The sequence below is a fragment of the Polistes dominula genome, unplaced genomic scaffold (genome assembly GCF_049000335.1).
Source record: "Polistes dominula isolate Pdom_NZ unplaced genomic scaffold, Pdom_raw_medaka contig_84, whole genome shotgun sequence".
Taxonomy (NCBI): domain Eukaryota; kingdom Metazoa; phylum Arthropoda; class Insecta; order Hymenoptera; family Vespidae; genus Polistes; species Polistes dominula.
In genome coordinates, this window is record NW_028300944.1 from 2023315 (window position 1) to 2084262 (window position 60948).

At 29.0% G+C, this 60948-nt stretch overlaps 7 protein-coding genes and 1 non-coding gene across 9 annotated transcripts; 4 read left to right on the plus strand and 4 right to left on the minus strand.

Moving 5' to 3' along the window:
• Positions 1-30494: 30494 nt before the first annotated feature.
• Positions 30495-32569, minus strand: Fnta (farnesyl transferase alpha). Its single transcript, XM_015333535.2, has 5 exons — positions 32281-32569; positions 31777-32131; positions 31501-31701; positions 31228-31411; positions 30495-31139 (listed from the first exon to the last, which is right to left on the minus strand). The coding sequence occupies exons 1-5, from the start codon at positions 32426-32428 to the stop codon at positions 31044-31046; spliced, it is 984 nt and encodes a 327-aa protein (XP_015189021.1). The 5' UTR covers positions 32429-32569; the 3' UTR covers positions 30495-31043.
• A 25-nt stretch (positions 32570-32594) lies between these two features.
• Positions 32595-33693, plus strand: mRpL52 (mitochondrial ribosomal protein L52). The gene is made up of 4 exons (XM_015333534.2): positions 32595-32809; positions 32961-33030; positions 33107-33239; positions 33327-33693. Exons 1-4 carry the CDS (start codon positions 32764-32766, stop codon positions 33498-33500), a joined length of 423 nt encoding a protein of 140 aa, XP_015189020.2. The 5' UTR covers positions 32595-32763; the 3' UTR covers positions 33501-33693.
• Positions 33694-33925: 232 nt separating this feature from the next.
• On the plus strand, positions 33926-41537 carry pcm (5'-3' exoribonuclease pacman). Of its 2 annotated transcripts, XM_015333527.2 has the most exons (18): positions 33927-34184; positions 34381-34818; positions 34910-35357; positions 35447-35697; positions 35786-35925; positions 36050-36432; positions 36517-36809; positions 36882-37171; positions 37247-37520; positions 37605-37868; positions 37944-38110; positions 38181-38560; positions 38632-38924; positions 38992-39096; positions 39384-39545; positions 39672-39911; positions 39989-40465; positions 40547-41537. In XM_015333527.2, exons 1-18 carry the CDS (start codon positions 34110-34112, stop codon positions 40709-40711), a joined length of 4845 nt encoding a protein of 1614 aa, XP_015189013.1. In that variant the 5' UTR covers positions 33927-34109; the 3' UTR covers positions 40712-41537. The 2 variants fall into 2 exon arrangements, with proteins under 2 accessions (XP_015189014.1, XP_015189013.1); XM_015333528.2 differs by lacking the exon at positions 39384-39545 and having other exon boundaries at positions 33926-34184.
• Positions 41538-41617: 80 nt separating this feature from the next.
• Positions 41618-46496, minus strand: cdm (importin-13-like protein cdm). Its single transcript, XM_089171829.1, has 8 exons — positions 45832-46496; positions 45593-45757; positions 45030-45179; positions 44700-44953; positions 43863-44625; positions 42875-43784; positions 42639-42785; positions 41618-42550 (listed from the first exon to the last, which is right to left on the minus strand). Exons 1-8 carry the CDS (start codon positions 45970-45972, stop codon positions 42300-42302), a joined length of 2781 nt encoding a protein of 926 aa, XP_089027955.1. The 5' UTR covers positions 45973-46496; the 3' UTR covers positions 41618-42299.
• A 127-nt stretch (positions 46497-46623) lies between these two features.
• On the plus strand, positions 46624-47638 carry LOC107073088 (uncharacterized protein C1orf50 homolog). The gene is made up of 4 exons (XM_015333531.2): positions 46624-46810; positions 46874-46986; positions 47060-47278; positions 47347-47638. Exons 1-4 carry the CDS (start codon positions 46762-46764, stop codon positions 47533-47535), a joined length of 570 nt encoding a protein of 189 aa, XP_015189017.2. The 5' UTR covers positions 46624-46761; the 3' UTR covers positions 47536-47638.
• LOC107073085 (dnaJ homolog subfamily C member 11) lies at positions 47576-51136 on the minus strand. Its single transcript, XM_015333526.2, has 8 exons — positions 50904-51136; positions 50310-50439; positions 49982-50225; positions 49586-49899; positions 49278-49485; positions 48638-49202; positions 48379-48508; positions 47576-48302 (listed from the first exon to the last, which is right to left on the minus strand). The coding sequence occupies exons 1-8, from the start codon at positions 50973-50975 to the stop codon at positions 48280-48282; spliced, it is 1686 nt and encodes a 561-aa protein (XP_015189012.1). The 5' UTR covers positions 50976-51136; the 3' UTR covers positions 47576-48279.
• A 336-nt stretch (positions 51137-51472) lies between these two features.
• Positions 51473-51555, minus strand: TRNAL-CAG (transfer RNA leucine (anticodon CAG)). The gene has a single exon. It is a non-coding gene; the product is annotated as a tRNA-Leu (tRNA).
• A 4820-nt stretch (positions 51556-56375) lies between these two features.
• Positions 56376-60036, plus strand: LOC149032798 (uncharacterized). Its single transcript, XM_089171680.1, has 3 exons — positions 56376-56811; positions 59453-59652; positions 59845-60036. The coding sequence occupies exons 1-3, from the start codon at positions 56376-56378 to the stop codon at positions 60034-60036; spliced, it is 828 nt and encodes a 275-aa protein (XP_089027806.1).
• Positions 60037-60948: the final 912 nt, after the last annotated feature.

Below are 60948 nucleotides of genomic sequence, written 5' to 3' on the forward strand. Positions count from 1 at the left end.
ATAATAAGTATATGCCATAAGTTGACGGCTCCAGATGATGCCTTAAGCATCACTGATAAACTGGATCGTAAGTCCCTGCACCCCTTTTACACGTTTTTAATTATTATTTTTTGAGATATATTAACGGCTAGCACTAAGTGCGATCTGACGTTACTTGAACTCCCCCTATATATTAAATATAGTAGTAATATATATTATGTATAGACATATATATAGCTATCATGTAGATGGCATTAGTAACGAGTAGACGTCGAATACATACATATAAGACAGTTTGGAATACTCTTTATACCATTTTGTGAACATAACTTGATAGTATTAGTAGTTGAATTTTGTTTATATCATATAGTTATTTATATTTAGAAATGTCAAATTATATACCGACTACTCGTCATTTGCGGGAGGTGATAATTTATTATTTTAATAGTAAAAAATCCGCCTCTGAGGCTTACCGAATGCTCTCATACGCTTATGGAGCAGGGGTTACATCCTTAAGAACAATTAAAAAGTGGTATAGCTACTTTAGGAGTGGCGATTTTAACTTAGGAAGTCGTACTTCAAAAAAACCACATAGAGAATGGGAAGATGAAGAATTAGTGCGTTTGATCCATGAAAACCCGAATATAACTCAAATGCAGTTAGCAAAACAATTGGGAATAAGCAAACGTACACTTTATGACCGCAGACAAAATCCGGAAATACAAAACAAATTAAAAGAAAAAGGGCGTAAGCAAAGTTTTATACCTAACAGTTATATATATATATATTTTTTTTCTATTTATTTTTGAAAAAATTGTAAGATTCAAGAAATTGAGTTCAATGATTGGAAAAACGATATATATATATATAGGATATTATATCCTTAAGTAGTTGTTGAGTGACGTATAAATGCTTTAAGAAAGGTAATTTCAACTTAGAAGGATTTACTTCAAGAAATCGACGTAGAGAATGGGAAGATGAAGAATTAGTGCGTTTGATCCATGAAAACCCGAATATACCTCAAATGCAGTTAGCAAAACAATTGGGAATAAGCAAACGTACACTTTATGACCGCAGACAAAATCCGGAAATACAAAACAAATTAAAAGAAAAAGGGCGTAAGCAAAGTTTTATACCTAACAGTTATATATATATATTTTTTTTTTCTATTTATTTTTGAAAAAATTGTAAAATTCAAGAAATTGAGTTCAATGATTGGAAAAACGATATATATATATATATATATAGGATATTATATCCTTAAGTAGTTGTTGAGTGACGTATAAATGCTTTAAGAAAGGTAATTTCAACTTAGAAGGATTTACTTCAAGAAATCAACGTAGAGAATGGGAAGATGAAGAATTAGTACGTTTGATCCAAGAAAATCCAGATATAACTCAATTGCAGTTGGCAAAACAATTGGGATTAGGCCAATCTACAGTTTCAAATCGCCTAAAGAGTCTGGAAATACAAAACATATTAAAAGAAAAAGGGCGTAAGCAAAGTTTTATTCCTACTAGTTATATATATATTTTTTTTCTTCTATTTATTTTTATGAAAAAATTGTAAAATTAAAGAAATAAAGTTTAACGATTGGAAAAATGATATATAATTAATGTATATATATATATATAGGATATTAAATCCTTAAGTAGTTGTTGAGTGATGTATAAATGCTTTAAGAAAGGTAATTTCAACTTAGAAGGATTTACTTCAAGAAATCAACGTAGAGAATGGGAAGATGAAGAATTAGTGCGTTTGATCCAGGAAAACCCAGATATAACTCAATTGCAGTTGGCAAAACAATTGGGATTAGGCCAATCTACAGTTTCAATTCGCCTAAAGAATCTGGAAATACAAAACATATTAAAAGAAAAAGGGCGTAAGCAAAGTTTTATTCCTATTAGTTATATATATATTTTTTTTCTTCTATTTATTTTTATGAAAAAATTGTAAAATTAAAGAAATGAAGTTTAACGATTGGAAAAATGATATATAATTATTGTATATATATATATATATAGGATATTATATCCTTAAGTAGTTGTTGAGTGACGTATAAATGCTTTAAGAAAGGTAATTTCAAATTAGAAGGATTTACTTCAAGAAATCAACGTAGAGAATGGGAAGATGAAGAATTAGTGCGTTTGATCCAGGAAAACCCGAATATAACTCAAATGCAGTTAGCAAAACAATTGGGAATAAGCAAACGTACACTTTATAACCGCAGACAAAATCCCGAAATAAAAAACAAATTAAAAGAAAAAGGGCGTAAGCAAAGTTTTATTCTTAATAGTTATATATATATATATAGGATATTATATCCTTAAGTACATGTTGTGTATGGAATAAACGCTTCAAGAGATGTGATTTTAACTTAGAAAGACGTATTTCAAGAACACCAAGCACAGAGTCGGAAGATGAAGAATTAGAGCATTTTATAGATGAATTCCCGGGTGTAACTCCAGAAGAGTTAGCAAAAGCACATGACATAAGTATATCTCAAGCTGAAAGGATCATAGACCCTTCGAAAATAGAAAACGAATAAAATGAAAAAAAGCGTAAGCAAAGTTCTATATCTAATAGTAATATATATATATATATAATAAAAATATTACTTTCTTTTTGAAATCGGCGGAATATAAAGAAAAATTTTATTATTTTTTTGTTTGTTTGTTTGTTTAGTTGAAACATATTTTCTATTTTTTATGATAATTATTAAAGTTTATTTATGATTTATTTCTTCAGTATATAATATTACAAAAACCGTTACTAGGTATAACAAATAATATTGATTTACGAATATTCGTTTCATAGAATTCATTTTAAATTTGACATACTGGATACAAATGATATAATATACCTATTTACTTTTATCTTATCATTTATCTAAAATAATAAATTTTTTCTAGAATAAATTTTCTTTTGAAAGTAATTAAACTGATCTCAATTTATTCATTAAAGAATAAGTGATTTTAAAATAGATTTTCCGTTTATTGAAATGATATGAATTTGAAATGAATTTGAATTTGAAAACATTGGGCATGGATTATTGTTTATAAACTTTATCAGTAATGATATACAGAATTATTCTGTTACTCATTGTGTATATAAATATTTATCTTATTTTTTTTCTTTTTCTATTTAAAATGTAGATTTGACTGTACAGCGTAAAGGACTGTTTCTGTTTTGTACTATGGGACAGGATAATAAAAACATTACGTGATCAATACCTAATCCGTTGGGAAAATCAAAAATAATATTCACATATAACGAATTATAATGGAGCTTTTTATAAGTGAACAAGTACCACATTGACTTAAGCACAGAAATGTAGCTGTAACACTTATCTGAATCTTAGACGATGCAGTGTTTTCCTGCTGAAAACAAAAATCGACCGCTCCTGATGTTGTTTAGAGAGTTGCTGATAAAATCGATTTTATGATCCTTTACAACACGTTTTATCCGTTTTTTATTATTATATTTTAATATATAGACCGTTTATTTTAAATGTGGTTTAATTTTTTTAAAGTCCATTTTTAAAAAGAATGAGATATCACGTAATTTATACTTAATTTAATGTAAACTTCTCATGTATAACTAGATAGTATTTAATTTCTTTAAAAATGCCTATGTTTTGTACAATTTTAATTTTTTCGGCAAAAGAAATTGAGTAATCATTGATTACGCAAGTTTTATAGTAAAAAAAGAAAAAAAAGGGACGAAGGATTTTCTATATAAACCAGAGGATTATTATGATTTAATAAAATAATATAGTAAACATAATAAATTCATTTTACATGAAATAAAACGAGAGAATTTTGTTTCAACAAAAAATCTTCAAAACGCAATCAAAAAGCAGATAAGAAGAAACTGATGAAGAAAAGATTAATTGCTTGTCAATATGTTGGATTAGGTTTATTAAAATTGTACCATACACTATTTTATTTAAAACATCGATGAAAGACAAAAAATGTAAAACCCTAAATTACCTACACGTTCTAAGAAATCGCTGAAATTTGAAAAAGTAGCCTTGGCAGCTTTGTACCAAGACGTGAAATCTATTAGTTATGAAAAATATAAACATTTCAAGTAGTTATTACCTTCCCACATAGCATAAAAACTTTCTAAAAATTTTCTAAAACATTTCTTGGAAAGCTTTAAGTCTTTCAAAAAGATTTCTAAAAAATATTTCTACAAGGTGGAAAAGTCTGCGTTTAGAAACTTGCAAAGGATTTCTAAAAAGGTTTTTGAAAGATTTTTTAAAACCTTATCACTATATTTTGCGAAAGGTTTCTAGAAAATATTTTTGAAATTTTTTCCGAAAAGAACAGTTGAGCCTGCCCCCAGTCAGGACTTCACCGACCAATCCTTCTGACGAATGCCCGGGTAAGTTTGGCGTGGAGGCGCTCGTCCCACAGAAGGTTTTTGTAAGATTTTCTGAAACCTTATCGTCATGTTTTGTTAAGGCCGGCGATACAAGTAAACTAAAAAAAATTCGAACTTTTTTTTTTCATAAATAGTTAGTTTAATATCTCAAAAATATGCCCGTACATTTTTAGAATGAAATTCGCATTGCTTATCGATTAAAAATTCATTTAAGTGCTCCGCCTCAACTCGGCGCTAGACGCAAACGCGAAACTTTGAACGCATTTTTCTCAAAACGACTTTTTTCAAACTAGCGTGCAAGATAACTCAAAAAGTTCTCAACCGATTTTTATGAAATTTAGCACACATTTTCTTTATAGTATTAGCTTCTAGTTGAATTTTAAGAATGCCACAAAAATTTTCAAAAATTGCCATTTTTGACCCAAATACCGTTAAAAAAAAAGGGTCAAAAATTAGACTTTTTTGTCTGAGTCGTGCCAATTTACGATTTTTTGAATTTTTTGTTTTTTTCTTAATTCAACTAAAAGATACATGTTTTATGAAAACGCTCCAACCCTTTTTTTCATTCTAAATTACTGCAACTAAAGCTAAAAATCACGCTGATTGATGCCTTTCGTCGCGAGGGCCTCAGGAGATTGGTTACTACAGCGGCAATTTTGAAAGAAAAAATTAAAAAAAAATCGGATTCTTATATTTTAATATGTAATGAATAAACATGTTGAGTTACAAAACGATTCATTTATTCCTTCCATTTTAAATAAGCCTCGGAAAAACGGTTAAAATTTAGGCGTTTACATGTATCGCCGGCCTTATAGGTTTCTATAAATATGTTTGAAATGTTTTTGACATATTTTTCATAATATTTTTCCAAACTTTTTTGAAATATTGTGTGAAATCTTTGCAAAAGGTTTCTGCAAGGTTTGATTGTAATTCTTTTTCATCAAGATTTTGCGAAAAATTATATTTTTTTGAAATATTTTGAAAATATTTTCAGAACATATCGCTAAAGATTTCAAGAAATTTTTTCAAAATGTTTCGAAAAATATTATTTAATACAAAATTTATACAATGTTTGATAGATGATATTACAGACTGATTAAATAAATATTGGCATTAGGAACTCGAAAGTTCATTGCCGTAAATACCAAATCCCGACCAGTGTTCTCGTAACTGAGCGCGGACCACTCCGCGTATATATATACTTTATTTATTTATTTATTATTTATTTATTATGTCAGTATACTTTACTTTATTTATTATATCAGAATGATTCGTGTCATCGAATTAATGAAGGTTTCAAACTACACTTTTGTTAATAATAATTAAATACAGTATCGTTATCAAGTAAGTCCTTTTATTTTCCAACGTCTAGTTATAAATTTCACATAAGTTATTATGAAAGGAACAATGTAATCTGATCTATATATATATATTCTATTATATTTCATTATCTGAGAAGCTCTAATTGCCAGTCATAAAGTTTGAAATAGGATGCTCACTAATGAATATTTGTTAGAGACTCAATCATGGAATACGATTTTCCCATCGTCCTAGATAACAACATCGATATTTTCACGTATATCATCATTTTGATTTGATTCATAGAAATGTGATTTAGTTTTCTTATCATTAATCTTACCCTTTTACTTGCAACTTATTTATTATCCAAGTTAATACCACTTTGCTTCATTCGATTACCATACCACGGACGGACAAACAGAATGATAGACAAATAAAAAAAAATAAAACAAATATTCGTTCAATAATTTCGAAATATATTTCTTTAATAAATTAGGAACAAATTAAAATAATAAAATGAATAAGTGTGAAACAGCTCACGATCTTACGAACACACACTAAATATTTTTGGTTCGCTTTTCTTTTCTTTTTGTTTTGATTGACAATAAAAAAAAATAAAAAAGTGAATTTCTTTTTTTATAATCGCAGGACTTTGTCATCGGTCTCAGCATACTGTCACGTGGCTCGATAGACGAAAAATTACGTTGGACGTTTTCCCTTTACGACATCAACGGGGACGGCTGCATTACGAGAGAAGAAATGACGGACATAGTATCTGCAGTCTACGATCTCATGGGAAAATTTGCTGACCCAACTTTGGACCACGAAGGCATCAGAGAAAAAGTCGACCTAATGTTTCAGGTGAGACAAATGAGATTAAAGAAAGAAAAAAATAAATGAGAGAGAAAAAATACAGCAACTCGTTTAAAATAAATTTTACGATTATATAATGGGTTAAATTATAGGGTTGCATCAGGGTTGTGTCAGAATTTATCTATATGGTTATAATAAGTATAAGTATGTTAATTAACTCATTATCTTGATATTAACCATTTTAATATAATAGCAAACGATGATATTATCTATATACATGCTTGCGTCAGGGTTGTGTCAGAATTTATCTATTTGGTTAGATTAGGTATAAGTAATTAACTAATTACCTTGATATTAACCATATTAATGTAATAGCAAACGATGATATTATTTATACACAGGGTTGTGTCAAGGTTTTATCAGGGTTGCATCAAGGTTTATCTATATACAGGGTGCTCCAATAATTATTATCACCTAAATATTTCCGTTATATTCACATCATCAAAAATAATAATTGTTATTTGGAAGAATAAGAAGTGTATGTGACTCATTTTGAAATAAATTTGTTGGAAAGGTTTTTTTGAATTAAATATTATAGATATAGTTATTTGATAAATTGTGGAACTAGGGACATAAATTCTTGATGAAAATGAATGATTTGAAACGCCATTTAAAAGACATTCTGCAAGTATATCTGTAGTAGTAACAGTCCTTTCTAGTCAGACAGCAGTAGTAACAGCTGTCTGGTATAGACACTGCGCTTTAAATGAATTACCGAGTAAATTGAGTTACCTTAGTTACGCGGAATGCCTTCTATCTGTTTGAACAGTTTCGAGGTGTTAGGGTAGCTCTTATTTAGCCATTTTGACGTTTCCTTATATCCGATTAACAATAGAAAAACAAATAACGTAAAATCTCTTCCTTCAATTTTTTTTTGTTTTTTATTGAAAATAAAATCTCAAATGAACATTTCTATTTAACGTAAAACTGTATAATGTAAGTTACGTGAATTTATTTCATTTTCTTTTACAATAGATATTAACCAATTAACTCGTTTGAGAGAGCCCACCATTTTGTGTTACAAGAATCGAGACATGACGAAAATACTCGTCAATCAAAGAGTAAATTGCACTTATTAACAACACAATCTTCATCAGTGCTAGTGTTCTCAGGATCAATTTGATTTACAGTTTCGGATACCATTTCCATCAAATCCGCTTCGTCAACTTCTTCTTTCACTAATAAACCTTGAACGTCCACAATAACCATTTCAACAAAACCTTCGCCTCCGATTGATTTAGCAAGTTCTAATATGCCACCAATTTCATTCTGTGACAATTCACGCACGTTTTCTATTTTAACTGAAGAGAGCCATATCTTCTTCTAACACGCATTTAACGTTGATGTTTTCAGTTCACAACAGCGTGAGACACTTCTGTTTTTAGGCCATGGAGATTAAAAGAAATACTTTCCGTAATACTGTATCTTTAAGACGGTAAACCTCGCCGCGGCTGTAGAAGTACAGTATTGTAAAAAGGTTTTTTGAAAGAAAACCGTTTTATAGGATGCCGTGTTGTTGGAGGATTTGCCACAATTTGTGAATCGTGTTATATCGAAATCGTGTTAGGAGAAACCATGATGTAGGAAAGATACCTGTAATAATATTTTATTATTATTTTCTTGTAATATGAACATGTTTTTCTTTCTTTTTTCTTTTTCATATTGAATGTGATACGTCCGTGTAATTAATTATTAGTTTATTGTTAGTTTATGACTGTGATTAGACTGTTCTATATTTGTACACCTTTAATAATATCCCTAAATTGGTTCTATATTGTTATCTTTCTCACTCACTCACTCTCTCTCTCTCTCTCTCTCTCTCTCTCTCTCTCTTACCCTTCAATTCATTAAACTATAATCATTGGCTTAGGGCTACGAGAGGAAATTTCTGTCTCGGAAGATTCTATAACTAGTTACTAAGGTCTATTGGTTAACTATCAAACACACTGAAAATTATATATTCATCAAAGCATGATTGTAGAAAGTTTCTTGTGTATACTCTGCATCGTTAAATATTTAAATGAAAAATTACAAAATGATTTATACTGACTCGTTGAAAAATATATTTCAAAGTTCTTAATGGTAAACACAAAGTATTTTTATTTTATTAAATAAATTATAGATTAAATTAATTTAACAACTTAACACGGTATTTTCGTAGGAATTTAATATCTACGATGTTATAGAAAGATTTGATCTCATATCACTTGTACAAAATTAATATTAACACTTTCATCGTAGAAATTCATTTAGAAAATGATCATCGTTCAATTGGAACAATATTTAATTAAGTATCTTTATTGAAACTGTCAAACGTTTAAACGATCTACTGTAATGGATATTAGGAAAATTTATTTTCTAATTGAATATCCATTGAAATTTCGTAAATCATTTGATTATCAAATGCTGATTAGTTCCGCCATTATCTATAGGAAGTGTGTTAACAGCATTGGTATAGTTTGTTTATGAGAACTGTAACATGATCTAAAAGTAGGGTTAGGATTCTTCGTTGGAAAGTGAGCTAGCTCATTGGTGAATTTTGCACGAGCACTAAATCGTTAGACGACAGGAACGAATCGTGAAATTATTAGCGTGCCTTTAGCGATAAATAAAGCACCGGATATGCTCATGCCCCGAACGACGAAGTGCGTTTTGTGGTAGTGGTGGTAGTGGTAATGTTAGTGGTAGTGCTGGTAAACGATGTAAATTCGTGTTCTGGTAGGCGTGGTTAATTGAAATCTCGTTTTACTACGAGTTACTGGGTTTCGTCATCGAACCTTTCCAAATTTCATTATGGTTTACGACGTTTACCATTCTAATTCATTCACACACGTATTTTACTAATGAAAGTAAAATCACGAAATATATGACGTGACTTTGTTAAATTATTTCAATGAATATTTTTTCGTTGTTGTTGACTTAAAATCTTGAACTATATTGTACGAGAATTTAAAAGGGAATCGTTTTAAGATGGACACACAAGGTTATTGTATACGATTAGTCATGGTTCGTCAAGTTTCAATATATATAGTTATATATCTCATTCGAGGGTGATAACTCGTTTATAAGCTCGTCAAAATAGCATTTTACTTCCACCTGGCCCAGTTTTCCTAAAAGACTAACTATATTTATCTTAGCAAAATGTACTAAGTTATTTATTCATTGGTATTTATCGCGAAAACAATCTCTTGGCTAATGCATCGTTAAATAACTCATTAATAAATCTATTCGATACGTTAATTAAAAAGAAATAAAACACATAGCATTTTTTTATTCGTTTAAATATTTTTACATGTATAAAATGATGTTAAAATTAATTTGATGGAAGATGTCAAGTATATTTTGATGTTTTTGACGTAAACGTTTGAAGTATTTGAAATAGAAAAAATCAAAATTTGCAATTTTTATTGATGAAATTTTAAATAATTATTTAAACTACAAATTTATTCTACTTGTTAGTAATTTTTGTTACGTTGATTTAGTTATTACTTTATTTATAAAAATAAGTCCACTTTGATGAAAATTAAAAGCTGAATTTAATGTTTAAACATGTAAATGGTGATCGTGTATCAACGAAGTTTCCCAAATTGAAATTCACGGTGACAAATCTTAGGACGAACTTGAGAACGATTCGAAGTATGCACTTTATCTAGAACAAACCTAATCCACGAACGTTTCGCACTTTGCGGGTTCGGTTAGACCACGCTAATTTGCTTTCGCACTTGACGTTAACCGCAAATGATTCCAGTTCACAGTTTGCATAATTAGACATCTTTGAGTCTGTCGTCGAATGTAATTTCGTGGAATCGATTATTAACAATCGAAAACTCATTGTATTTCTCAAAAATACCTATATTATAAAAACCAATTATGTGTTGATCATAAACAAAAATCTACTTACTCAATAATACAAAAATTTAATTTGATAATATATTCTAAATAAATTACAAGATTATTTTTTCAATATTTACATTTTTAAGAATAAATAAAAATATGCAACTAAAAAATAAAAAATAATAAAACAATGAAAGTAATAAATAAAATAAATAAACCTCGAAAAATTATAAATATAATATAAAATAATTATTTAAATATAGTTTAGTGGCCAGAATTCTAAGGAAAATCCCCGACAGGCCACGTGTGTACTTTGTATTAAACAATAAATCCTGATGCAACCCTGACACAACCCTGACGCGACTTATATAGAGAGTTTTATTGTCATGTATCGCTGACTGACGAAAAGTTTTAAGTCGCGTCAGTCACCAATGACTGACGTTCAACTGTTTTTTTAAAACAAAGTAATACTCGTGGCCTGACAGAGATTTCCATAGAAATTCTACAGAAATTTTCACTTGAATAAAATGAACTATCAAATAACCACAACCAATAGTGATCTAATTGAAATAATAAATAAAATAAAATAATAAATTTGATCAAAGTTGCATGTAAGATTAGAAGATACGAAGATTCAGTTCCACGCTTATTCTTTCTTTGATTTTTTTTTTTTTTTTATTATTTTATTTCTTTTTTTATCTTTCTTCGTAGAACTTTTTCCTTATTTTTCCATTGGTTGCACTTTTCGCAATGTTGCACTGGTCTCCTTTTCCACGTTGCTAACAGCCTCGTGAAGTCTCGGTTCTTTGACGTGTTATACATCTCTAAGGTGGGGTAAAGAGGGTTCACTTTCAAGTACGTTCATGTTACGCGCATCATAAAACGGTGGTGTGGTTGGAAGCTTTCGCTAAAAGCTCGTTTAAAGCGTGGAAAAGTATTTTCGTCTTACGTCAAATATACTCCATCTCTGAGGTACAATCTTAGAAACTAGCTTTACTCTCTTCGTGCAATTAATTTATTGCAATCGCTAAAACGCCTAATGCTTGTTACTTCTTAGAAAATGTTAGAAACATATCGAATGGAAAAACTCGTCAAACTTTTCCTATCGATTGTCGATTACACCATTTTCATTTTATTATTATTGTTTGTTTTCTTTACTTCGTAAAAAGAATATTACATAGCAAGTACCACGTTTCTGAAATATTTCGTATTCTACTCGAAATGAAACTTTTATATTTCTTCTTGAATAATCAAAAAGAAAAACAATATAATTTTGTTCTTTTATTTTTAGTATAACAACGATATCGGATTTTCAATAATATCCATGCATTTTAATGGCAACATCGATAAGACAACTTTTCGTAACTTTGGCTTTACTTTATCGAATAATCGTCGAATCCAATTATCCAACTATTTTATTTATTTACTTCACTCCCCTTCTTCTCACCTCCCTTGCCCGTTATCTTTTCTACTTTTATCGTAAGATTCTTCTCATTTGGTTTATTACATTTATTTTTTCATTATATTCATATTTGAAAAAGTATTGGGTCTACAAGTAAGTTTCCAGCGTTTTTTAATAGTTGGTGTCACGAGTAGATTCCGGGTAGAGACCCTATAGGAGGGACGCGCCATGTGGATTGCTGGGGGACAGGAACTCGTGTAGTCACGTGATTGCTCGCGAAATATTCAAACATTGAAATAATGATGATAAAATGAATTGCATCAAATACAGAAAAAAAATGAACTATATTTAATAATAATTAAAAATTTATATTACAATAGAATAGGTTACACAAAAAAATTGTTATAAATTCAAGTCCGTAGGGTATTTCCGATAAATCCGTAGGGTATTTCCGATAAGTCCGTAGGGTGTTTCCGATAAGTCCGTGGGGCGGTTCCGATAAGTTCGTAGGGTCTTTAGAAAAAATAGAAGTAATAAAGAAAAATAGAAAAGAAATGACACGTTTGGTAAAAAAAAAAAACATACCACGCACCTTCTTTCTTTATTTCGACCGTCGGTTGGTTTGGACCTTATACTCTTGTCACATACCTACGTACTTATCTCTGTTTATTCTTGTACCCTTCTGTCGCTCCTACCTACAAACATTTCGAGTATCGAAAGAATACGTGTCCACGCTTTGTAGTATGCAGTCACACACAAACACACACATTTACAACCAGGAGTGATAACTACGAAGCATAGCATAAAGAGGAGACTGAGAATAGGAAAAACTGTATAGCTATATTCCGTCTCATTCTCTCGCTGGCTCAATCCTATATGTTTGTCTCTTTTTCTCTCATCATTTAGTATAGCAGCCGTTTCATAGCTCCGTTTCATAGTTCCGTTTCCTGACCGAACGCGTTTATTTACTTTTCAGATCACTCCTATTCTAAAGAAGTTTTAACTTCAAAAAACAATTAAACATAAATATCACAATAAAAACTATAAATATTCCAAACTTAAACTAACCACAGCCGTTAATATATACTAAAGATAAACATAGCTGCGCGATGCAACGGAAGCTGTCCCCCCACGATTTCAGCCTTGTAATCCACATGGCGCGTCCCTCCTACAGGGTCTCTAATTCCGGGCAGAAATGTCACATCTCATGTGTCATTTTCGAAGCTTGTGTATCTATTAACAACATTGCATCATCATATTTGGGCAATTCTATCGGCGTCGTACATTTTATGAATCAAAAACATTACAAGTTATGTGCCAAATAAGCGTCATTTGCTAGAAGCGCTGCTTCTATTCTTTAATATGAAGAAAAGTGCAGCTGAGGCCTATCGTTTGCTTCTGGAAACTTACGGGGCAAAATGTATTGGTGAATCGACGTGTCATAAGAGGTTGAAACGGTTCAAAAATAGTGATTTTGACGTTAAAGACAAGGAGCGCTTCGGAAAGCCGAAAAATTTTGAAGACGAGGAATTGGAGGCTTTGTTGGATGAGGATCCGTGTCAAATTCAAGAAGAGCTTGCTGCATCATTGGGCGACACACAACAAGCCATTTCCCTGCGCCTGAAAGCTTTGGGATTCATCCAAAAAGTTGAAAATTGAGTACTGTACGAGTTGAAGCCGAGAGATGTCGAACGGCGATTTTGCATGTCAGAAATGTTGCTGCAGCGGCATAAAAAAAAGTCGTTTCTGCATCGTATTATCACTGGTAACGAAAAGTGGATCTATTATGATAATCCTAAACGCAAAAAAACATATGCAAAGCCTAGCGAGCCGGCTAAATCGACGCCGCAGCGAAATATTCACATGAATAAGGTCATGATCTGCATATGGTGGGATCAGAAGGGTGTCATATACTACTAACTGCTTCTGAATGGTCAAACCATCAAAGAACCATTGTATCGAACCTAACTAATTCGTTTGAAGCGGGCATTGGCGGAAAAATGACCAGAATATCAGACCAGGCACGAGTCCGTAATATTTCACCACTACCAACGCTCGGCCACGTGTTGCTGCTTCGGTCAAAAACTACTTGGATAATAGTGGATGGGAAATTCTGCCTCACCCGCCTTATAGTCCAGATTTGGCGCCATCCGACTACCATTTGTTTCGGTAGATGCAGAACACTCTTATCGGAATGTGCTTCACTTCAGTAGTGGGAATCAAAAATTGGCTCAATACGTTCTTGGGCTCAAAAGATGAGAACTTTTTTTGATCCGGAATTCGCAAATTGCCAGAAAGATGGGAAAAAATTGTATCTTTCGATGGACAATATTTCGAATGAAAAATATGTAACCATTTTTTCAGAATAAACCCTCAATTTTTTTTTAAAAAACGCTAGAAACTTACTTGTAGACCCAATACGTATAAATTATTCTCAAATTATTCAGTAGTTTCTCAATCAAAAGAAAAAAAGAGTATGCTGTGTTTTCATTGATCGATAAAACGAATTCGTGAAAAATTTTTCACGTATAATAAAATCAAAGTTAAATTGGAAATTTTTATTGAGTGATGTGATCAAATATCATCGATCAATTTTCTGTAGAAAGTTTCGTTTTGAATTTGTACATTTTTTTCTCGATGTAAAAACTCGTAGACGATTGGACGATCAATAATGGTTCATCGTTTGGCATATACAAAATGACAGTGCTTGGAAACAATCGACGTGGTAGAACACACACCCCCAAACAACTTCATTCGTTCGTTTCAATTCGATAGAAAGCTAGTGTCTAAAAGAGGTATAGGTATGAGGGTTAGGATGAATTGAGGAAAAAACCTAACAAGAAATACAAAAAAGTATAAAAAGAAGTGGGTGGGGATGGGTGGGTGTGGTCGGGGGTGGGGGAGAATGGAGAAAATACCCCTCACGGGTTTGGATGATACAAGAAACGAAGATTTGTTTGTATCAGCTTGTCACATTGTTAGCGGTGATATGACAATGTGTCTGTGGTATTTTCCCTTATATCTTCGTCCTACCAACCTAAACACAATAAGCTTGAACCCACTCACCAAAGCCTCTCTTCTTCTTCTCATTGTCTTCGTTGTCTTTTTTGTGCTCTTTTTTTCTCCCCTTTTATTCCCCATTTTTTTCTCACAAAAGAACGCATACACACAAAACAAGACCTCGTTTCAAACGAAAATGCAATTTTCTCTCGACCGTATAAGTTTTCGATTGAACTATGAATAATTTATTGTGTTTCATCTATTGTATTATACCTTTTTTTCTTCCTTTTTTTTTGTTACTTCATTTTATTTATAATAATAAATAAACGAGGAATTTACGAGTTTCGTTATCTTTCCTTATAAAGTTTGAAAGTAAATAATAAAAACACTTTAAAAAATGTTTGCCAATCAAATATATGAATAAATAATGATAAAAATTGAACACTAATATTGTAATTAATTGATACATATTTTTAAAATAATATTTAGTAGTTTATCTGAAATTAAGGCCGTTTCTTTCCCCCACTAATCGTCCGTTTCCTTTCCCCCACTACATAGTCCGTTTCATTTTCCAATTACATCACCGCGTTTCATTTTTTCAAATCACACCCATTCTAAAGAAGTTTTCACACCAAAAAACCATATACGTTTTTTTTGTTTTAGAAAATGGATGGAAATAAGGACGGTGTAGTAACACTTTCGGAATTTCTGGAAGCATGTCAGGCTGATCCGGATATTTCAACGAGTATGGCGGCATTGGACACGGCCTTCTGACACTCGGCACGACCACGATACACACCATGGACTTGAACGAACGAGGGAAACTCAGAGTCCTTTGGCTGCTGGAGATCGATCGTTTGCCATTTGTACATTGTAACTTCCTGGAACATAGGAAGCATCTTTCACGAGGAGGTGGTGACTCGAATCAACGTGTGTGTCCTCCCCAGGAGGATTCCAAAGTTGTTGTCTTGTTCGCACGTCCTTTTCGAATTGATCTCGTTTAAAACAAATAAAAAGTGTACGAAACAAATGAAACAAGAAAAAGTTACTTCAGATATACATATATCTATATATATATATATATGTGTGTGTAGATGATATGTATGTATGTATGTAACTGATAAGAGGAGGAGGAGGAGGAGGTTAGGGGGAAAGGGGGGAAGCTAAAGAACAGCCAAAAGATTTCAGGGAATTTTTGAAGAATACGCCGTACGAACGTTTTCTTCTTTACGAAATAGAAAAAAAAAGTCAAAGTATACTTTGTTCTTTAAAATCCTGAGATACAGAAAGAGAAAGAGAGAAAGAGAGATATATATATATATACATATATATATATATATAAATATATATAAAAGAAGACAATTGTTGAAAAGAGATTATTATTAAATTGATGAGAAAACTATTTTGAATTTAAATCCGATGATGTTTTAACGATAAATCTTACCGTGTTACATGTAAAGGTGTAATTTTGATGTAAAAGAAGAAATTAGAGAGAAAGAGAAAGAGTTTAAAGACAAGAGAGTAATATTTGATTTTTTGTTTTGTTTTTTTAATTTTTATTTAATAATTTTATTCATTACTCTTAAACGAGTGCCAAAAAACTGATCGTTGTGTATGTGAAGATAAATAAATTCGTTTGTAAAATGTTACCGTTCGTTGGATTGGTCGATATAATGGTATAGAGAAATATAATAAAGGAAAATTACTAGATCTGGTTAATTTTTAGTTCTATTATTTAATGGACAGTTCTACACTGAGAGAAGAAAAAGAAAAATGAAAAGAAAATGTACTTAATCAACGAAAATAATTCTTACATATGGTAACAACTAACAGTTAAATAATTATTCAAATTATTTATATTAAAATTAATAATGATTTATAATTAAATCATATTTATCGTCACAATAATATCAGAAAGAAAGAGAGAGAGAGAGAGATAGCGAGAGAGAGAGAGAGAACAAACGGACACGAGAGACCAAGTTAACTATAGGTGGTATTTAATTTTAGCAAAAAGCAGTAATTATAATATCTACGATATTGTGTAAGATTAAAAAGAAGAAAGAAGAAGAAGAAGTAAAAAAAAATAAAGAAAAAGAACAAAAAAAATTACCAGAAAAAAAAATAAGATAAAAGGTTCGTTGTAAAAAAAAAAAAAAATAGTAATTTCCTAGTTCACCGTGACCAAAGTAAATAATTAATTAATTACTTACTCACTCGAAAGCAGCTTATAAAATATAAAATAGAAACAGAAATAAATGAAAATTATAACAAGCAAAGAAAACAACAACAACAACAACAATAATAATAATAATAATAATAATAATAATAATAATAATAATAATAATAATAATAATGATAATGATAATGATAATAATAAAAAGTTACATCGCATAATATCATAGAATTGAAATTTCTTTCAGTGTAGATACGCGGAATAAAACTTTTTTTCTTCATTATTTTTCGTTTTCTTTTTTGTCTTAGCATATCGAATAAATAAATAATTATTTTATGTAAAAATAAATAATAAAATCGCAACGCATCGATGCCTGTCAAGAAAGTCTTTAATTGACATTCTTTTGCGCTTCCTATTGATTTATCAAAATCAAATCGTGATTGAGTCGTGCGACGGGTAAACGAAATTCACTCGAGAGACGAACAATTTTTATTTTCTTTTCTCTCTTTTTTGCAATTTGTATCGTGAAAAAACAATGCGTAATTTCCTACAATTTCCTAAACGTATATGTGTATACATATATATATATAATTGTGTTGGTAATAATGACAATAGTACGAGTCATATAATTGAAAACAAACATTTATACTATGATTATGAATAATATTAAATAAATCATTAAATTATATGAGCCGTTTATTTTGAAAGTGACCTTACTCCATTTACGAGTTTGTTTTCAATGCAATTAAAAATATTCCAACGAGTTATACTGCATCTAAGGGTGTTCAATTTATAGTTCCTATTAAAATAGTGACAATTAATATGCGTTTTCTTAACAAGAATGGAGTTAGGCTATTTTCAAAATTAACAACCAGATTCATTATAAAATTTAAAGGAGCCCAAATCCATTCAACATAATTTAAGATGCTTCAAATTGAAAAATACAATACTCAATTTATTTGACATATCCTTAAAACACTTCAGAAACATAATTTTATGCGATTGAAAACATTTTTAACTACATCAATTACAAAACAATTTACTGCTCATTTATATTTTGAGTGTGTAAAAGGGATTTGAAGAAGTCATAATGTATGTCGTAATAGGTGCATTATGTCCTTGAATTTTGCTGTTATAATTTGTCTGATATTTTCATACAGTGATGTCAATATAATATTGTCGAGCTTTTTTGGTCTACCCAGACGTGGTAATAAATTCAGGATTTTCAAATTTTCATTCTCATTCATCGATGTCTTATAGAAAAATTGATAGGGTTCATTTCTGACAAAACGTATTCAAGCATATTTTTAACCAGTTTATCGATTCTCGGTTAGAATTCTGTACCTTTTTAAAAATTGCCTTTTCTAATAATTTTGTTCATACAAAAATCTTCTTGTTTCATTTCAATTACAATAAAGTTATTAACTTTGCGGAACTTTCTGATATTATAATAATCTTTGGGGGATAAACGGTAAATAATTTTTGTTTAATGACATTTTTACCATGTCAAAAGCTCTATCATTACGAATAATTACGGACAATTGGAAAATAATAATTGACAAATGGAGTTAGGCCACTTTTAAAACAAACTTATTCATCGTTTCATTAATCAGCAAATTTTCGTGTTACAAAATTTGAATTATTTTGTAATATATTAATAACAAATTGCTTTAGAATGAAAAGATCATGTAAAAATGTAACTATTACAGTTGCTAACTAGATTTTCTTTGGAAAATGGAATCAGGCTGCTTTCAAAACAAACTTTTTCATCGTTTCATTAATCAGCAAATTTTCGTGTTACAAAATTTGAATTATTTTGTAATATATTAGTAACAAATTGCTTCAGAATGAAAAGATCATGTAAAAATGTAACTATTACAGTTGCTAACTTGATTTTTTTGGAAAATGGAGTACCACTTTCAAAATAAACGGCTCATATGTTCCAATTCTTTTTTTGTTTAGTTCATTGTCATAATTATCAGAATACATACATGAATTCGTTAATGTGATGGTAATTGTGATAAAATGACCTAACCTAACTAAAACAATTATTTCAATTTATTTAATAATTTATTTCTAATATATATAAATAATTTTAATATAAAAGAAAATCATAAAATTGTATGTTCCAATTTTTTTTTTGTTTAGTTCATTGTCATAATTATCAAAATACATATACGAATATGTTAATGTGATGATAATTGTGATAAAATGACCTAACCTAAATGAAAAAAATGATTGAAATTTATTTCTAATAATCTATAAATAATTTTAGTATAAAATAAATTAGAAAAAATATAATTATTACAATTATATGACTTAATTCCAGTGTCATCATTACCTTGGCACAAATATGTAAATGTAATTGGTAGAATTTTTGGTATGTCAGGTCAAAACGGGTAGATGTAGAAAGACTCGTACGATTTTTAATGACAAGTTGTTGTGTGCAATTTCGCCTACAAATTAAATGTGCGAAAATTAATTAAAAAAAAAAAAAAAAAAAGAAAGAAAGAAAGAAAGAGAAAGAGAGAGAGAGAGAGAGATAGGAAGAATGTGTGTGCGTGTGAAAAAGTATGAGAGGAATGTAATAAAAAGAAACGAGTATCATAGCGAAAATAAAAAAAAAATATATATATATATGTATATTTATTCAATATATATATATACATATATATGTGATTAAAATGCGTGAAAAAGATATAAAAAAGTAAAAAAAAAAAAAAGAAATTAATCGGTAAATCTCGTTTCGCTGCCAAGTATATAGGACAAAGAAAAAAAGATATTAAAAATAAAATAAACAAAAGAATAGTAAAAATAAATGAAAGGAAGAAATGAATAAAATAAAAGTTTTAAAAAAAAGAGGCTATATAAAAGAATGCAGGGGATTTATTGTTTCTAATAATTATATTAAAAAATAGTTAGGGTAATAAGTTAGATAGGAGGTAAATGACATAAAAGCATTTATTTTTGTGAAATGGTGAAAAAAAAAAAAAGCAAGCGTTATTCCTCGATAAGAAATTTTTTAGCTCGTAAAGACTGCGTGCTGCTAAAGATAAAATTTGAATGGAAATAAAAATACAAAAAGTGAAAGAAACAGAAAGAAAGAAAAAGAAAAAGAGAGAAAGATAAAGAGAGAGAGAGAGAGAGAGAAAATATGGGACATGGAAAACGGCAAAAAGGGTCGGTGAATTTTCCACTCGAATGTTATTCGATCAAAAAAATAAAAAATAGGAAGAAAAAAAAACACAGAGAGAGAAACCGCGCGCATAATTGTTAAATATGATTCACACACACACACACATACACAATATTAAATATGTGAAAGCTTTCGTCGAGCGGTCGCCGATCGATTAGCGGAAAATGGACCAAGACGAGGACGAGTGCAAATGATGATTAACTTCCACAGAAATTATAATAAATGCGTATATATATGTGTGTGTGTGTGTGTGATTCATTATATTGTTAATATATTATTTTATTTATTTTATTTTGCATAATACTTCTTTTATTTTAATTCAAAAATGGACAGATTTTTCCAATAAATATATATATATTAGATCTACCGGAAAATTCTGTCTATTTTTATAATAAAATAAAATAAAATAATAAATTATTTCTAATTTAAACAATTAATTAATTTAATTACATTTAAACTCTTGTCAACATGGTAGCAATTTGTATACTCCATTTTAAAAAATGGGGCCTTACACCTAATGACGAAAAATTGACCTAATATTTGCTTGAACGAACAGAATTTTTAGGTAAATCTAATATATATATATTGTCGATTTGACATGAAATACTTCATATATATATTATACCAATGTATGTGTGTGTTTTTATGTATATTTGATCTTTTTCCAATCACTGCCTACTTCTGGTTAACTATAAATTAAGGAAAGGTAATTAAAAACGATTGAAAGAAAAATAGAAGAAAAATTTGAACTCAAGAGAGGATTATAAATGAAACAAAAAAAAAGATCAAAGTTTCAACTCAAGTGTTACGTGCACGAGATATATAGGGGGTCTGAAAAATAATGAAAATTTTTCTTTACTGACAAAAAACATTTATTTATTAAAGAAATATTAAATACAAATCAAGAAAACATTTATTCATCATTTTCTAATACTTTTTGTTTTACGTAAAGGAAATTGCTCAATTCCCTTTTTGAGAGGTCCATTTTTCATTGACACAAACTAAATGTGAGTGAAACTCATCGAAGAAATTTTGATTACTTTTCAGTACCTTTAATATATTTTTATTTATTACTTAAAAAAAAAAAAAAAAAATTCTTTCGAAACAGGAGAGAAGTTCTTTATTTCACTATTCGTTTTTTTTTTAACAAATGTTAGAAGTTGTCTACAAAAAAAAATTGCAAAAGAAAATTTCCCGGCCTTTAGTCGTTGATAGAATCGAGAAAAATAAAAATACGTACGTACGAACGATATAAAAGTAAGAAAAAGAAACGAATTAATATTGTTAATCGATTTTTAGCAGCGCCTATAGTTTTAGAGCATAAGATATTTACGTGTACTACTACTACTACTAATAATAATAATAATAATAATAATAATAATAATAATAATAATAATAATAATAATAATTTAATACTATTTTGAGATAAACATCGAATGTTGTCTCATATCAACTCGATCACTACCGCATGTCTTTGAAGATTAATTAAACATAAGTGTAAAGAACCGGGAAAACAATAAAATAAGGGTTCAAGAAAAAAGGGTGAGGAGAAAGTAAAAGATCGTAAAAGAAGATTTAATTAAAATTAGGAAAACAACTAGAGTCAGTGAAGGGAACTAATTACGTCGTCTAGATATTTTCGATTAAAATCTTGTGAAAAACAAAAAGAAAAAAAACCCATACGAAAAAGAAATTTGTAAAAACAAGAAAAAAATACAGAAATTAACACTTTGACAGTCGAAGAAACGTACGTAAGTTCACAAGCAAGCTGTAATCGGATAACAAAAGGAGGCCCTGACGCAACCCTGACGCACCCCTGACAAAACCTGACGCAACCTTAAAAAACAATAAAGAAAACCTGACGCAACCCTGACAAAACCCTGATAAAATCCTGACACAACCTTGACAAAATGTGCCATCAGCAACTCTGACGCAACCCTGGCACAATTCTGAAATAATCCTGAAATAACCCTGACATAATCCTGACGCAGCCCTGATACAACCCTGATCCAACCTTGATAAAATGTGTAGGCGGCAACTCTGACGCAATTCTGACAAAATTCTGACATAACCTTGAAATAACCCTGACATAATCCTGACGCAACCCTGACAAAATATGCCGATGGCAACCCGAACGAAATCCTGACGCAACTTTGGCATAACTCTGAAATAACCCTGACGTAACCCTGACACAAAGCATACAAAATGTGCCGGTGGCAAGCGCAACTCCTTTTTCAAAACGTGTGGCCGTCAAAGTGTTAAAATAAAGATGGTGGGTGTATATTAGATAATTAGATGATATTATATCGATATACTTTCTTGTCCATAATCTCTTTGGTCGAAAAATGCGATAGATCGAACACACACACACACATACAAATACAAACACACACATAGACAGTAGCAGATACACGCGAACAAACAGCGGATTTTCGCTTTTATAAATTCTGACGATTGATTAAATATTTTGAAATGGTTCGATGAGTTTAGCATTGAAAAAATAAATTTTTTTTACACCAAATTAAACTGACCTAATAAGAGATTGAAAAAAAAAAAAGAAAGAAAAATAAAAGGAAAGAAAAAGAATAATAATTAATTTGTCGTTAAAAACGTTGATAATCTTTGTAACGTTAGACCAAGATTATTAACCAAGGATAATAATGATAATAATGATAATATTACAAAATAATAAATAATAATAATAATAATAATAGTAAATAATAATATTAAATGAAAAAGGTGGTAAAATGGAAGATTTCCATTACGTGTTAGCTCTTATCATCTATTATACTTCACTGAAGCTAATATGTTCATATTGATCATGCGTATTTGCTACTTAACACGTTCCCTGCCATGCTGTTTATGAGAACATGTCATTTCTAGGCCACCTGTATCGTTTTTGATACACTCTAACAAGTTTAATCATTTTCTATAAATGGGCCGTTTATTTTGAAAGTGATTATCTCTTGTTTCAAGTAAATTAAAGGTTAATCTGTTAATTAAAAAATTTAGGCAAATCATATGAAGTCTAGCAATGATTTTACTGATTTATCAAAATGTCATTTTGTTATATAAATTTGTTTTAGGTTGAATTTGACTAAACTAATGTATATTTACTGGCTGTAAATGGACTTACAACACTTTCAAATTGAAACAATTGTAAAAATGGTTTGATTTCAATTTTGAAAAATCAAATATCATTTAAAATATGCTTTAAATGTCGTTTACTCCAATTTTGTTTACAAATAATGACAAGATATCAAATGGAAGTAGTATTTTTAATTTTAAACGTTAATTACATTGTTAAAATTTCAAGATATTGGTAGTAAATAGGTTGGAACTTAAATAGTGGCAACTATTTATTCACAACCGATAAAAAAGAGTTACATGTTTGCACTTGTTACTGTCCTTCAAAGTAGTCACCAGCGTTGTGTAAAACCCGTTGCCAGGTCTACTGTCTGTCGAATCTCTGGAACAGGTCTGAAACGAATGCCACGAAATGGAAATGGTGTAATCACCATAACTTTCACCATACTGGGGCTCTGACGCACTTTCAACTTTCGCGGCGACCCATAATGACGCCATTCATTGGATTGGCGTTTCAGTTTTGAAGGTTCCAGAGATTCGACAGGCAGTAGACCGCTCTATTCGCACCATCAACAGAACAGGCTCTGCTAACGGTATGCTGCACCTTCCAAATCGCTGGCAACGGATTTTACACAACTACTTTGAAGAACAGTAACAGGTACAAACATGTAACACATTTATAGCGGTTGTGAATAAATAGTTGCCACGATTTAAGTTCCAACCTACGTATTTACTTGTGCTCTGTATATGGCAGGGTTTTGAATTATTCATGATGCACAGGATATAAGGTAATAACTAATTGATATCTTTATATTTTTCATAACTAATAGGTCTGACATCTTGGTACAAAAGCGCCAGGACTATTTTTTCAAATTTGAGCCATTTTTTAGAACGTGTAGGTAATTTACAGTTTTAATTTTTTTGTCCTTCATCGATGTTTTATATAAAATAATGTGTGGTGCACTTTTAAGAAATCCTCATCCAACATATTTGCAACCCAATTTACCTTTTCTCCATTAATGTTTCATTCTTATCTGTTTTTTTGATTGCGTTTTGAAGATTATTTGTTGAAACGAAATTCTCTCGTTTTATTTCATGTAAAATGAATTTATTATGTTTTCTACATTGTGTTATTAAATCATAATAATCCTGTGATTAATGGACTTACCTATTTTCAAAATAAACGGTCCAAATATCTGTTTTTTTCTTTTTTTTTTTTGAAAAATATTGATGAATTTTGTTAAAACAATCAGACTTATTAGGACAATCAATTACAAAAGATTGTCACTCATTTTTGTGGTATTTTATAAACACTATTACGTCACAGTGTTACCTGTAATTACTTTTAAATGTAAAAATGTGAAATTACAAAATTCAACTTGACATACAAATACATTTTAGAGTATACAGGTGACAGGAAACGTGTTAAGTAATACATTTGACTCTGTTTCTCTTATAGAGGATGATATTTTACATATTTAACGTCTAATGTCTCTACAATTAGAACAAATATCTTTCTCTTGTCTGTCGTTTACTCTTAACTCTATCTAAAAGTAATTTAAAATACCTCTCAACACACAGATCTTTTTAAAAAAAAATAAATAAATAAAAACAAAGCATCACGCGTGCACGCACAGTTGTACGACGACGATTAGGATTTTCGATATAAATATAATATTTAAAAAGAAGAAAATGAATAAAAGGAAGAAGGACAAAAAAAAGCACGAATATTTTAAAAACACAAATTGGTTTAAAAAATTCACGAATATAATTATGATCTTTATATTATGTATGTATGTGCGTATGTACAAAACATTTGATTAACTTTCAAATGCAACGTTCACCTTTATCAAGCAACTTCATCGATGTATGTTTATATTTTCTTTTTTAGACTACAGGCCCGACCTAAAAAATCGATGGGTCATCTGATCCCTCAGGAAACCTATATGGGACGATATAGGGGCATAAAATAATAATTTTTAGCACTATGTCGTTACTTGTAAGCTGTCCAATTGAGTGCAGGTGAGAATTAAAAAGCACAAAATAAACGGGTACTTTTTTATCAAATTATTTTGTACGGCATTCTTATCACCGATAGATCCATCGAAAATAATGAGAAAACACGTAGTGCCGTTTAAAAACAGTAGGCCACAAAGTCGAAAAAAATTTTTGATTTTCCGGAAATTTTCCGGGTTTATTTAATCATTTGATTTTGTACGACGTCGGTTTCATACAATTTCAATACCTATTTTAATTGATTATTTCGCAACGCCGTACAAAAATCATGCAACAAGGGAGAAAAATCGAGGGTTAAAATCCACCTTTTTCCATGGGTCCAGGGGGTGATCTGCATGATTTTTGTACGGCATTGCAGAATAATCAATTAGAATAGGTATTGAAATTATATGAAACCGACGCCGTACAAAATCAAATGATTAAATAAACCCGAAAAATTTCCGTAAAATCAAAAATTTTTTCCGACTCTGTGGCCTACTATTTTTAAACGGCACTACGTGTTTTCTCATTATTTTCGATGGATCTATCGGTGGTAAGAATGCCGTACAAAATCATTTGATAAAAAAGTACCCGTTTATTTTGTGCTTTTTAATTCTCACCTGCACTCAATTGGACAGCTTACAAGTAACGACATAGTGCTAAAAATTATTATTTTATGCCCCTATATCGTCCCATATAAGTTTCTTGGGGGATCAGATGACCCATCGATTTTTTAGGTCGGGCCTGTAGTCTATTTCTTTTCCCTTTAATTTTTTCTTTCCCTTTTATTTAACGTATTACTACGATAACAAATGGATCATAAAAAGGGTACATCGTCAAAAACGACGTTTAATAAAAAAAAATCTCAATAACTTTCTCTCTGCTATATAATAAAATGATATCATCGTTATTTATTTATACGATGTTGAAATATAAAATCGATGATGTTGCTTCGAGTATTAATATTTTTCGATGATTCTCCGAGAATATAAAAATGAATATATAAGAAGAAAAAATAAACAAATCTTAAGGAAGATAATGAAGAGGAGAATTATAATGATTAAAAAATATTAACACTAAACGTACAATGATCAGTCAAATGACCGTGTTAATGTAATTTGTAAAAATAATATTATTTGTAACAAAAATTCGATAAAAATTCATAAAATTGTACATTATTCATTTTGAAAAAAAAAAAAAAATCCAATTGTCTAAAAAATTTCATTCTATATGAAATTATATAATATATATATATATATATATATATATATAATAAATCTCTGTATGTTTAGTGTTAAAGCAGGTACAAATTGAGCGTGTATTATCTTATATATTTAATCTAATTACTCGTGAGAAACACACACACACACACATATACTCTCTCTCTTTCTCTCTCTCTCTCTCTCTCTGTTAGGAAAAAAAAAACAGACACACAAAAAAAAAAGATAAAACATAGAATTGTGAAGATTTATCTATATATATATAAAAAAAAAAAAAAATTCTATCTCCTTCTCGAAGTTAGTTAGCAAAAAGAAGTATAACTCGATTATTGAGATGAAAAACTTGACTTCCCTATGATATCTTTTGTACACACGTTATCTTGCTGGACAGAAAAGGAAATGAAATAAAACTTCGACTCCATCCTTCGATAGGGCCACGAGAGAACTAATTCAAAATGGGATTATTTGCAACAACAACTACAAAAAAAAAAAAAAAAAAAGAAAAAAATTGCAAGTAAAAGAAAAATTTAAAAAAAAAAAAAAGGTCTACGAAGAAAAAAAATCTATAAAAAAAAAAAAAAGAAAAAATAAAAATCGTTAAAACGATCTCGAATGTTTCTACAATCGAAGGAATATTAAATGATCGGGCTGTGCTTGTAAAATGGATGACAGATGGTCCAAACATAGACTATTTATTATAAGGGGAAACATAAACGAGAACTTAAAAAGAATAGCCTAACAATTTTTTTTTTTTTAATACTCGCCACGTATTAAATGCAAGGAAAAAAAATAATCAACAAAAGATATATCAAATAGAATGATTAATAAAATACATTACAATAAAAAAGAAATAACATGAAAATATGTTTACAATCAACGATATTGTTAATACTTTCTTAAAATTATTATTAACAAAATATGTAAAAACACAAAAATAAAAGAAGAGAAATGAGAGAAGATTTTCTTTTTTTTTGCTTGTAATTTTATACGTGGCGTGTATCTAAACACTATAAATAATAATAATAATATAGACAGAAATCACTATACGATGTTAAATATGACGGATTTTAAACGAAAGATTATAATAGAAATAATAATAATAATAATGATGATGACATTGATAATGATGATGATGATGATGATGATGATGATGAAGATGATAATAATGACGATGATGATTATAATGATGATTATAATGATGATTATAATGATGATTATGATGATGATTATGATGATGATGAGGAACACGAGGATGAAAGAATATTCAGATAAGAATATATTTTCAATGTAAATCCAGTATGTATACATATATATATATCATGTATATATATATATTTGTATAAATCTGAGATAAGACTACGTATCTCATAGATTCAACGTGTCTTGTCGTTGTAACGATGGAAAGAACCTTTGCGCATCTTCGAAGAGACATCGCTCATTTTAAATCGATTTAACAAAGAAAATACATATGAGCCGTTTATTTTGAAAATGACCTTACTCCATTTACGAGTTTGTTTTCAAGGCCATTAAAAATATACTAACGAGTTATACTGCTTAAGTGTACCTAAGGATGTTCAATTTATAGTTCCTATTAAAATAGTGACAATTAATATGCGTTTTCTTAGCAAGAATGGAGTTAGGCTATTTTCAAAATTAACAACCAGATTCATTATAAAATTTAAAGGAGCTCAAATCCATTCAACATAATTTAAGATGCTTCAAATTGAAAAATACAATACTCAATTTATTTGACATATCCTTAAAACACTTCAGAAACATAATTTTATGCGATTGAAAACATTTTTAACTACATCAATTACAAAACAATTTACTGCTCATTTATATTTTGAGTGTGTAAAAGGGATTTGAAGAAGTCATGATATATGTCGTAATAGGTGCATTATGTCCTTGAATTTTGCTGTTGTAATTTGTCTGATATTTTCATACAGTGATGTCAATATAATATTGTCCAGCTTTTTTGGTCTACCCAGACGTGGTAATAAATTCAGGATTTTCAAATTTTCATTCTCATTCATCGATGTCTTATAGAAAAATTGATAGGGTTCATTTCTGACAAAACGTATTCAAGCATATTTTTAACCAGTTTATCGATTCTCGGTTAGAATTCTGTACCTTTTTAAAAATTGCCTTTTCTAATAATTTTGTTCATTAAAAAATCTTCTTGTTTCATTTCATTTACAATAAAGTTATTAACTTTCCGGTACTTTCTGATATTATAATAATCTTTGGGGGATAAACGGTAAATAATTTTTGTTTAATGACATTTCTACCATGCCAAAATCTCTATCATTACGAGTAATTACAGACAATTGGAAAATAATAGTTGACAATTGGAGTGAAGCCACTTTCAAAACAAACTTTTTCATCGCTTCATTTATCAGCAAATTTTCGTGTTAGAAAATTTGAATTATTTTTAATATATTAGTAACAAATTTCTTTAGAATAAAAAGATCATGTAAAAGTGTAACTATTACAGTTGCTAACTTGATTTTCTTTGGAAAATGGAATCAGGCTACTTTCAAAACAAACTTTTTCATCGTTTCATTAATTAGCAAATTTTCGTATTACAAAGTTTTCATGATTTTGTAATATAGTAGTAACAAATTGTTTAAGAATGAAAAGATCATGTAAAAATGTAACTATTACAGTTGCTAACTTGATTTTTTTGAAAAATGGCGTCAGGCCACTTTCAAAACAAACTTTTTCATCGTTTCATTAATCAGCAAATTTTCGTATTATAAAGTTTTCATGATTTTGTAATATAGTAGTAACAAATATCTTCAAAATGAAGAAATCATGTAAAAATGTAACTATTACAGTTGCTAACTTGATTTTCTTCGGAAAATGGAATCAGGCTACTTTCAAAACAAACTTTTTCATCGTTCCATTAATTAGCAAATTTTCGTATTACAAAGTTTTCATGATTTTGTAATATAGTAGTAACAAATTGTTTAAGAATGAAAAGATCATGTAAAAATGTAACTATTACATTTGCTAACCTGATTTTTTTTGGAAAATGGAGTCAGGCCACTTTTAAAATAAACGGCTCATATATATATATATGAAATATATCTAACATAAATGCAAATGAAAGAAATAAAGCGAAGGTCCATTCGAAAAAAAGAAATAAAATTGCGCAGAGGAATAATCGTTTGAATGTTGATTGTTAAATGTTAGGATAGATGAACCGTGCTTTAGGATCCCCTCTCAACGAAAACAAATCTATGCTGAGAGCTTCATTTTAAATTGCATTACTATTATTATTATTATTACTGATATTATTATTATTATTATTGTTATTATTCCGCGGTTTTGTATAAATAATATGATCGTCGGTAAAAACGAAGCAGCGATCTAGCGTTGGTTTTGTTTTTGTTTAACAAATAACGTAATATTTGCTAAAAAAAAATAAACATCTTTTTATAAATACGTATTTTGTTGAACATACTTTGCAATTGATAAAAATTAACGAGTAAATTAGACGAATCAAGGTAATTTAGACATTTTATTTGTACATTTATATTTATTCTCTCTTATTTTTCTTTTTTCTTTTTAAATAATAGTTCGTAATGCTACTCATCAGATAAGATTTCGAATGATAGATAAACAAAAAGTGTTGTGTTTTTTATATTATCAACATACGTTAGCCGAAATAAATAGAAATTTTGAAAATAAAAGTATGCTTTCCTATATCATTAGGGTATCGTTAGATCCTACAGGAAGGAGGGCCAGTAACTAATGAAAAAGATTTCAAAATGTGAAGAATAATGAAATGAAATGATACAAATTCTCATATCTAGACGTAAAAGCGAATCGTCCGGCTCGAGCAACACAGTCACTGCCCGTCGCTTGTCCGCAACGAAAATCGCTTCTCGTTTCAGACGATCCGCTACTAATTGCCTTGAAAAAAAGGCACATGTGTAACTATTTTGAGATGGAAAGAAAGAAAAAAAAAACAAGAAAAAGAAACGTCTCACGTTTTTTAGTAACAAAGCCTCGGTTTAATAAGATTTCTATAAGTTTAGTAAAAAAAAAAAAAAAAGGGTACTATCAAATTTAGCATCCCTTTTTGATAATAGAAATGCTATATTAAAAACGTGTCTTAGGTTTTTATGATTAGTTTATGCAAACGCCTAGCTGTTTATTATAATGAATGATTATTGCCAATTAATTATGTATTATACACGGGAATCTGTAACTATTTTATAAATAAATAGATATTAATGTTCGTCACTGCACACTATATTGTCTCTCCCAAAGATTCCACATTTTTCTTTTGGTTTAATGATATATTTTGTTGTCTCAATGTAAACTTTTTATACGGGCTAGGTTTGTTGCATCTTTTTTTATTTGTTGAAAATTAAAAAAAATTAGATATTTCGATAAACATAAGACATCTTAAATTTATATCTTGTAAAATAAAATAATCTTGTGATCATATTAAGTCTTAATATATACATCTTATCATTGTTAAAGATAAAAGTCAATTTATAAAAGTTTCAATAGTAAAACTATATAACGATTACCTATATAAACCTCTTGATAAAACCACAAGAATAGATTTTAAAAATATTATTACAGAGTTTCTAACTTTTGTAATAACTGATTGCCAATAAAATTCCAGTATCGTTTCCTTATCTTATCGTGTTTTTCAGATAGCTCTTTGCACAACTATAAATAATATAAATATCAAAATGAAGTTAATATTTATTCAAGGAATATAATTAAACGATGTATATTCGTATTTTTCAAATATTACCTTAAGAGCATTGTTAATGTGAAATATTGATTCAGGTAATTCGTCATTTACAGGACTTTCCATAGAAATATCAATGATACATGCTAACAAATGATTGGTCCGATATCCTTCCTCGTAAAGTTCTACACATTTTTTACGTACTTTGTCATTATGAACTAAACCACCACTTTGTTGCATAAGAACACTAAAAGAAAGAGAGAGAATAACATATGACATACATAATGATACAAGTAAGTAATTATAATCAGATTAAATAAGAATCAAATATGATACCCTCTAAGATAATTCCAGGCACTTTCATTTGCTTTAACTAAAGAAATTTTCTTCAAAGCGAAATCAACTTCTTTGTCGATGACATTAGGCTCAAACTTAGTTGTATTACTTATAACAAAAAACCGTTGATTCCACGCAGAATTATTTCTAACGTCCTCCGTTAACAACTCTTCTACATATTTCAACTCTTTCTCATATAAACTGCAATTAAAGACAATGTGTTATAATTTATAAGAAAGAAATGATAAAAGTAAACAATTGACAATTTAAACTAACTTAAACGTTTTAATACACCACTGACGATGTTGCCAAGCGTGATAATTTTTAGCATCCTTTTTTAAGATAAACTCAGTGAATTGTAATTCTTCTGATGCATTTTTCAACCACTCGACGATAACTTTTCTGTGATACCAAACTTGATAATTCTTGGAATTGTGTTCAATAATTTTATTGATATATTTCAACTCTTCTTTCAAATCTTTTCCTAAAGCTTTAAGTATTTCTCTTCTGTATTGCCACACGGTATAATTCGCAGGATTCAACCAAATACAATCTTCCGTCAATCCTAATGCACGTTCAGACTTTTCACCAGATTTTAAAATTGCTCGAAAATAATCATATGAATCTTTAACTGCAAATTAATAAATGATACACATAAACAAAGTATATATGTGTAATAGTAAACATACATATATAAAAAAATGATAAAGAAAGATTTGAATTTTAATATTAAATTTAAATAACATTTGAAATTAATCAATTTTGGAATATATAACTTACATTTTTCTGAATATGCAATAGCAACAATTGGATTAGGACCATCGTCTTGAGATAAAGGAGTAACATCATTCCATTCCTCACGATCTTTGTATAAAACCCATTTTTCTTCTTCTCCACCAGTTAATTCCTCGTCCGAACTATCAGACATATTTTAACTTCATAAATTCAATATACTTAAGAAGAAAAGTTTTTATTCAGTCTTTATTAACAATTGTAGGCTCACTTAGTGGTTAGTGAACAACACGAACGAAGCGCCATCTACAATTATTGATATTCCTCGGGAACTAACCTGAATCTAAAAGCGACATCGTGTGTTTCTTTCAAATAGTGTAATTACTTTTTAATAAAAACAAATATTTTAAATTTTATTTTATTAATTACAATAAGAGTGACAAATTATAACATAAATAATATATTAATGTGTTATTAGAAAAAAAGATTTAAATAATTATCAATATTTAAATAATTATCAAAATTATCAAAATGTTAACCAAAATATCAAAAATACTTATCCGTAATAATTATGCAAGTTAGTATACAAATGTTATTATTTATTACAATAAAAAATAGAAAATACTTTTATATATATGATATGCATATATTTAATTTATGTATATTAATTCATAATCTATTCTATTATTAATGACAGGTTTTAAGGTTATTATTTTATTTTATTTTAGGTTTGTATATCATCAACAATGAATTTCATACATCTTACATAAATTTATTAAAACAAGATTGGAGAATGAAGTAAGCTATTCTTTTTCGTTAACTGTTTTCTATTTTTAATTCTATTTCTATTTATTATATATGTTTATTATAACAGAAAAGGATTAACTGAAAATCCAAATGCATTTGGACCTTTAACAAATAAACCAGATTATACGTTTCTTGATGGAAGACCTACACCTTTTGGAGTTAAACAAAAAGCTCGTATGATAAAACAAAAAGAATTCGTCGTGTGTATATATTATATTTATAATAATTTTTTAATTATTTCTTAATACAAAAATATATAAACTTTTTAATAATGTTCGGTGTTGTAGGAAAAAATTCATAAATTAGTTGGAGAAATAGATTATGCGGTTGAAAGACATAAAAGATTGCAACAAGAAAAAGAGGAAGAACAACAACAAATTCTTGCTAACAAATTAAAACCAAAAGGAAATCTTTTATTAAAAGCAGGAGAATCTACTTCACAAGACATAACAGAGAAATAAACAATTTGTAGAAATAATATACCACACACACATTGATGTTTAAATATAAATTAAAGATAATTTATATGTCAACACAAACTGATTAAGAATATTAAAAGTTTGTACAATTTATATAGGATAGATAAAATGAAATATATGTTATTAATATAAAGAAATGTAAACAATTATTATATATATATATACATATATTGTATATAGTGATGATTTTTATTTTATTATTAATATGGTTGAATAATTTTTAAAAACTTTAATAACCTAAAAATAAAAATAAAAATCTTAAGAAATTCTGTGAAATATGATTGGTCGTTCAGAAATATTTAATGAATATATGTTGGTTATGATTGGTTATATGGTAAAGCAAGGTGTAACTAGCAAACAACGTTTACATGTTCAAGTTCCGTTGAAAACAGAATGTACCGATTTTTGTATCTTTAGGAACCCCCATTTTATTGAAGACGTATATTAATGTTGGTATAAAACACTTATAGTCAAAGTTTTTAATTTTTATATGAATATTTAAGAAGATAAACGATTGAAATAATTGTAATATACGTGCATATCATTTGAAATATTATTATTATTGTTGAATAATAAAAAGCACGGACCAAAATGGGTATACCCAAATTTTTTAGATATATAAGCGAAAGATATCCTTGTCTAAGTGAAATGTTGAAAGATTATCAGGTATGTGTAAAGTTATTTATGTTTACTAATTGAACATTATTTGTTTACATATAATTATAATATGTATTATCTATTCTTTTATATATTTTATTATTAAACTTAATTTCACATTGAAATGTAGAAACATTGTTTTCTTATATACATATTATGTTCAAATCCTAGGAAAAAAAAAGACATATTTTGTTTCTTTACACAGATTCCAGAATTTGATAATTTATATTTAGATATGAATGGCATTATACATACTTGTTCACATCCAAACAATAATGATATAAGTTTTCGTATCACGCAAGATGAAATTTTTAACAATATATTTCATTATACTGAAATATTGTTTGGTATGATTCAACCTAAAAAGTTATTTTTTATTGCTATTGATGGTGTTGCACCAAGAGCCAAGATTAATCAACAAAGAGCACGTCGTTTTAGAACTGCAAAAGCATCAGAAATGCAAGAGGCTAAAGAAATGGCAAATGGTACTTTCAATAAGGATGAAATATTTGATTCCAATTGTATTACGCCAGGAACTGTTTTTATGTCACAAATTAGTAAACAATTAAGAGATTTTATAATGTACAAAGTTTCAACAGATAAACTTTGGCAAAAATGTAAAATATTATTCAGTGGTTCAGAGGTAAACATTACTCAGAGTGTAATGGGTTAATATATTCATATGAAACAAAAACAAGAAATAAATAAAATATTTATTTTGAAATATTTTTTAGGTAGTAGGTGAAGGAGAACACAAAATCATGGATTATATACGATATTTAAAATCACAAGAAAATTATAATCCCAATACTAGGCATTGTTTATATGGCCTAGATGCAGACTTAATAATGTTAGGTCTTTGTACACACGAACGAAATTTTTCATTATTAAGGGAAGAAGTTAAATTTGGAAAAAAGCAAAAAAGGGTTTTGACACCGGAAGAAACAAAATTTTGTCTTCTTCATTTGTCGTTATTAAGGGATTATTTAAGTCATGAATTTTCACCAATCAAAGATAAATTATCTTTTCCTTTTGACATTGAACACATTATCGATGATTGGGTATTAATGGGCTTTCTTGTGGGAAATGATTTTATTCCCAATTTACCAAATTTAAATATTCATAGTGGTGCGTTACCACTTTTGTATCATGCGTATATGGAAGTCTTGCCAACTTTAGATGGTATATAATATATATATATATATATATTAAATAATACATATATACATATATTTAAATATGTATAATTATCATCAAATTTATCAATTTAGGTTATATAAACGAATCGGGAAAACTAAGATTAGATCGTTTTGAAGTATTCATGGAACGACTTAGTCGCATTGATGTAGAAAACTTTGCAGAATATTACTGTGATTTTAAATATTTAGAAGCTAAAATAAATAAATATAAGAATACAACAAGTGATGGACAAATGTCTTTAAAAGATGATGATTCTTCACAAACTTGTTCTCCTTCGATAAAAGTTGATGATCTACTAAAACCTTTTGTAGATATGGAAATGGTATTTATTTTATGTATATATATATTGAAATATTTATAAACAGATTGAATTATATAATATAACTTTTGTTTAATATTTTACTTTACAGCAAGATTCAGATGATGAGAAAGCAAAGTATTCTCAAGATGAATTAGATGATGAGTCTGACAGTGACACATATAATACGGAATTTATTTTACATAAACGAGATTATTATATGAATAAATTAGAATATGAAGATGTCAATGAGTAAGTGTTTTTGTTATATACGTATATTCCATATGAATTGAAATAATATTCAATTTTAATTGTACCAACGAATGTTTGAGAACATTCTTTTGAAAATTATTTATACAATGCAGTTGCTTTTTAGAGATGTTCTACGATCCCAAGCAGAAGTATATGTAAGAGCAATTCAATGGAATTTACATTACTATTACGATGGATGCTGTAGTTGGTCATGGTATTATCCGCACCATTATGCTCCATACATCTCGGATATCAAAGGATTTAAAGATTTAAAATTGGAGTTTGAATTGGGAGAACCATTTCAGCCATTCCAACAATTATTAGCAGTATTACCACCGTATAGCAGAAAATTGTTACCAGAGCCATTGCAGTCATTATTAGTTGAAGAAGAATCACCTATTATTGATTATTATCCATCTGATTTTAAAACTGATTTAAATGGCAAGAAACAAGACTGGGAAGCTGTTGTACTCATACCATTTATCGATGAGAAACTTTTAACAAATGGTAAATAATCATATTTATATCAAATTAATATATAATTTAGAAAAAATAATTCATTTTTCAATGTGATGAAATATTTGTCGATAGCTATGAAGCCATATTATGAAAAATTGACAGAGGAAGAACGTGAAAGAAATAAGCATGGTCCAATGTATATGTATTCGTACGATAAAGATGTTTTAGGTTTATGTCATACACTTGGCAATGTATCTGTAATTGAAAGCCATAGTCATGTAGAAATAATAAATCGTGAAGATATCTATGTTCCTAAAGAAAAATTAGTAAAAGGACTGCATCCACGTGTGAACTTAGATGTATATTATTTTGGATTTCCTACTTTAAAATATATTCAACATATAGCAGAATTAAAACAAGCTAAGGTATTTTATTTATATCTGTTATTAAGATTTCTTTCATTTATTGTTCTAACATTTTCTTCATTTATTTCATAGGTGAAAATATTTGAACAACCGTCAAGAAATGACAATATGATTTTATATATACAACAACAAGAGGAACAACCAAATATAAAACAACTTGCTGCCTCTTTATTAAATAAAACCATTTATGTGGAGTGGCCTTATTTACGAGAAGCTCACGTAGTTGGTGTATCAGATTCTAAAAAGAAAATACATTTAATCGTTCCACAATTAGGATATTCTTCTAATAATATATTAGAAGAAGAATTAAAAGGAGCTTGTGCAACTCAATGGAATTCGGAAATCAAATCAATTAATGAAACGTAAGAAAAATAATTGATTATTATCAAGCTCATTTACAAGTTATTTTGTATCATAAATTATTTTTGTATGAACAGGTATCTAAATCGTTTTGGTATAGACATTGGAAAAACTAATATTTTAATTCATGCACAACCATTAATAGGCAGTAAATACATTTTTGCAGCAAAAGAAAAATTGTCTGTAGAAAAGCAGTGGCAAGAGATACCAACGTTTTATGCTTATCAAACTATACTTAAAGATATTCCTACAAATTCTGTTGTTCCTATGTATAAAACAATCGATGAAATATTTACACCAGGAAGTACTTGTTTTATGTTAGGCCATCCGCATTATGGTGCAATGGGAGAGGTATTTTTAATACATTATTTTTCTTTTAACATATTTTTTATATTCTTTATATTTTATATATGTCTTTATATATATATAAAATAGATCGTTGGACCAAAGGCAAATATAAACTCTGGCAGAATAAAAATATCTGTAAAAATTGTAACTGAACCGGATTTAACTGCTGTAAAACAAGCATATGCAGAATCAAAAACACAATATATTTATGGTAGCACAGCTGCTCAGCGATTAGGAATAAGTAGTCATCTTTTAAGTAGAATTACTGGAACAATTTATATAGCTCAGAATAATCCAAGAGAAGTTATTAACATTGGATTAAATCTAAAGTTTAATAAAAGAAATGAAGAAGTAAGTAATTTTGTGTGAAACCATAATTCATTGATGAAACTAAAATCATTCTAAAAAAATATGAACATCTAACAGGTACCAGGCTATACCAAAAAAGAATATGGTTATGGTCAATGGTTGTACAGTAAAAGAGCTATTGAACTTATACGTGATTACATGGCAAAGTTTCCTAATTTATTTGAACGATTGGCTCAAAATATTACGGTCGATGTTTACAGCGAGGAAGAACTATTTGATAAATCGTACGTTTATTATTTCACTTATCACATAATTACTGTAATGCATTAATATACATATTCTATATTTTTATAGGTCAGATCTAAGTAGCATAGTAGCTTGGTTAAAAGAACAACACTTTCGAGGAGTAGAGAGTCGTCCATGTGGGATGAATGTACTGGAATCAGAAATAGTACAAAAAATAGAAGTAGAAGTGGATAAATATAACAAAGCATATAATCATTCAAATAAAATAGTTATGCAAGTGAAGCCACAATTACTTTTTAATCCTGAATTATATTCGCGTCAACTTGCCCCCGATCCAAAATGTCATACAAGATTATTAGATAGAATTGTCTGTGTTAGAGGAAGTTTTACTGTACCAGTTGGTTATAAAGGAACTATAATAGGAATTCAAGAAGCAAAGATCACTATAGATAGTTTTTATGATGTATTATTTGATAAATCATTTTTAGGTAAGTCAAAGTTTCTTCACCAATATTTCTTTCAAGATTTATCTACTTAATTTTCTTGTTCATTTATAAAGGTGGACTAACTTTTAATGGATGTTCCGCGAATCGTGGTTACAAATTAGCAATAACTGACTTTATTAACATTAGTCATGGCGAACGAGTAGAACATGGAAAATCAGGAATGGAAAATACATCCAATGAACCAACAGAGATGTCTTGGAGGCGACATCAAAATACAAAAATTCAAATACAAAGTAATAATAAGCCTACATCACAACAGAATAAGCCTCCTTCTAATGAATTAAAAACATCAAAGCCGTTATCTTCAGAATTTCAACAATTATGGAATGAATTACATAAAAAGGAGGTCAGTTTAAATAATTTCTTAAAAATATTTGTACACATTTAATAAATGTTTTATATATTTTTTGTAGGATTCAAGTGGATCTTCAAAAACTCCCACCAAAATTATCGTTAAATCTAACGAAATGACTGAAATTTCGTCAAATTTGAAATCTAATGAAAAAAATAAACAAATAGTAAGTATTTTATGTAAAATGATGATAATATTATTATTCATTGTTATCGATATTATGTTTGTATTATCGCTTTTGTGCTGTAAGAATATATTTATTTGTTTTATTATAGAATTTTTTTTTTGTTTTTAATAATATTCTTCATTTATATCAAGGAAGGTTTATTATTTTAGAAAGAACATTTTGTAAACACTAAACCAACCGAATTTTTATCCCTCGTTGAATTTTTGTTATATTATATATAAATCAGTTTAGTATTAATTTATCCTAACAATATTTCTAACCTTCAGTCACAAGATCCCAGTGCTTTTTTGAAAGAAGTGCTGAAAATATCTGATGACAACGCAAAGATAAATTTACCAAGTAAATCAAGTGGTACTTCCACAAATCAAAATCAATCTCAAACCCCAAAATCATCGGATGCCCCGCCATTAGTTCAAAAATTATTCGATGTAAGCATAATATTGTTCTTATGCTTAAAACACAATTTTCCATTAACATTTGTATGATTGTCCATTGTAAGTAACATTGTCAAATTTTCTTGATTTTAATTCTGTTTTCTTTTTTTTTATTTGCAGTACGCTAGACAACAAAGAAAAGAAATCAAAGATAACAAAAATTCTATTTGTTATTATACACTTTTATTAAATCATTATCAAATGCTTGGTTTGGGTGTACCAAGATATAATTATTTTGTATATAAACAAACTACCTTGATACAAGCTCAAATTATTCTACCAGATGCAAAAGTATTTATAGGAGATCCAGGTTTGAATATTCCACAGGCAACACAAAATGTTGCAAAAAAAGTATATGAGGTAAACTATATGCAATTTAACAAATACGATGATTCCTTCATATATATGTTATTAATGAACATTATTCTATTATGTAGGAATTAAATTTAGATAAGATAAAGAAGCCTGATACAAACATTTTATTAAAACCTTCGCAACAGTGGGTTAATATGCGACAAAATAATCCTTGGTTACAAAATATAAGACCACCCCCTGTAGTATTACCATATATGTCGAAACCTTATCATACGTCAGAAAATCCAATAGCACATTGTTCAAAATGGAATATGAAAGTTCCTCAAAATCCAGGATTTCCCCTAATGACACCACCACCGCCACCGCAACCACATAATATTCAAATTCAAATACAAGAGAGACAAACGACAAATAATGAACCAAAATCCGAAGTGAAAAATGCTACGTCGTTTGTACCGTTGCAAGCTCAAAAGAAAAGTAGGAAAATTAATATGAGACAAACTAACAAGGAAACGTTGCAAAATAATGCAAGTAATTCTCAATCAACTAACAAACAATCAACTAAACAACAACCAGAAAAGAAAGAAACGTTCCCTAAGGTATGTTTCTCAATATTATTAATCATACTCTTTTTATTAATAAGTCTTATTGAATAAAAATATTGCAAATATTTTGTGTAGCCTCCGAAAACGCAACAAAACGTTAACAAAACTCTTGAAAAAGAAGTACGTATACAAAATAATTCACAACCTTCGCCAAAATTACCGAAATCTGGAAGACCTAAACGGTCACGTGTTGCTGCCAAATTTGTTTCACCTCCAGCGACTAATGGAAGTGGACAGTAAAGACTTTTAATTTAAGTGGTTTAGGGTGTCACATCATATATATATATACATAAATATAATTGTATTTATCCAATAGAACTCATTATTTGTTTCTCTATTTCTCTGCAAGATGTGTAGAATATATATGGCTCATTTATTTTATCAGTTTTTTTTATAAAACATTTGTCACACAATCATTCTTATTTAGAAAAGTCTCGGTATACAAATGAAACTTTCCGTCCGGATGCATGCTTGCACGGGGTGAATAATATTTGTAAACGGAGGTTTAAAGTTTTAATGCTCATCATTGTTCGAACACAATTAAGTTATTGTATTATATGTAACTATACGAAAGTATATGATGAAAATAATGTATTTTATTATTTAATCAACAACTTTTGTTGTTTTGGAGAAAATATTAACAAAAATTGTGATCATGAAGACAGATAATTTTTAGTTAACCACTTGTCCTACAATTTAACTTCACGGTTGTTTACAATATTTCACTTGTCGAAACAATATCACTGATTTTACTATTATTTTTCATTTTAAAATATTGGTGGTTAATATCATAAAAATAATATAAATCTATTTACCACGTGTTCACCAGGTCTATTGACGTGTGTGGCACGTTTTTGTAAGACAAGTGGTTAAAATATCAATTAATGAAATTGTGAAATTAAGATAATATTCATTTAAAATATTATTTTTATTTTGATCGCGTAATGGGACAAAAGAAAAAGATGAACAGTGAATTTTACATTTAATTTGATATTTTTGCGAATGTAAAAAATTTATAATGTATAATCTTTACAAGTGGCAGAATATATACTTGCTCTTTTGTTTATTTTGTTTTTCCTTTTTTGTATATGACTATAATCAGAATGTATCTTTTTCAGAATGCAAATGCACAAAAAACATATACCCTTTATTGCATTTTTTTTTTTTTTTTGTAAAACTATTATATCCTGAAATGATACATTCTTTTACATTCCTAATTTTTTACTTTTGTCTTTCGTTTAGGTACACTGACAATCATCATACTATACTTAAATACTAATAACACTTCATGTTGCATTAAACATAAATTAGCAGTATATAACAAATACTACAGATTGTATTAGAACTAAAAAAAAAAAAAAAAAAAAAAGAATCTTGTTAGCAGTCGTCTTTAATTTAAAAGACGTGTGATTTAACTGCAAACAATGACATTTTATAATATACAAAATAATAATTTGAAATACATACAGGTTAAATAAAAATAATATTTCATACAGTCACTCATTTCAATTAAATTTACTTTCATTGTGTGCTAATATAATTATTGATTTTAATTAAATAATTAAGTCAAAAATATATTTATATATATATATGTATATATACATATAAATATGTCTTTTTTGACATAGAAAAAAAATTCTTACATTTTGTATATATAGGTATATATATATAGATATACATATATACATATATATATTATAATTTATTAATATTACAAAATCATAATATATATGTATATATGTGTATATATATATATATATAATTTATTCATGATTATTAGTTCTTACTAAATTCTTGTACGCCTAAAACTATTCGAAAAAGCGCATTGTTACAGTCCAACAGTTTTTTGCCGACACTTAAGACTAAAGTCTTTCAACAGGATATAAAATCGACGTTTACTTGATCGTTCTCGTAAAACCGCACGGATAAAAATTTCTTTATCACAATTACTAACTACAGGTCCATTTTGACTTTCAAGTGAAGCACGAAGCCATTCTGATATATTAGATGACCACATTCTATTTAATGCCCATAAAACATCAGCATGAGAATCTGAATAGTTTCGAACCCCTTCTCCACCTAAAATGATAAATATATATATATCATTTTCATTTGATATAATAAAAAATTTGTTAAAATATTAAAACAATAATTTTTTATATCATACCAACACACTGTAGAATTATAAAAACTAGTTCTTGTCCAATCGGACGGATAAAATTTTGTAAACGTGGAGTTTCCATAATAGCATGGACTAGAAAACTACCTGCTGCTTTTGGTGTCGCTGTTTCTGGAAGTACTAAACAAGTCATACCTAAAAAAATAAAAAAACGTAATAAATATAATTATTGTGTCATTTTCATTATATTTTCACATTAAAATGAATTAAAAGAAATATTTTACCACATCGTAGCATGTCAGGAATTTGATCGGTCACTTGAAGTAACATTTCACCATTCTTTTTACAAATTTGTGCAAGTAATGATAAATATGCTTCCATCAAATCAGACCATTCAGATAAATCTCCACGTACTGATTGGCATGTTTTGATACCACGTAACGTTAGAGAACTTATTTCTGCAAAAACAGGCCATATAACGCTGTTTCGATCTTTGCCAAATAATATCACCAGTTGACTCAATAAATTTAATGCAGCAGGATGGGGCCAATTTTTATAAGAAGTTAATAAAATAGTAAGTAAAGGACGCGCATCTATTTCTGGATTTGGTAAACATGACAATGATTTTTGCATACATTGATACATTGCTTCTAATGTAACATTGTCTTGACTCCATTCAGGATGTGTTATAATTTCATTAAATATTGGCAAAAGTCCATCTAATACAGTCTTTCCTATAGGTGATTCCAAAGTTGCAAATAGCATAGTTGCCATTTTTAATTGATTCGTAACCGCTAAACGTACTGTGACTATTGGCTGTTTCAACAAATCTTTTATTTTCACTATACATAGGCCCAATGTTGCATTTAAGTATGTTAATTGTTCTTCAACCGTAGCAAGTGTATTTAATAATTTTCCAGCGGCATACATAAGGCGTTGACCTTCTCCTCCTTCTGACGTTACATTTGGAAGAATTTGTCCTATTGTATTAAGAATACTTGGTGCAAATGGTGCAAGATATGACCCACATTCTCTTGTTATATCCTTCAGTGCCATACTTGCACGAGGTGTTGTAACTGGACCTTTCCAAAGACCCATTGTCACAAGTTGTAATACTCTTCCGAGCCAAGGATCAGGATTTTCTCCTATCCATTCGGCATATGCACCCATTGTTGAACAAGAACACGCAAGTACCTACAATAGAAACAAAATATATTAATAATTATTTCAAATATATAACATGTATTTATTTAATATTCAAATAATGCTTACTTCTGGGGGATAAAGATTATAAGGTATATGATATACAACCAAATCCATTAAAGCAGGAATGTAATGACATTCATTCAAACCAACTCTGTCTGCTAATGCTTCGAAAGCATGCAACGTCGATTCTACATCAACCCATTTTTCTGGATTGTCAAGTGGCTCGCTCAATCTTCGTCCAAGAATTATTAATAAATCTTCACCTAAAACTCTGTAACAATAATCTAATGTATCTGCAGCATCTTGTCTATAACATCGAAAAAGTTCTTGTTCGTCAGCATCCCCACTTTCACTTGGTGACGAAGGTAACGTTGATTTCCTTAACAATGCATTTGCTAATCGTGCATATATTGGTTTTAAAGCATCTATCGCTTTATTTTCAAGTGGTGGATCAATTGTACCTAAATCGTCCTGTAATGTAAACCAAAATCCAAATGGAATACAACTACGAATTTCATCTGTAGGATATCGTCCTTTTTGTTCAGCGCATTCCAGCAGTAATTCGATTAATCCTTCAGAAGTCCATTTTTGTGTGTCATTTCCTTCACCTGCGAGAGCAAGTAAAAATGATCTACTATAAGCTTCTCCCATAGACGTTAAAATCTCACAAAAAGATTTTTCTTTATTGTCCAACGCCATTTTAACTAAACTCGTTGCCCATTCCCAAAGTGTTTGTGGCCTTTTGTATAAATCAGGATGCGTCACTATCATAATTATACAGTCTTGTACCGTTTCCCAACTTTCAGTATTGTCCTCATGTGAATCTTCCCTTTAATACAAATTCAAGTTCTATATATAACGTGTTTGATATATACAAATATTATAAACTATGAATATATTTACCTAAGTGGTGCATAATGTGCTGCAGCAGCTAATAAATAAGGATAAAGTTGTCCAGTTATTTCGAGAGGTAATAGACCAGTTTTAAGCCAAGAAAGAGTACAATCTGCTCCCAAAAGATATAATGTATTATTGTCCTGCGCCATTGGATTAAATGATGCAAAGACTTGTTGTAAAAGCCAGACTGTTTTCTGCCAACTATTAATTAAACCTTCCCTAATTTTAGCATTTTTTCTTATATTCTGTTTTGCTTCGAACTAATAAAATCATAATATACAAATGTATAAATATAATGTGAACATTATAATATTTATTTAAATGATTTATAATTACCTCTCCAGGTATGTAAGATAATACTTTTAATAACAATTCTAATTTAGATGCCGAATCGTATGGTAATACTTCCATTACTTCTTCGACTAAATTTTTCTCCTTGTTTCTATTTTCAGGTTCGATATAGCTATATGCCATAAATGCGGCTAACTGTAAATATATATTTGTTTATTATTACATATCAAACGTAAATGTTGTAGAAATTGTTTGTATATCTTTAACCTTTTCTACTCGAGAATAGATTTAAATGGTAACTCAAACGGCGCTGATACGGCGCCCGATAGATTTAAATGATAACTCGAGCGGCGCTGATACGGTGCCCGATAAATTTAAATGGCAACTCGAGCGGCGCTGATATGGCGCCCGGCTGTCTTTTGTTATTCTATCTATTTATTTACAATGTCTGATAAGATATTTCTTTTAAGATAACAAAGAAAATAGTATAATCTATGCTCAGAGTCACGTGATCAAATGAAAAAGTTTAAAAAGCCCTGATACACGATATTTTAGAAAATACCTTATATGTTATATAAACTGTAGTATAAAATAATACAACAAATTACCGATTGGCACAGTTTTATAAGAACAAACTTTGGAGTATTCTCTTGTTTAATACTATTGAGTAAACGTGCTTGTAAAATTGGATATTCGCTTTTAGGTACTTCTTCCCATTGTTTAGATATTTTGGCATGTAACGTTGTGGCAGCGAAAAACTGCACTTCCCATGACTGCAATCATTAATATTATATAATTAATCAATAATAATACTATAACATAAGTATCATAGGTCATTTGTATTGACCTTTGAAGGATGAAGAAGTTGCCATGCAAAACTCCAAGCCTCGGGGGAGGCTTGAACCTGTAGCAACCAATTGTGAGTTTCATTGTTTCCTCCAGCATAAAACTGCTTGATGGCTTCGTCAACGACATTTGCATAATCCATTCCACGTTTTAAAGTCTCTTCCTTGTTAAGGATTTCTTAATAACTGATAATAATATTTCACAGAATTTAAACAAACATTTAAACGAAAAAAAACTTATTCTTCCTTCGTACAAAATTAATTCTTCACAAATTAATATATTGATTTGATTATTTGTTACTTTCTTCTATGCCAATTACTTTCATTATCATTTAATAATTAAAAAACATTTAACGGTATTATAACCTATGTATACACAACAGCTGATTCGTTCTTGATTTTGCAAATGTGAATTTATATCATCCATATATAAACTGTCTATAAATATGTATTATTTATGAATCACTTAAAAATATATTTCAAGTTTCTGTGTGACTCACTTTATTTTATTTCGTTGTCGTAAAATTAAATAATATCTTATAACTATTCTACGTAGTTTCATTATACTTTCATTTCTAATAAACTTCTTTTTAATCACCTTTCATTCGAAATTTGAGTCACATTAGGTTATAAGTATGGACAAAATATGAACAACGAACGAAAGTAAGAAACAGTGTCTCCACCATGCGGTTTATTGGTTCAATTTATGTTTGCTTAGGTTATTCCTCTCTCTGTCTCTCTTTTACTCGTGTAACCTAATAATCAAGTTGATATAGTCGTTTTCATGAAATCAAACACACACACACATACACTTTTCAAGAGCGTATATGAAAAGCAGTAGTGGGGGGGGTTAAAGATATTTTTTAAGGTTATGATTGTTAGACTGGCATGATTTGAAGTTTATCATGTGTCTTTCTTTTTTGATATTTTAAATGAAAAGGAAAATAAAAATGGACAGCAGCGAGGAGTTACCCAATAAATGTATTTATTTTTTTTTTTAATTTATATGAAATGTATTTATTTTAATATTTTATATTTTAATAGTGGCCCTTGTTGAACGAAATATCGCACCTCAAGGTATACCACTGGTGGATCCAAATGCTACAAGTAAATCATCAAAGGGAGACTTGGTTGCATTAGCAAGAGAAATAGAAAAAGTATTTATCAAAGAAAAAATATATATTTATTAACATACAGAAAAATAAAAAATAAATTGTTTACATTTTATAGGCTGACAGTTTTGTCAAAGCTAACGCATACAATAAGTTGGAAGTTATTACAGAACAAATGAGATTTCTTCGTAAACAAGCTGAAAATATTTTATTAGAAATTGATAGGAATATGAAATTAAATCACGTTGCTTGTAATTTCGTAAAAATACCTGGCCAAGTATATCATTTATATGAACGTGAATCTGGTCAATGTTATTTTTCTAGAATTAGTCCACAAGTAAGTATTCAAAATGAATTTCTATTTTAACTTTATGTTAGAATTATTTGAATATTTGTATGTTATAGGAATGGGGTACTTCAGGCCCATCCCAAACTTATAAAGGATCATACAGACTAGAAGAGGATCATTCGTGGACACCTTTTTCCAATATTCATGATAAAGATAATGAATTCAATATTTTTAATAAACTCTTAGCGGATAATAAGCAATTAAGTAGTAGTTTGCAAACACTTTCTATTAAAATAAAAGATTGATAACAACAACATAAAATACATAAATAATTACAAATCATAGTTAATTCAACAAAGCAGAATTTATTTGAAACTTATATTATTCAATAAAAGTAGTATTCAATTTTGTTCTTCTTCATCTTCTTATTATTATTAGAATACTACCATTCTTGTTGCTTATTATATTTTCATAAATTTCAAATATTATCTACATAATTACATACGTGTATACTATCTTCAATCGAAGAAGTATTCTATACATTAATTACTGATATCGTAAACTAGTGTTTCTTTTTATTAACCCAGACATTATTTCAATGTCGGTCATTTTCTAAAGTTTTTTCATATATTTGAATTTATTTTATCAATTTTCGTATTTCTCTAAAGGCAGTTATTTGCTTCGACGAAAAGTAATGATAATAATTACGTATAAATTTAATCTTACACGATGCCGAAATAAGTTTTAAATCGATCGTATTAATTTGTTTGTGCATTGATATTCCACATTCGCTTAATAATATATATATTATATGGAATTAATTTCTTAATAAATACAACTGAGATAGAGCTACACCATATTATAAGAACATCATTATTAAGAACAAATAAAAACATACAAAGTATTTACCAAAATATTCATGAAAATGATAGATTTTTCTAAAAGTAATGTTGTCTTTTTGAAAATTCAACAAAATCTGATCAAAATGATTAACGTGACCAATGCAGAATATGACGGCATCGTTTCGTATATTCAATTTGTTCTGTACGTCATGTCGTATTTACTTTGTGTGCTGAAAAAATATTACAAATAATTATTTATATTTTTCTAATATTACATCATATAATATTAAATAATATAGTTCTTACAAGGTAATGGTATCCTTAAAGGTTCTCTATCTTTTACAATACATTCATGTGTCTGATTATGAAAAAGATACTGTATTAAAAGTTGTTTCTCTTCTCCAACACATGGATCATAAAATCCAGGTAACTGACTCTGTAATATAACAATTTATGATTTGTTATAAATAGAATAAGAAATAAGTCGATTGATCAAAATATAATGATAAATAATTGCAAAAAAAAATAAAAAAAATCAATATACCTTTCTTATAATATATAATACCTTAGATGTATCATGAAGAATTAGTTTAGAATCTCTTACTAAACATTGCAAAGGAATTGTTACATCTATGACTTCATCTCTGTTACGTCTAGTTTCTTCCACAGTTAATCTATCTTGCAAAGGATAAACAAATCGCCCATAAGAAGCTTTAGTTATAACTAATCCTCTTTTAGATTCTTCTTCTGCTCTTATTCTACTAAACGTAGCTTTCATTAATTCAATAGCAGCTTTAGCCTCTTTCTGTTTTGCTAACATTCTTATTTTATTAATTTCTTTTTGTTTCTCTTTATCTCGTTCCTTTCTCTCCTTGACTATTGGATCAACAACAAATTTTTTGACAATAGTCCACGTTATTAATGGTACTACAGTTGCATAGAAAACAGGTGCTGGAAGAAGTTCTTCACTTATGTGAATTGGAAATGCATATGTTTGTGATGCTCGATTTAATTTGATTTTTAATGTAACTCCTGTTGTTATGGAAATTCGTACAGCGGCTGTAAGCGAACTATGACGAGAAACTTTTTTTTCGAGACCGTATTCTAAAAATGCGCCGAATGTACCTAATCTGTATGAAAGAATGAAATATATTTTGAGTAAGAGTAAAGAGAAAATATAAAAAATAATAATTCTTCTTACTAACCGTATATTACCACGTATTTTGAGCTCCTTTTCTTTCATTTTATATACATAATTAAGATTAATGTAAGAATGTACAATGCCTAAGTGTATTAAAACTGATGTATAAGTACGAGATGTGTCTCTTACAAGCATTGTACTCATTGCACTTTGAATTCCTGCTCTATACGTCAGATATCCAACCGTATGTTTATCTAATTGCATAGCTAAAGCTGTAAAAGAAGAAAAATTGAATATTCAATATTTTCATAGAATTATACAGAATTTGTTAAAAGTTTTGAAACGATCATTATAAGTAATAACAAAACGTACTTCCAGCAAGACCTGGTCTCACACCGTGCGCTGTAAATTGTAATATTGTTTCACAATCGCAAAATAGTCTTTTTGTTAATGTTCGAAATCCTTTTACTGATACAGTCGGACCATTGCCTGCACCTACATCTAATTCCAACCATCCTTTGGAAGACACCAATCTTTTGGCAGAAACATTAATGGTTCCATGACCAGTTCCATTTTGTGTAGCTAAAGAACCATATAAAGTTACAGTATCTTTTAAAGTAAGAGGTGCTTCAATAGATTGTGTAAATGACATTCCACTGACTTCAATAGATGAAAATATATCGAAACTAGAAAATGATTGAAAATATTTCAATATTATATTGAATTAATACACAATTGAATTAATATCAATGAGATAATATTCATTACCTATTATCGTAATCTTCATCATATTTACTAAACAAATCTGTTGCATTAATATACACAGTTACATTTCCTTTTGGATTTGTATGTTCTTGAAGTCTTCTCTCTTGTCTTTCCCTTTCTAATCGTTCATATTCTTCTCTTATTTCAGACGGTGTTTTTGTACGTTGAACAATTTCCCATCCTTCTGTTTCCAGTCCTTTTATTCCAACAGTATCAAAAATTGCTCTCTTATGAGGATCACTAAGAACTGAAATATACAAAAATACAAAATATATATTTAATTAAGTAATACTTTTAATTTATAACACAAACAAAATTGAGAAATGCTTACCCTCATATGCTTTTTTCGTACGATTGAATAATACTTCAGCTTCTTTCTTAAGCACTGGATCGACATGCTTGTCAGGATGATATAATCTACTTTGTCTACGGTATGCATTATTAATTTCTTCTGGAGTAGCCTATCAATCAAATTTTTGTAACATTTAATAAAATGATATTTGTCATTGGTTCATTGTAAAATAACACTTTTCTCATTAACTTAAAAGTATTCATTAAATGTTAATAGTTTCAATTTCATTCAATTGAAAAAGTTGAATCTTTTTCTTAACAACAACAAATAAATGTAAAGAAAAATGTTTCATTCATGTTATGTCATTTATATTTTTGTCAACGACATTTTCGGCATTTTTTGAATCAAAAGTAATACAACTTCAAGATTTCATAATAAAAAACATTTCATCAGAATTTTTTTTTTATCTGTTAATAAATGTTATAAAGAAAAAATGAAAAAGATGAAAAAAAAAAAAAAACGTATGTTTAGTTACGTCAGGCATTGTAAGAAAGGTGTCACGTGAAGAAATTGGAAATAATTTCTTGCTGGAAAATCCTAAAGTAAATAGGAATTTGTTAAACTTATTCTCACATTTTTGGGGATGTTGAGAAATGTGTAATAGTCATCCTCGACTATTATTTCTTGTTCATTATCTTCCTCCATTTTAAAACTCGAATTTGATATACTTTTTTCTTTAATGAATTTTTAATTAACAAACAACGAAGGACGTGTTAAAAAAGGTTAATAATATATTTTATTTAATTCGACCTTCTGCTTTTAACAGGTTACGAAGATTTCGTTAGCGAACCGGTCCAAGTGAAAGTTGTTATCATCTTCCGATAGATGGAACCTTAATAGAATAGTAAACGCGGGAAATAAATTCAAAAAATAATTTGAATCTAGTAGTTCAATTAATTATACATAATTTATTCATTAAAATTCGATCAAATTATTAATAAATACAATAAATATTATTTCAATAGAAATAATTAATAATAAGTATTATAAATATATACGATTGTGTAACTTTTCTTAAGCAAGTGAACATTTTCTTTCTTGTGATATATTATTTGATACATCCTTTCATTTTTATTCATATTAAACATTAACATTATTCATAAAAAATATTATTTATATTAAAAAAGAAAAAAAAATATAAGTGTCAGAAGTGGGATTCGAACCCACGCCCACAGAGTGGACTGCGACCTGAACGCAGCGCCTTAGACCGCTCGGCCATTCTGACTTGAAGGATTTTTCTTTACTTTTCATATTTTTCCAATTGATGTCAAAAAAGTATATTAAAATACAAAAATGGCATTAAACTCCCTTATAAATAATAAACAAATATTAAAAATATATACACATTTTTTTAGATAAATATTATAACCACCACTAATCAAAAACTACTACGTAGATCAATTAAAAACTTTTTCACAAACAAACGCCATGCTATATATCAACTATTATGTGATTTAAGTGTAAGGTCTGTTGTAAAATACAATTCTTTGTTGAGAAAAGAAAAGAAATAACTGTCCGAACCACCTAACAAAAAATCAAATGCGTCCTCATTGGTCCTTTTCGTCGCCTATATGCGCTCATCATCCCCTCTATCGTTATTTCTTTATTTCCTTTGTCGAAATTTCCCGACCATTTCCGATAAATAAGAATCTGATCGGGAATATTCGGGAGGTTTCGGTATGACCACTATTAGGCGATAGGTTCAAGTGGTATCATTTTACAAACATACACACATGAAATCCCGAAAGAAACGATCTTTTTCAAGTTACAATAAATTCTCATACACACACACACTCACTCATACTCATATCACCATAGATGACAAATAAAGAATAACATTTCTTTAGTGGTCTTATCAGGAAATATTTTTAGAAATATGGTTGCTCTCATACTTCTCGAATTTTCTCTCACCCTTACATAATTATATATATATGTTGTATACCAGTGGTTCCCAAAATTTTTTGTCCTATTGTCCTCTTTCCAAAAAAAATATTACTTAGCACCTCCTGAAAATTCTTTTTTTGTTTAAATTTTAATAGCAATTAATTGGAAATATATATGTAATGTTTCTACCGCCCCCCCCCCCTGAATTGTTGCAGCTCCCACCAGGGGTCGGTGGCACCCACTTTGAGAATTACTGTTACTGTACTAATCAAATAAGTGATTACTGTACTAATCAGATAACGTAAGAATTAAAAAATATTTCAATGTATTGTGGAGTTCAGCAAAGAAATGAAGTAGAATATATGTTATTAATATATGAAGTTTGGAGAGAAATATAATATAGTTTATTTAATTATGATGTCGAGCGGTATTTACAATAGTTTACAAAAAGTAGCGTGGTTGCAAAAATACAGAGTACAAAAGAGTTACAAATATAAAACCGACTGACTGACTGATAAACTGATTTGCAGAATGACTGATAAAACAGATAATACGCAGACGGATATAACAGATTGATTGTATAATTAATGAACTAAGGACAGATACAGACGGATATATACAGACAGACGATATACAGACAGATAGACGCTTTCTTACCTTTCTTTAACATATTTATATCAGAAATGAGCTACATCCCTTTGAAGAGGGAAGGAAATTATGAATCTTATTGACCAATATCAGAAGGATCCACCCCCTATAGTCCATCGATGGGTAGAGCTTATGTTTTTGGTAAAGATCGTAGTGGAAACCATGCATAAAGGAACTTTATTTTAAAATAACGGAATATCATTTCTTCTTATGGTGTCGCATGTGTTTACATAGGAATCCGAAACCACTCGAAGGACCCGACACTGCACAACGGTTTTCGTCGCGCCAATATGTCCCGATAATTCCTAAGTTTGTCTGGGAATCTATTGCCCGCCAAAATATTCCTCTTAATCTCTGAGTGGAGTTTTCTTTCACTAAGATCGATAGTATATTTAAAACAGAAAATAAAATATAAAGAAAGAACTAAATATTAGTTTTATCGTCTACAATATATATGTATTAATGTTTCTACCGCCCCCCCTGAATTGCTGCAGCTGCCACCAGGGGGTGGTGGCGCCCACTTTGGAAATTACTATTACTGTATTAATCAAATAAGTGATTACTGTACTAATCAGATAACGTAGGAATTTAAAAATATTTCAATGTATTTTTTCTAATAAAACTTTTATTTAAATATTACAATAATTTTGCAATACTACGATTTGATATAAATAATTAAATTTTTATTTATTATAATATTAGGTTTGTTAGAAAAATTCGTACACATTTTTAAAGAAAATTTAAAGGCAACACTTCAATATTATATTTATATTTATTAATATTATATAATATTAATAATTTAATTAATATATTAATTAATATAATAATTAATATTATATAATATTTATATAAATAGATTTGTTTAAACGATCCTATACAATAATAATAATTCTAAATATGTATATTATAAATTAAATAAATAAAATTAAATTATAATCTAAAATTAGAAAGATAGAAACATTTTATGGATTATTAAGATATTTGTTAATAATTAGATATGAGATAAAATATTGTAATATTTAAATGAATAATAATTAAGATAAACAAATAAGAATATATATTTTAATGAGATCTTTCACTTCCGAGTTATGGCTTATTGCAAATTGTATACGCATACGTTCGTTCACGTAGAAAGCTTAGTTGCATAAGTCGTAACCGGATCTTTCGAGAAGTACCATGTTCTTTATATAAAAAAAAAAATGTGAGTGAAAACGGAAGAAATGTTACGACTGGACAAAACAAAAATCAATAAATGGAATTATTAAACATTTGGAGAAACTTCGAAAGCTTTGTAATAATTTACCATTAATTTTATGAATATTTTTCAACGATACTTGAAAATCTTTCTTATCAACATTTTATTCTTAATTTTCTATTACGTAAATCAAAATCTTACCAAACACGTTTGAAATGGATACATGAAACTTTATAATTATATTTTATCAAATTGTAGATGAAGAAATATTTAGAAATTGAAGAAAATATCTATTACGATAATTTAGAAAATTAGGTTAGTTTGACTTTTTCAAAAAAGTATCATAATATTTCGTTATTAGTTTGTTTTAAAGTGTCACCAAAGTTTCAAAGCTACAAGATCGGTAAGAGCAACCGTATAAAATGTTTCATTTTTCACCTTATCGTATTTTGAAAGGAATAGTGACATTTATTTCCCAAACGACTGCTCATATTTCTTGTCCTTTTCGTATACGTATCTATATCATGTATTTTACATTAAGAATAAAAGATACGATACGTTGATGGTTTCACGTAAGAAGAAAATATCGTCAAGATGATTTTTCACTTAAAAAAGACAAAGAGTTGTCACTTGGAATCTTTATTAACCTTTTGAGTGTTGAATACTTTTAACTAAAATGTTTTGTAGAAACAGAATAATTTATTATTAACTAAGTTCTAATAATAAATTATATTTAATAATTTAAGTTTTTCTTTCTGAATATAATTTCATTAATTAATACTTAGATATGTTTCTTTTGTTCGACGTCGGCATAATAGCTTGGACATTTTGGATTTAAAAAAAAGAAGATGGCGTCAATATTTATTGCTTTAATTAAAATATGTTATACTTAAATTTTCTTGGTTAAATAAGCGCGATTTTGTAGTTATTATGCTCCCCTCAACGAAATATCATTCAAATTTAATTTTTTTAAATGGCACCAAAGTGGTACCACCGACATACAACAGATAATTTTTGCATGGCACCAATGTGGTGCCATAGTGTTAATATAAACACATTACATTATTTTACATTAATATTAACAAATACATATATGCCGATATACGTATATGTCGATAGACTACTTTACCAAACGCATATATACGTCCATATATAGTTATTATGCTCCCCTAAACGAAATATAATTCGAATGTTATTTTTTGGTTTTTTTAAATGGCACCAAAGTGGTACCACCGGCATACAACAGATAATTTTTGCACAGCACCAGCGTGGTGCCACTGGACGCCATAGTGTTAATATAAACATTACATTATTTTATATTAATATTAACAAACACGTCTATATGCGTGATAGACCACTCTGATAATTTTTACCAAACGCATATATGCGTCCATAATACTCTAAGAGTTAATTCGTTACCTTGTTCATATCAATCATAATTACAAACTATTTTTAGAATCTAATTTCGTAGGTATATTTCTGATAAATTATAGAATTCAAATATGGTTGAATATTAGTGACATTTTTTGTTTTAAATCCACTCACGATTGGTTCATTTCTAAAAAAAAAAATATTGTAAATTCCATTTAATTATCCTAAATTCATAATCAAGTTTCGTATTTGTCAAAGACAACATTCCGGCATTCGTTGTTAACTAAAATTCGAATATTTGTTAATTGCGTTGAGAAAACACGTTTAGGACAATCACCGTTGGAGACATTTCTTCATTTTGCCGAAGAAGGAAATACATCGACGGTAAAGTGCATTGCCGAGAGAGAAAGGGGAATTGAGAGTCTCAGATTTGCAGTGAGCCGATTCGCATCATTCAGTGCGTGATACTTAACGTATATGTGCAAAACGTTCCCTTCCTTTACGGTACGAGGATATTAACGAAAGAATTTTATCGGAAGTTTTAACACGGTATTAAATCTACATTTTTATTAAATAAAATTACAAGGAAAACAAAAATTAACTTGAAGTTTTAAATCTAGTTTATTATTGAGAAGAACAAGAAGATATGATTTATTCATGAATGAATCAATTAGTTGATTAATTATTACTCATATAACTAAAGAAAGAAGGAATCAATGAAAAGTGAAAGGAAAAAAGGATTCGAAATTGAAGAATGTTCGAACGATCAAATAAATTAATAAATGAAATAATCTATAGTGAAAATTTTCAAGTGGTATTTCATTTTTGTTAACGTTAAACAACATCATCGTTCAACAGTATAACATCATTTAATACTTTCTCGAAGAGACAAAACAAGATAGATAGTAATTGAATTGACTTTAGTCTTATATCAAAGTGAAATAAATATGGCGAGATATTTGAGTTGTTCTTTGATAATATTAGGATTTTGTAATTCGGTTATTTCAAAAAATGAATCGAACATTTTACGATTGAGTAAACCTCAGAAAATTGTATCAACAGAAGTGAAAAATAATGTCAGTGATTATCAAGAAGAAATAAACGAAATGAAATCTCACGTTGGATTCAGCAAGGACAATCCTGAATTATATTGGCAAAATCACGTTAAGATTTCAGCTGAGAATGAAGAATTATCTAAAGATTTGGATGTTAATTTTATGGAAGATAAAATCGAGAGTACTGCGAACAGCATTCAATGGCTCTCGGATTTATACGATCCTCTTAAATGGAAGAGAGTACCCGGAAAACTTGAGAATGAATGTAGGAAGGATATGAATTCGTTTCTCAAGTCCCTCAAAGAAGGAAAACTTTGGGCTGCTAAAAGTAAGTAGCTTGTCTCAATTTTATTCAAATATTATCGATAGTAAAATACATATTTCAAAATAAGATTTAATCTCGTGACAATCGATCGATCAAATTCACAATTCAATAAAACTTATCGATACTTTATGGAAACTCCATAATTTAACGCGGTAATGATACGAACAAATTGCATTACCCAGTTTTACCTTTGCAACGCATCGATGGAGCGCATCAACAAAAAGGGAAATTTTATTTCCGATTTTTCTTTCTTTTTTTATAATAAGTAACATAAATTATTTTACAAAGTTCAAGAATTTCCGTGGTTTGCAATTTTTTGTTGAAACGAAATTTGACATAAATACATGACGAGTATACTCGTTAATTAGATTTATCACTTGGCACGCGGGAATACTTCGCCATCGAGTTTACGCGTGCAGCGGGTGTTTTTTCGTGAATCGCGCAGGAGTTCGGTCAAAAATTTCTTGTATCTTATTTTTTATGTTTTTGTCGAATTATATACCACATATGCATTGAAAAGTGCACAATTTATTATATACATGCCTAAGCTTTTTGTTCATTTCGTTTTGTTGTTAATTATACATTACCTGCCATCCACCCAAAAAATCTACTAAATACGTATTTTTACGTGATCCGCGCTCTAGTGACAGAATGCGAAAAACGTGAAAATACATTACCCGCATGCCAAGTGTTAAAATGGTATGTTGAAACGAAATTTGACATAAATACATAACGAGTATACTCGTCAATTATAGTTATCACTTGGTACGCGGGAATACTTCGCCATCGAGTTATTCGTGCAGCGGGTGTTTTTTCGTGAATCGCGCAGGAGTTCGGTCACAAATTTCTTGTATCTTATTTTTTTATGTTTTTGTTGAATTATATACCACATATGCATTGAAAAGTGCACAATTTATCATATACATGCCTAAGCTTTTTGTTCATTTCACTGTGTTGTAAATTATACATTATCTGCCATCCACCCCAAAAATCTACTAAATACGTATTTTTACGTGATCCACGCTCTAGTGACAGACTGCGAAAAACGTGAAAACACGTTGCCCGCTTGCCAAGTGTTAAAATGGTATTTAAAATAGGATTCAGGTAGATAAAATAGGAGGTTTAAGAAAGAAAAATAAAATAAAAACAAAACTACACACATATACACACACACAGAGGACAGATACAAAACACTTGAACCAATAAAAAATAAAAAATTATAACCAGAAAGAGAGGGACACTTGTAAATGTTAATTAATCGACCTTTTGCATAAGATTAAAAAAAAAATATGATGAAAAAATCAAGAAAGTGAACGTAAATAGGTTGGTTCAAAGGTACAGGTATAGTGTAAAATATTACAAAATAGTATTTTATTCTAGTATTAGGTTTCCTTTCTTCAACATCATAAATTTATGCGTAAGACGATAGTTCTCGTATCGATGCGAGATGATGAAACTCGAGAGAGAGAAAAAGAAGAGAGTATGACACAGGTACTTGTCCGATGAATTCCACGTGTCACGGAATAATAGATCTATGTGTGTAGGTGTGTTAGGAAGGAATATAGTGAGCTTTAAGCTATGTTCATTGATTATCTCGAACAATACCACAATATTCTCTCTCTCTCTCACTCTCTTACACTTTCTGCATATCAATTATTCATGATAGACAGACAGACAGACAGATAGACGAGTTGTACGATCGATCCTTTTAATAATAAACCAAACGGAAATTTTCCCTAGGTCATTGACTGCTTCGTCATTATTTTTAAACCAATAATAAAATACAAAATAGAAAGAGAAACTAGAAAATAGTAACAACCAACACAATATAATAATAATCGTAATATATTTCATAGTGGTAACATCATAATTTGATTGTTATTGTTGTTGTTAGGTTGCATTATTGAGCAATCTTTCTTTTTTTCCCTCTTCGAACAACTTTGCGTCTTGCTATGAATTATTTCATAACGTTCTTAATGATTCTTAAATATAGCTACGTCAGTTACAACGTGCTCGTTTTATTACGATTACATTCTTACACTTGTGAAATTATCCACAACTCTAACTTTTACCTTAACGTGTATTTATTTATTATTTTTTTTTCTTTTTCTTTCATTTCATTTTTATCGCTTTCATGTTCCTCCTTTTCTTTTTATTACCTATTTATGTTTAAACATATCGAGCATGACGAAATAATTATGATAGTCTGTAGATTGTAATCAAAATGAGATAATCGAAGGAAAGTATATCGATTTATAGACAGAAATAAAATTGTACGTATATGTGTGTGTGTACGTAAAAGAAAATAAAAGTTCAATGGAACGAAACATCGCAATGCAATTGGCGTCATCTCGTTCACTGCAATACTGCACTTTCTATCCAATACTATCGGCTTTAAATTGTTCAAGCGAGAGTTTACATAACTGGTAATGAACCTTTCAAGTTAAGACGACGTAATCGAACCTTCGTACGTACGTTAGGATCCGTTAACTCTCTTTACCTCTCTCTCTCTCTCTTTCTTTTTCTATTTACCTTTCAAATTATCTGAACCACTATTTTCTTCATAAAATACCTCGTTAAGTGTTCAACGATCTATTAACGATGTTTATTATGTACATTTTTTGTTTTGTTTTGTTTTAATCAGTGTCCGACGCAAGCGGCCGATATTCCTCACAATTCTATTTTGGAAATGGTTTTTGGTTGGGTTCTAATACACTCTGCAAAGAGATCAACGTTACGAAAGAGAAAAATCTAACGGGTGGAACGGAAAGTGTACCACCATATAAAGTCAACTTTCACGTAGCTAGGATCTACTTGACTTTGCCTAAGGAACTTGAATTACCGGTGAGTTTAATTGTATTTGTAATTGACCAATGAAAAGAAATTGTCATAGTAAGATATAAATGGAGGAATAATGATTCAAATAATTATCATTCAGTTTGAAAGTGGTGTACGAGTCCATTTTCTGTTGTTTCTTTGAAAAAATTAAAGGTTTATATGAACAGTTTATTTTGAAAGTGGCCTAACTCCATTTAGGAGTTTGTTTTCAGTGCCATTAAAAATATACCAACGAGTTATACTGCATCTAAGGGTGTTCAATTTATAGTTCCTATTAAAATAGTGACAATTAATATGCGTTTTCTTAGCAAGAATGGAGTTAGGCTACTTTCAAAATTAACAACCAGATTCATTATAAAATTTAAAGGAGCCCAAGTCCATTCAACATAATTTAAGATGCTTCAAATTGAAAGAAACAATACTCAATTAATTTTACATATCCTTAAAACACTTTAGACAAAACATAATTTATGCGATTCAAAACATTTGTTAACTACAGCAATTACAAAACAATTTACTGCTCATTTACATTTTGAGTGTATGAAAGGGATTTGAAGAAGTCATGATATATGTCGTAATAGGTGCATTATGTCCTTGAATTTTGCTGTTGTAATTTGTCTGATATTTTCATATAGTGATGTCAATATAATATTGTCGAGCTTTTTTGGTCTATTCAGACGTGGTAATAAATTTATGATTTTTAAATTTTCATTTTCATTCATCGATGTTTTATAGAAAATTTGATACGGTTCATTTCTGACAAATCGTATTCAAAGATATTTTTAACCAGTTTATCGATTCTGGGTTAGAATTCTGTACCTTTTTAAAAATTGCCTTTTCTAATAATTTTGTTCATTAAAAAATCTTCTTGTTTCATTTCATTTACAATAAAGTTATTAACTTTGCGGAACTTTCTGATATTATAATAATCTTTGGGGGATAAACGGTAAATAATTTTTGTTTAATGACATTTCTACCATGCCAAAATCTCTATCATTACGAATAATTACGGACAATTGGAAAATAATAATTGACAAATGGAGTTAGGCCACTTTTAAAACAAACTTTTTCATCGTTTCATTAATCAGCAAATTTTCGTGTTACAAAATTTTCATGATTTTGTAATATATTAGTAACAAATTGCTTCAGAATGAAAAGATCATGTAAAAATGTAACTATTACAGTTGCTAACTTGATTTTTTTGGAAAATGGAGTTAGGCCATTTTCAAAACAAACTTTTTCATCGTTTCATTAATCAGCAAATTTTCGTGTTACAAAATTTGAATTATTTTGTAATATATT

Bases quoted from the DNA above. Each gene is read 5' to 3' on its own strand.
- cdm (XM_089171829.1), bottom strand. From the start codon at position 45,972: ATGGATTATGCAAATGTCGTTGACGAAGCCATCAAGCAGTTTTATGCT. The intron at 44,954-45,029 runs GTAATTATAAAT...TGATTTTATTAG, and splicing joins TATCTTACATACCTGGAGAG to TTCGAAGCAAAACAGAATAT. The intron at 43,785-43,862 runs GTAAGCATTATT...TTTCTATTGTAG, and splicing joins ATAATCTTTATCCCCCAGAA to GTACTTGCGTGTTCTTGTTC.
- LOC107073088 (XM_015333531.2), top strand. From the start codon at position 46,762: ATGAAAAGGAAAATAAAAATGGACAGCAGCGAGGAGTTACCCAATAAA. The intron at 46,811-46,873 runs GTATTTATTTTT...ATATTTTAATAG, and splicing joins CGAGGAGTTACCCAATAAAT to TGGCCCTTGTTGAACGAAAT. The intron at 47,279-47,346 runs GTAAGTATTCAA...TGTATGTTATAG, and splicing joins TTTCTAGAATTAGTCCACAA to GAATGGGGTACTTCAGGCCC.
- LOC149032798 (XM_089171680.1), top strand. From the start codon at position 56,376: ATGGCGAGATATTTGAGTTGTTCTTTGATAATATTAGGATTTTGTAAT. The intron at 56,812-59,452 runs GTAAGTAGCTTG...TGTTTTAATCAG, and splicing joins AAAACTTTGGGCTGCTAAAA to TGTCCGACGCAAGCGGCCGA. The intron at 59,653-59,844 runs GTGAGTTTAATT...AACTCCATTTAG, and splicing joins CTAAGGAACTTGAATTACCG to GAGTTTGTTTTCAGTGCCAT.
- Fnta (XM_015333535.2), bottom strand. From the start codon at position 32,428: ATGTCTGATAGTTCGGACGAGGAATTAACTGGTGGAGAAGAAGAAAAA. The intron at 31,702-31,776 runs GTTAGTTTAAAT...CTTTAATTGCAG, and splicing joins TGGTGTATTAAAACGTTTAA to TTTATATGAGAAAGAGTTGA. The intron at 31,412-31,500 runs GTATCATATTTG...TCTTTCTTTTAG, and splicing joins GCCTGGAATTATCTTAGAGG to TGTTCTTATGCAACAAAGTG.
- pcm (XM_015333527.2), top strand. From the start codon at position 34,110: ATGGGTATACCCAAATTTTTTAGATATATAAGCGAAAGATATCCTTGT. The intron at 36,810-36,881 runs GTATTTTATTTA...TTTATTTCATAG, and splicing joins CAGAATTAAAACAAGCTAAG to GTGAAAATATTTGAACAACC. The intron at 39,546-39,671 runs GTAAGCATAATA...TTTTATTTGCAG, and splicing joins TAGTTCAAAAATTATTCGAT to TACGCTAGACAACAAAGAAA.
- LOC107073085 (XM_015333526.2), bottom strand. From the start codon at position 50,975: ATGGAGGAAGATAATGAACAAGAAATAATAGTCGAGGATGACTATTAC. The intron at 48,509-48,637 runs GTATTATATATT...GTTATATTACAG, and splicing joins TTCTTCATGATACATCTAAG to AGTCAGTTACCTGGATTTTA. The intron at 48,303-48,378 runs GTAAGAACTATA...ATATTTTTTCAG, and splicing joins TTTAAGGATACCATTACCTT to CACACAAAGTAAATACGACA.
- mRpL52 (XM_015333534.2), top strand. From the start codon at position 32,764: ATGTTAACCAAAATATCAAAAATACTTATCCGTAATAATTATGCAA. The intron at 32,810-32,960 runs GTTAGTATACAA...ATTTTATTTTAG, and splicing joins TATCCGTAATAATTATGCAA to GTTTGTATATCATCAACAAT. The intron at 33,031-33,106 runs GTAAGCTATTCT...TTATTATAACAG, and splicing joins AAACAAGATTGGAGAATGAA to AAAAGGATTAACTGAAAATC.